The sequence below is a fragment of the Bufo bufo genome, chromosome 4, assembly GCF_905171765.1.
Source record: "Bufo bufo chromosome 4, aBufBuf1.1, whole genome shotgun sequence".
In the NCBI taxonomy this organism is placed as follows: Eukaryota; Metazoa; Chordata; class Amphibia; order Anura; family Bufonidae; genus Bufo; species Bufo bufo.
In genome coordinates, this window is record NC_053392.1 from 629,472,173 (window position 1) to 629,544,261 (window position 72,089).

At 47.6% G+C, this 72,089-nt stretch overlaps 3 protein-coding genes and 1 long non-coding RNA gene across 5 annotated transcripts in view; 3 read left to right on the forward strand and 1 right to left on the reverse strand.

The window, feature by feature from the left end:
• The first annotated feature begins 12,169 nt into the window (after nt 1-12,169).
• LOC120999808 (epoxide hydrolase 1-like) lies at nt 12,170-24,949 on the forward strand. The gene is made up of 9 exons (XM_040430797.1): nt 12,170-12,351; nt 19,077-19,290; nt 20,443-20,623; nt 20,709-20,936; nt 21,721-21,850; nt 21,949-22,160; nt 22,922-23,030; nt 23,733-23,858; nt 24,508-24,949. The coding sequence occupies exons 1-9, from the start codon at nt 12,323-12,325 to the stop codon at nt 24,707-24,709; spliced, it is 1,431 nt and encodes a 476-aa protein (XP_040286731.1). The 5' UTR covers nt 12,170-12,322; the 3' UTR covers nt 24,710-24,949.
• Nucleotides 24,950-28,021: 3,072 nt separating this feature from the next.
• LOC120999814 lies at nt 28,022-55,955 on the reverse strand. The gene is made up of 3 exons (XR_005778652.1): nt 55,927-55,955; nt 45,190-45,196; nt 28,022-28,558 (listed from the first exon to the last, which is right to left on the reverse strand). It is a non-coding gene; the product is annotated as an uncharacterized LOC120999814 (long non-coding RNA).
• On the forward strand, nt 43,496-55,237 carry LOC120999807 (epoxide hydrolase 1-like). Its single transcript, XM_040430796.1, has 9 exons — nt 43,496-43,603; nt 48,933-49,146; nt 51,363-51,543; nt 51,630-51,857; nt 52,377-52,506; nt 52,605-52,819; nt 53,563-53,671; nt 54,215-54,340; nt 54,806-55,237. The coding sequence occupies exons 1-9, from the start codon at nt 43,575-43,577 to the stop codon at nt 55,005-55,007; spliced, it is 1,434 nt and encodes a 477-aa protein (XP_040286730.1). The 5' UTR covers nt 43,496-43,574; the 3' UTR covers nt 55,008-55,237.
• A 12,407-nt stretch (nt 55,956-68,362) lies between the features above and the next one.
• The window catches only part of RSPH9 (radial spoke head component 9), a 5,218-nt gene continuing 1,491 nt past the window's right edge, over nt 68,363-72,089 (forward strand). Inside the window, exons 1-4 of one of the 2 annotated variants that reach the window (XM_040430800.1) lie at nt 68,363-68,766; nt 70,216-70,375; nt 70,467-70,596; nt 70,708-70,854. In XM_040430800.1, the coding sequence (XP_040286734.1) occupies nt 68,549-68,766; nt 70,216-70,375; nt 70,467-70,596; nt 70,708-70,854 (655 nt within the window). In that variant the 5' untranslated portion in view covers nt 68,363-68,548. Of the gene's footprint in view, nt 68,767-70,215; nt 70,382-70,466; nt 70,597-70,707; nt 70,855-72,089 lie in introns of both variants that reach the window. The other variant, XM_040430799.1, reaches the window with a different exon arrangement.

A 72,089-nucleotide genomic window follows, 5' to 3' on the forward strand; every position in this document is an offset into this window, starting at 1 on the left:
GTTATTCCCACTATCATAGCTATCATCCAGCCATGTCTCAGTTATTCCCACAGTCATAGCTATCATCCAGCCATGTCTCAGTTATTCCCTCTGTCATAGCTTTCATCCAGCCGTGTCTCAGTTATTCCCACAGTCATAGCTATCATCCAGCCATGTCTCAGTTATTCCCACTGTCATAGCTATCATCCAGCCATGTCTCAGTTATTTCCACTGTCATAGATATCATCCAGCCGTGTCTCAGTTATTCCCACAGTCATAGATATCATCCAGCCGTGTCTCAGTTATTCCCACTGTCATAGCTATCATCCAGCCATGTCTCAGTTATTCCCACTGTCATAGCTATCATCCAGCCATGTCTCAGTTATACCCACTGTCATAGCTATCATCCAGCCATGTCTCAGTTATTCCCACTATGTCATAGCTATCATCCAGCCGTGTCTCAGTTATTCCCACTGTCATAGCTATCATCCAGCCATGTCTCAGTCATTCCCACTGTCATAGCTATCATCCAGCCATGTCTCAGTTATTCCCCCTGTCATAGCTATCATCCAGCCATGTCTGTTATTCCCACTGTCATAGCTATCATCCAGCTATGTCTCAGTTATTCCCACTATCATAGCTATCATCCAGCCATGTCTCAGTCATTCCCACTGTCATAGCTATCATCCAGCCAAGTCTCAGTTATTCCCACTGTCATAGCTATCATCCAGCCATGTCTCAGTTATTCCCACTATCATAGCTATCATCCAGCCATGTCTCAGTTATTCCCACAGTCATAGCTATCATCCAGCCGTGTCTCAGTTATTCCCACAATCATAGCTATCATCCAGCCATGTCTCAGTTATTCCCACTGTCATAGCTATCATCCAGCCGTGTCTCAGTTATTCCCACTGTCATAGCTATTATCCAGCCATGTCTGTTATTCCCACTGTCATAGCTATCATCCAGCCATGTCTCAGTTATTCCCACTGTCATAGCTATCATCCAGCCATGTCTCAGTTATTCCCACTGTCATAGCTATCATCCAGCCATGTCTTAGTTATTCCCACAGTTATAGCTATCATTCAGCCATGTCTCAGTTATTCCCACTGTCATAGCTATCATCCAGCCGTGTCTCAGTTATTCCCACTGTCATAGCTATTATCCAGCCATGTCTGTTATTCCCACTGTCATAGCTATCATCCAGCCATGTCTCAGTTATTCCCACTGTCATAGCTATCATCCAGCCATGTCTCAGTTATTCCCACTGTCATAGCTATCATCCAGCCATGTCTTAGTTATTCCCACAGTTATAGCTATCATTCAGCCATGTCTCAGTTATTCCCACTGTCATAGCTATCATCCAGCCATGTCTCAGTTATTCCCACTGTCATAGCTATCATCCAGCCGTGTCTCAGTTATTCCCACTGTCATAGCTATCATCCAGCCGTGTCTCAGTTATTCCCACAGTCATAGCTATCATCCAGTGGTGTCTCAGTTATTACCACAGTCATAGCTATCATCCAGCCGTGTCTCAGTTATTCCCACTGTCATAGCTATCATCCAGCCGTGTCTCAGTTATTCCCACTGTCATAGCTATCATCCAGCCGTGTCTCAGTTATTCCCACAGTCATAGCTATCATCCAGCCATGTCTCAGTTATTCCCACTGTCATAGCTATCATCCAGCCGTGTCTCAGTTATTCCCACTGTCATAGCCATCATCCAGCCGTGTCTCAGTTATTCCCACTGTCATAGCTATCATCCAGCCGTGTCTCAGTTATTCCCACTATGTCATAGCTATCATCCAGCCATGTCTCAGTTACTCCCATGTCATATCTATCATCCAGCCGTGTCTCAGTTATTCCCACTGTCATAGCTATCATCCAGCCGTGTCTCAGTTATTCCCACTGTCATAGCTATCATCCAGCCATGTCTCAGTTATTCCCACTGTCATAGCTATCATCCAGCCGTGTCTCAGTTATTCCCACTGTCATAGCTATCATCCAGCCATTTCTTAGTTATTCCCACAGTCATAGCTATCATCCAGCCATGTCTCAGTTATCCCCACTGTCATAGCTATCATCCAGCCGTGTCTCAGTTATTCCCACAGTCATAGCTATCATCCAGCCATGTCTCAGTTATTCCCACTGTCATAGCTATCATCCAGCCATGTCTCAGTTATTCCCACTGTCATAGCTATCATCCAGCCGTGTCTCAGTTATTCCCACTGTCATAGCCATCATCCAGCCGTGTCTCAGTTATTCCCACTGTCATAGCTATCATCCAGCCATGTCTCAGTTATTCCCACTGTCATAGCTATCATCCAGCCATGTCTCAGTTATTCCCACTGTCATAGCTATCATCCAGCCGTGTCTCAGTTATTCCCCCTGTCATAGCTATCATCCAGCCGTGTCTCAGTTATTCCCACAGTCATAGCTATCATCCAGCCATGTCTCAGTTATTCCCACTGTCATAGCTATTATCCAGCCATGTCTCAGTTATTCCCACTGTCATAGCTATCATCCAGCCATGTCTCAGTTATTCCCACTGTCATAGCTATCATCCAGCCATGTCTCAGTTATTCCCACTGTCATAGCTATCATCCAGCCGTGTCTCAGTTATTCCCACTGTCATAGCTATCATCCAGCCGTGTCTCAGTTATTCCCACTGTCATAGCTATCATCCAGCCGTGTCTGTTATTCCCACTGTCATAGCTATCATCCAGCCATGTCTCAGTTATTCCCACTGTCATAGCTATCATCCAGCCATGTCTCAGTTATTCCCACTGTCATAGCTATCATCCAGCCATGTCTCAGTTATTCCCACTGTCATAGCTATCATCCAGCCGTGTCTCAGTTATTCCCACTGTCATAGCTATCATCCAGCCGTATCTCAGTTATTCCCACAGTCACAGCTATCATCCAGCCATGTCTTAGTTATTCCCACAGTTATAGCTATCATTCAGCCATGTCTCAGTTATTCCCACTGTCATAGCTATCATCCAGCCGTGTCTCAGTTATTCCCACTGTCATAGCTATCATCCAGCCGTGTCTTAGTTATTCCCACAGTCATAGCTATCATCCAGTGGTGTCTCAGTTATTACCACAGTCATAGCTATCATCCAGCCGTGTCTCAGTTATTCCCACTGTCATAGCTATCATCCAGCCGTGTCTCAGTTATTTCCACTGTCATAGCTATCATCCAGCCGTGTCTCAGTTATTCCCACAGTCATAGCTATCATCCAGCCATGTCTCAGTTATTCCCACTGTCATAGCTATCATCCAGTGGTGTCTCAGTTATTACCACAGTCATAGCTATCATCCAGCCGTGTCTCAGTTATTCCCACTGTCATAGCTATCATCCAGCCGTGTCTCAGTTATTCCCACTATGTCATAGCTATCATCCAGCCGTGTCTCAGTTACTCCCACTGTCATATCTATCATCCAGCCGTGTCTCAGTTATTCCCACTGTCATAGCTATCATCCAGCCGTGTCTCAGTTATTCCCACTGTCATAGCTATCATCCAGCCATGTCTCAGTTATTCCCACTGTCATAGCTATCATCCAGCCGTGTCTCAGTTATTCCCACTGTCATAGCTATCATCCAGCCATTTCTTAGTTATTCCCACAGTCATAGCTATCATCCAGCCATGTCTCAGTTATCCCCACTGTCATAGCTATCATCCAGCCGTGTCTCAGTTATTCCCACAGTCATAGCTATCATCCAGCCATGTCTCAGTTATTCCCACTGTCATAGCTATCATCCAGCCGTGTCTCAGTTATTCCCCCTGTCATAGCTATCATCCAGCCGTGTCTCAGTTATTCCCACAGTCATAGCTATCATCCAGCCATGTCTCAGTTATTCCCACTGTCATAGCTATCATCCAGCCATGTCTCAGTTATTCCCACTGTCATAGCTATCATCCAGCCATGTCTCAGTTATTCCCACTGTCATAGCTATCATCCAGCCGTGTCTCAGTTATTCCCACTGTCATAGCTATCATCCAGCCATGTCTCAGTTATTCCCACTGTCATAGCTATTATCCAGCCATGTCTCAGTTATTCCCACTGTCATAGCTATCATCCAGCCATGTCTCAGTTATTCCCACTGTCATAGCTATCATCCAGCCATGTCTCAGTTATTCCCACTGTCATAGCTATCATCCAGCCGTGTCTCAGTTATTCCCACTGTCATAGCTATCATCCAGCCGTGTCTGTTATTCCCACTGTCATAGCTATCATCCAGCCATGTCTCAGTTATTCCCACTGTCATAGCTATCATCCAGCCATGTCTCAGTTATTCCCACTGTCATAGCTATCATCCAGCCGTGTCTCAGTTATTCCCACTGTCATAGCTATCATCCAGCCATTTCTTAGTTATTCCCACAGTCATAGCTATCATCCAGCCATGTCTCAGTTATCCCCACTGTCATAGCTATCATCCAGCCGTGTCTCAGTTATTCCCACAGTCATAGCTATCATCCAGCCATGTCTCAGTTATTCCCACTGTCATAGCTATCATCCAGCCGTGTCTCAGTTATTCCCCCTGTCATAGCTATCATCCAGCCGTGTCTCAGTTATTCCCACAGTCATAGCTATCATCCAGCCATGTCTCAGTTATTCCCACTGTCATAGCTATTATCCAGCCATGTCTCAGTTATTCCCACTGTCATAGCTATCATCCAGCCATGTCTCAGTTATTCCCACTGTCATAGCTATCATCCAGCCATGTCTCAGTTATTCCCACTGTCATAGCTATCATCCAGCCGTGTCTCAGTTATTCCCACTGTCATAGCTATCATCCAGCCGTGTCTGTTATTCCCACTGTCATAGCTATCATCCAGCCATGTCTCAGTTATTCCCACTGTCATAGCTATCATCCAGCCATGTCTCAGTTATTCCCACTGTCAGAGTCCTCCTCACACATCACTAATTCCAATTCCCCAGTTTTATTAGTCAGGCTTCTGGCATTAGTATACATCCTATAATGTACTTACCCCCCCCCCCCCCCCAGTCCATAGTTTAAACACTCCTCCAACCTTCTAGCCATCTTCTCCCCCAGCACAGCTGCCCCTTCCCCATTGAGGTGCAGCCCGTCCCTACAGTTGTGGCCAAAAGTTTTGAGAATTACATAAACATTGGAAATTGGAAAAGTTGCTGCTTAAGTTTTTATAATAGTAATTTGCATATACTCCAGAATGTTATGAAGAGTGATCAGATGAATTGCATAGTCCTTCTTTGCCATGAAAATTAACTTAATCCCAAAAAAAACTTTCCACTGCATTTCATTGCTGTCATTAAAGGACCTGCTGAGATCATTTCAGTAATCGTCTTGTTAACTCAGGTGAGAATGTTGACGAGCACAAGGCTGGAGATCATTATGTCAGGCTGATTGGGTTAAAATGGCAGACTTGACATGTTAAAAGGAGGGTGATGCTTGAAATCATTGTTCTTCCATTGTTAACCATGGTGACCTGCAAAGAAACGCGTGCAGCCATCATTGCGTTGCATAAAAATGGCTTCACAGGCAAGGATATTGTGGCTACTAAGATTGCACCTCAATCAACAATTTATAGGATCATCAAGAACTTCAAGGAAAGAGGTTCAATTCTTGTTAAGAAGGCTTAAGGGCGTCCAAGAAAGTCCAGCAAGCGCCAGGATCGTCTCCTAAAGAGGATTCAGCTGCGGGATCGGAGTGCCACCAGTGCAGAGCTTGCTCAGGAATGGCAGCAGGCAGGTGTGAGCGCATCTGCACGCACAGTGAGGCCAAGACTTTTGGAAGATGGCCTGGTGGCAAGAAGGGCAGCAAAAAAGCCACTTCTCTCCAAAAAAAACATCAGGGACAGATTGATCTTCTGCAGAAAGTCTGGTGAATGGACTGCTGAGGACTGGGGCAAAGTCATATTCTCCGATGAAGCCTCTTTCCGATTGTTTGGGGCATCTGTCCTGTGTCATGCCAACAGTAAAGCATCCTGAGACCATTCATGTGTGGGGTTGCTTCTCATCCAAGGGAGTGGGCTCACTCACAATTTTGCCCAAAAACACAGCCATGAATAAAGAATGGCACCAAAACACCCTCCAACAGCAACTTCTTCCAACAATCCAACAACAGTTTGGTGAAGAACAATGCATTTTCCAGCACGATGGAGCACCGTGCCATAAGGCAAAAGTGATCACTAAATGGCTCCGGGACCAAAACGTTGACATTTTGGGTCCATGGCCTGGAAACTCCCCAGATCTTAATCCCATTGAGAACTTGTGGTCAATCCTCAAGAGGCGGGTGGACAAACAAAAACCCACTAATTCTGACAAACTCCAAGAAGTGATGATGAAAGAATGGGTCGCTATCAGTCAGGAATTGGACCAGAAGGTGATTGAGAGCATGCCCAGTCGGATTGCAGAGGTCCTGAAAAAGAAGGGCCAACCCTGCAAATACTGACTCTTTGCATAAATATCATGTAATTGTCGATAAAAGCCTTTGAAACGTATGAAGTGCGTGTAATTATATTTCACTACATCACAGAAACAACTGAAACAAATATCTAAAAGCCGTTTAGCAGCAAACTTTGTGAAAACTAATATTTGTGTCATTCTCAAAACTTTTGGCCACGACTGTACGATAGAGCCTGTAGGTGACAGAGAAGTCGCCCAGTCCTCCAGGAACCCAAACCCCCCCCCCCCCTCCTACACCAGTTCTGGAGCCACTTGTTCCCCTCCCTGATCTCCCGCTGCCTTTCTTGTGTGGCTCGTGGTACCGGCAGTATTTCAGAATCACCTTTGAGTAGTGATGAGCGGCAGGGGCAATATTCGAATTCACAATATTTCCGCAAATATTCGTCATATATTCGCAATTATTTTCTTGATTGCGTAAATCGGCAACTAATTATGCAGATATTTTGGCGCAAAACGTGCAACTTCCCATTTTCTCAGGTCTGAGTAGATATTACTGATTGGTGCACTAAGTATTGTGACATCACAGCACTATGTCTGTAGCATGTATGTGTGGACACTAATCCCTATCACACTACCTAACACCCTGCACTGGAGCCTGTCAGCTACACTGTATCACTATCTAACCTACACTGACTATCTGTATTATATGTATCACTATCTAACCTACACTGACTATCTGTATTATATGTATCACTATCTAACCTACACTGACTATCTGTATTATATGTATCACTATCTAACCTACACTGACTATCTGTATTATATATATCACTATCTAACCTACACTGACTATCTGTATTATATGTATCACTATCTAACCTACACTGACTATCTGTATTATATGTATCACTATCTAACCTACACTGACTATCTGTATTATATGTATCACTATCTAACCTACACTGACTATCTGTATTATATGTATCACTATCTAACCTACACTGACTATCTGTATTATATGTATCACTATCTAACCTACACTGACTATCTGTATTATATGTATCACTATCTAACCTACACTGACTATCTGTATTATATGTATCACTATCTAACCTACACTGACTATCTGTATTATATATATCACTATCTAACCTACACTGACTATCTGTATTATATGTATCACTATCTAACCTACACTGACTATCTGTATTATATGTATCACTATCTAACCTACACTGACTATCTGTATTATATATATCACTATCTAACCTACACTGACTATCTGTATTATATATATCACTATCTAACCTACACTGACTATCTGTATTATATGTATCACTATCTAACCTACACTGACTATCTGTATTATATGTATCACTATCTAACCTACACTGACTATCTGTATTATATGTATCACTATCTAACCTACACTGACTATCTGTATTATATGTATCACTATCTAACCTACACTGACTATCTGTATTATATATATCACTATCTAACCTACACTGACTATCTGTATTATATGTATCACTATCTAACCTACACGGACTATCTGTATTATATGTATCACTATCTAACCTACACTGACTATCTGTATTATGTATATCACTATCTAACCTACACGGACTATCTGTATTATATGTATCACTATCTAACCTACACTGACTATCTGTATTATATGTATCACTATCTAACCTACACTGACTATCTGTATTATATGTATCACTATCTAACCTACACTGACTATCTGTATTATATGTATCACTATCTAACCTACACTGACTATCTGTATTATGTATATATCACTATCTAACCTATACTGACTATCTGTATTATATCTATATCACTATCTAACCTACACTGACTATCTGTATTATGTATATCACTATCTAACCTACACTGACTATCTGTATTATATATATCACTATCTAACCTACACTGACTATCTGTATTATATGTATCACTATCTAACCTACACTGACTATCTGTATTATATATATCACTATCTAACCTACACTGACTATCTGTATTATATATATCACTATCTAACCTACACTGACTATCTGTATTATATATATAACTATCTAACCTACACTGACTATCTGTATTATATATATCACTATCTAACCTACACTGACTATCTGTATTATATATATCACTATCTAACCTACACTGACTATCTGTATTATATGTATCACTATCTAACCTACACTGACTATCTGTATTATATGTATCACTATCTAACCTACACTGACTATCTGTATTATATGTATCACTATCTAACCTACACTGACTATCTGTATTATATGTATCACTATCTAACCTACACTGACTATCTGTATTATATGTATCACTATCTAACCTACACTGACTATCTGTATTATATGTATCACTATCTAACCTACACTGACTATCTGTATTATATGTATCACTATCTAACCTACACTGACTATCTGTATTATATGTATCACTATCTAACCTACACTGACTATCTGTATTATATGTATCACTATCTAACCTACACTGACTATCTGTATTATATGTATCACTATCTAACCTACACTGACTATCTGTATTATATATATCACTATCTAACCTACACTGACTATCTGTATTATATGTATCACTATCTAACCTACACTGACTATCTGTATTATATATATCACTATCTAACCTACACTGACTATCTGTATTATATGTATCACTATCTAACCTACACTGACTATCTGTATTATATATATCACTATCTAACCTACACTGACTATCTGTATTATATATATCACTATCTAACCTACACTGACTATCTGTATTATATGTATCACTATCTAACCTACACTGACTATCTGTATTATATGTATCACTATCTCACCTACACTGACTATCTGTATTATATGTATCACTATCTAACCTACACTGACTATCTGTATTATATGTATCACTATCTAACCTACACTGACTATCTGTATTATATATATCACTATCTAACCTACACTGACTATCTGTATTATATGTATCACTATCTAACCTACACTGACTATCTGTATTATATATATCACTATCTAACCTACACTGACTATCTGTATTATATATATCACTATCTAACCTACACTGACTATCTGTATTATATGTATCACTATCTAACCTACACTGACTATCTGTATTATATGTATCACTATCTAACCTACACTGACTATCTGTATTATATACATGAGATAACTATCTATCTAAAGTAATTATACAGGAAAGCACAGAGCACAGCAATGACACTGCTCTCTCTCAGAACTGTAGCACATGGCTGCTGGGGAGGTTCTTATATAGTAAGGGGTCGGCAGCTTTCCTATTGGTTGCTAGGGATGTTGCTAAGCTCAAAGACATTGCAGCCGTCTCATTGGCCCACAAGCAAGAAGGGAGGTTACTGATGGAAAAAAAATCTAGAATATTCTAAATTACGAATATATAGCGCTATATTCTAAATCTTTGCGAATTCTCAAAGTGCCGATTTTCACGATTAAAATTCGCAATTCGAATATTCGCGCCTAACACTACCTTTGAGGTCCTTGCCCTCTGGTTTTGACCTAAATCTCTGCCCTGCTCTCCTGCTTACTGGAGCTGACATTCCCGTGACAGAAGAAGGCCTCATGCACACGAACATGCCGTTTTTTACAGTACACAAATTGCGGATCCACAAAAAACGGATGCCGCCAGTGTGCCTTCCGCAATTTGCCCATTCTAAAAATGCCTATTCTTGTCCACAAAACGGACAAGAATAGGACATGCCTTTATAATTTTTGCGGGGCCACGGAACGAAGCAACGGATGCGGACAGCACACAGAGTGCTGTCCGCATCTTTTGCGGACCCATTAATATGAATGGTTCCGTATACGGATGTATACGGAATTAAACTATGGCCCGTATACAGAACACAAAAAGCGTTCGTGTGCATGAGCCCGAAGGGTCCGGCTGCAGCAGTGCTCTCTCTGAACTGATATCCCCCTCATCTGCCAAACTTGTGTCCGATCAGGGATAGCCTCCCTGTACTCTTCCCTCTACTTCGCTAGCAACCTCACTTTCCTGAGCCTCCTCGCTACCACCCTCCCCCACATCTACCCCATAGAGCGCCTGCTCAGTGAGCAGCAAACTCTGTTCCAAATTACCAACGCTTCTCAGTGTTGAAACTCGCCCGGTTAGATACACGATGTGCGATTCCAAACGGGCAATTTGCTCACATTTTGAACAAAAGTAAGAAAACGGCTGTTCCAGGACTGCAGACATTAGACCAGACGTGCGCTGGACGGCGCTGTCCGTGATGGACACACACTAAATGGGGATTACAAGAAAAGAGAAAAAATACAATACTGTGCAGTGATAAGCAACTGATTTACTGCAGTCCCTCCTAAAGTCCCTGAATCTAAAGTCACATAATCTGAAGTCACACACTTAATACAATCACACGCTTGAAATCAAACACTGAAACGCTCACAAACTCGCATTGTTTGTCTGCTTGTATGAATGCAGCCCCCAAACAGCTTCAAACCAGACTGCTTTTTTTTCCTCATCTTATATCCAGGTTAGATGCCGTTTCTCATCTTGTATTTAGGTTAGTGGCCGTATCTCAATTTGTATCCAGGTTAGAGGTCGTATCTCATCTTGTATCCAGGTTAGAGGCCGTATCTCAATTTGTATCCAGGTTAGAGGTCGTATCTCATCTTGTATCCAGGTTAGAGGCCGTATCTCAATTTGTATCCAGGTTAAAGGTCGTATCTCATCTTGTATCCAGGTTAGAGGCCGTATCTCATCTTGTATCTAGGTTAGAGGCCGTATCTCATCTTGTATCCAGGTTAGAGGCCGTATCTCAACTTGTATCCAGGTTAGAGGTCTTATCTCATCTTGTATCTAGGTTAGAGGCCGTATCTCATCTTGTATGCAGGTTAGAGGCCGTATCTCATCTTGTATCTAGGTTAGAGGCCGTATCTCATCTTGTATCCAGGTTAGAGGCCGTATCTCAACTTGTATCCAGGTTAGAGGTCTTATTTCATCTTGTATCCAGGTTAGAGGCCGTATCTCATCTTGTATCCAGGTTAGAGGTCGTATCTCATCTTGTATCCAGGTTAGAGGCCGTATCTCATCTTGTATCCAGGTTAGAGGTCGTATCTCATCTTGTATCCAGGTTAGAGGCCTTATCTCATCTTGTATGTAGCTTAGAGGCCGTATATAATCTTGTACCCAGGTTAGAGGCCGTATCTCATCTTGTATGTAGGTTAGAGGCCGTATCCAATCTTGTATCCAGGTTAGAGGCCGTATCTCATCTTGTATGTAGGTTAGAGGCCGTATTTCATCTTGTATCCAGGTTAGAGGCCGTATCTCATCTTGTATCCAGGTTAGAGGCCGTATCTCATCTTGTATCCAGGTTAGAGGCCGTATCTCATCTTGTATCCAGGTTAGAGGCCGTATCTCATCTTGTATGTAGGTTAGAGGCCGTATCTAATCTTGTATCCAGGTTAGAGGCCGTATCTCATCTTGTATGTAGGTTAGAGGCCGTATTTCATCTTGTATCCAGGTTAGAGGCCGTATCTCATCTTGTATCCAGGTTAGAGGCCGTATCTCATCTTGTATCCAGGTTAGAGGCCGTATCTCATCTTGTATGTAGGTTAGAGGCCGTATCTAATCTTGTATCCAGGTTAGAGGCCGTACATATCTGACTGTTACAGTCACACAGAGAAACCTTCGTTCTCCTTCCAGGGAGTGTCTGGTTTATAGTCCGGATCGGGGTGACATGATGGCTGCCACCTCACACTGGACGGGACTCGTTTATTTGTCTTATTTTTGGTGCTTTACATTTCTCCTCAGATGACTCTAGGAGGAGCTGAGGGCGGGTGTCAGCTCTGTAGGTTCACGTGACAAGACAAAAGGGCAGCCACAGCAGAAAGACGGCACAGCAGAGACCAGTATGTGGAAGCAGCTCCTGGAGGACGGCAGGTGAGGGTGGGGGCGGCAGTGGACCCTGCAGAAGTCCATGATCACAGGTGCTATCAGCCATACAGGGGTGCAGACAGCATCCTTCTCCCATTGAAAATTGACAAACTTTGTGCTGGTGCCAGTGCCTCTCCTGCCACAGGAGTGAGGTTCATGTAGTGCCAGCCTCCCCCTCCCAGATAGACTGATGCAGACTGGAGGTGTGATCAGCGTGTGATGTGTATGCATATTACTATACATTTAATGATTCTATATCACGTCATGCTTTATACTCTAGTTGCAACCAGAGCTGCGCTCACAATTCTCCAGAAATTCTTTAGGTGCGGCATTTTGGTATCCTTTTATTCTAATGTATACGTCAAAAAATGTGATGTGAACCCACCCTAATTCACACAAGGATGGAGAACATTCGACCTGGATGTATGTATGGACTGCATGCCACAGTCATGTGCAGTGGCTGGGTATGGGGTGGTCCTAATGCTACAATGGGTCCCCCGGACACCGTCATGGTGTCACCGCATGTTGCTGCCTCCTGGGCAGAAGAAGGTTCCGTGCTGAGGAAAGGCCTGAACCAGCTGTTGCCCTCGCCAAAGGGCTGGTGGCCCAGGATCTGTGGCTCAGTCGTCTGGCTGGTGACCCAGGGTTTGTGGCAGAGTATCCCTGTCTCAGCGTCCTCTTATGTTCCCAATCTGCAGTCTGCCAGACTCTCTGGTCCCTATCTGCAGACAATTAAGATCTGTGACTGCTCTCCTTCTATACAGTTTCCAATTAAACTAGTGGGAGGAGTGGAGAAGCACAGCCTAAACAGAGACAATGTTTAGGATCTAAGTGGACTACCCACACAAAGGGGAGGTAAGCGGCAAAATAGCCGGAAAGTTTATTCTCTTCTGTCCAAAATATTATCAAACATCATGGGACTGTCACCCGATATATGAAGCACTGGTCGATTGTCCGAATCTTTCTAGTGTTACATAGGTATTTCTCACATCTATTACCTATTATTGGGGACATATTGGATTTTTATGGAGACATAGGCCACATCAGAAGGCCCTACATAGAACCTTAGATACAATCTACGACAAAGGATTTTTGGACATTGATTATATCCATCTACCCCATTGTGTTGTTTTATATGTTTTATATTGCTAGCTATTTTATATTCTACTATTTTATTTGCATTAAATGTGTGCTAATTGGTAGAGTGCTCGTCCATATACATTTGTTCAACTTTCACTTTATCTAGAGAGTTAGGGTGTCCTCTCCCTGGACTTGTAGCACCACATCATAGGCTATATAGGAGAGCAGCCACCACCATCACTATATAGTTATTAAACAGAAACAATGTTGCAAGTCTTCAGACATTAACAACAGAGCTTAAGGCCTCTTTCACACTTGCGTTGTCCGGATTCGGCGTGTTCTCCATTTGCCGGAGGTGCCCGCCGGATCCGTAACAACGCAAGTGAACTGAAAGCATTTGAAGATGGATCCGTCTTCAAAATGCGTTCAGTGTTACTATGGCAGCCAGGACGCTATTAAAGTACTGGCTGCGATAGTAGTAGTGGGGAGCGGGGGAGCGGTATACTTACCGTCGGTGCGGCTCCCGGGGCGCTCCAGAATGACGTCAGAGCGCTCCATGCGCGTGGGGCTCCCTGACGTCACTCTGAAGCGCCCGGGGAGCCGCACGGACGGTAAGTATACTGCTCCCCCGCTCCCCACTACACTTTACCATGGCAAACAGGACTTTAGCGTCCCGGCAGCCATGGTAACCATTCAGAAAAAGCTAAACGTCTGATCCGGTAATGCGCCAAAACGACGTTTAGCTTAAGGCCGGATCCGGATCAATGCCTTCCAATGGGCATTAATTCCGCATCCGGCCTTGCGGCAAGTGTTCAGGATTTTTGGCCGGAGCAAAAAGCGCAGCATGCTGCGGTATTTTCTCCGGCCAAAAAACGTTCCGGTCCGGAACTGAAGACATCCTGAACGGATTTCTCTCCATTCAGAATGCATGGGGATAAAACTGATCAGGATTTTTCCGGCATAGAGCCCCGACGACGGAACTCTATGCCGGAAGAAAAGAACGCAAGTGTGAAAGAGCCCTTAACCAGACAAAAGGTCATCGTGTCTGGTTTTTACCTCCACCACTTAGAAGGTTTTTCCAAGATTTTGATACTGATGACCTATCCTCTGGATAGGTCATCAGTATCTGATCGGTGGGGGTCTGGGACCCCTGACGATCAGCTGTTTGAGAGGCACCGGCACTTCTGTGAGCGCCGCGGCCTTCTCCCTGCTCACCAAGCACAGCGTTGTACATTATATAGAGGTTGTGCTTGGTATTACGCTCTGCCCCGTTCACTTGAATGGAGCTGAGCTGCTCCTAGATCACGTGACTGATGAAGTTCCTTCTCAAACAGCTGATCGCGGGGTCCTGGGTGTTGGACCTCCTCCGATCAGATACTGATGACCTATCCAGAAGACAAACCCCTTTAAGTCTGCATATTTTCTTATAATAACTGTGGAAAATTACTAACTTCTCAGTGCATAAATAGAAAGTCCCAAAGTCTCTCCGTATTAGCTGGCTGTGCATTAACCCCTTCCACAGTGCAGTATATATTACAATAAAGATAGAAATGTAGTTCAACAATATAAAACATTGTAAGGTCACACAACAGCAGAAATCGCACTACAAGTTAACCCTTGCAATAAAGTAGGGAGATGATGACTTTGCATAGTAGCAATAGGGGCAAATGTCCTCGGCCCCCGCCTGACATTGAGCACGCAGCTCCTGGGGTGAAGCCTGGCACCGATCAGCCGCTCCCAGGATCCTCTGATGATGATGGAAATGTTAATATTTCACAGATTTGGCTGCAGATTCATAGAAAACACACAGAAATCAGACATTTTGCCAGAGATTAAAGGTTTCATTATTTCACTTAACCTCTTCATTACTCTCGACGTGTAGAGGTGGGATGCTCTGAATGGCTTGTTCTCCAATCACATCCAGAGCTGCATTCCCAGGGTTTATACTCTATTCACATCCAGAGCTGCATTACCATGTCTTTTTTTTACATTGTATCTTTATGTATCTTTTTTTTTGTTTTTGAATGTCTTACGTCTTACCAGCAGCACAATAATGGGGATTTAACAAGAAGTAACCCATGGGGAGGGCCCCTTGTGTGGTGGAAGTCTAAATCAACCACCTCAGAGCCGTCCTCCTCTGAGAACCGGACATGCAGTGCAGCGCAAGCTCCAAACTGCGCACCACATCTGATCCAGCAGAATCAGACTTCATCCGCCCAAGGGATGGACACGGCGCTAGAAGAGGGGCTCTAACAACATTAGATGGATCAGACTGCCCTCCTGACAAAGGGAAAAGAATATTTCCCACTTGGCACTGAACCTGGCAACTTTCAGAGGAGACTCCACCAAATTGCACTTTTGCACTCCGACAAAAACAGGCACATTCACCTCAATAGATTATGCAGAAGAAAGGTCTGATCAGGTAGACGCTTCCACAGAAGAAAACTGAGCAAATGACTTTCTGGCCCATTAAATCTGCAAGACAACCTTACTTTCTCAAACACTGGCCCCCCATCCAGACCAGAACAAAGCCCACCCTGATTAGCTCCCCACCTTAGGCAGAGCTGACCTGTTCAGAAAAGAGAGGAATATAGACTAAATCAGACAGGATCACTTCCATTTCCACCACAGCTTTTTTCAAAGCTTCAAACATTTTGAAGACCCTACTTCCCCTAGAGGTGGAGACCCGAGCTTCCCCCCGGTCAACATCCTAGTCTCCCCGACCGGATGGGCATGACAATTTCTGTCTTTGTAAGAACATTCCTCTCTTTATTCTTCCACAAAAGAGGCAAACACTTTGTCTTAAACTCTCCATAAGAAGGATCTACTGCCTGGGGTTGCTGGTCCTGGAAGAACAGAGAGTGACTCCTGTGAAGTTGTGAAGTTGTGAGGTTGTGAGGTTGTGAGGTTGTGAGGTTGTGAGGTGGTTCACAGCGAGGTCAGAAGGGCGACATTCTGGCACTTACAAAGCTCAGGGGCACAGATAACAATCCTTGCAGCTAAAGTGCTTTCATCTAGACGTTGATTTTCTTTCTTCTGAGCCTCAGTCCTGGACCTGCTGGAGACATCGAGGACAATGCAGTAATTAGAAACGTATACCGACAAATGAAAAATGTATCTATAATTATACAGTCATATGCAAGCTGCTCTCAGTGCAGCACTAGGCCCGGGTTAGACAGTGTGAACTGGAGCCAGTGGGGTAAGGCTTCATCCGTAACACGTCCACCTAAAGGACCAAAGGGGAGATTTATCAAAACTGGTGCAACCTAGAACTGGCTTGGCTGTCCATAGCAACCAGATTCCCCCTTTTATTTTTCTGAGCTTCGGAATCTGAATGCTTGCTCCCTAGTTTCCAAACTGAAGGAAATTTTTAAGAATACATCCATGAACACGGAAGAGACTCTCTCAGGAAAATACTTATCTAAGAAACGCCGAAAATGAGGAGCACCTCAGCCCCAACGGGTAAAATCCCAATGGGGGGGCTAAAGGCCGATGCAGCTGGTGATTGTCAGGAAGGAAGCGCTGTTCTCCGACAACTGGCTACTCATTCAGTGGAGGTGAAGAGCTACATTTACAAGCAGCGATCACCTCCACTGTTGGGGATGAATGATCACTGGTGCCATCACTCCACCTCGGAGTCACTGGGGATCTTTTACTAACATTTCTAGGCCAGGTTTTGGTTTAAAAATAGTCGGAAGACCCCTTTTTGTGACTTTTTGTAAATGCCCATGTGACAATATTTTGTTGCACAGGTGTTTTCACTTGGGAGGCGTGGGGGCTGGGATTTTGGCTTCGGAAAATTTACAGTAATTTATGCCAATCGCCTACTCCAGTCAGAGGCTTCGCAGTTTTTACTCCAGGCGCACGTCTCTTTGTGGGACAATCTGTACTATTCATGGATACCATTATGGGATGTGTACAACTTTTTGATCATTTTTTATAAAAAAAATTGTGAGATGAGAATTGCCCAAAAAACGCCGAATTGACCACTTTGACTTTTTTTTCCAGGGATTAAATATTTTTATATGTTAACTGTATGTGCATTTTTGCACACGGAAATGCCCATGATGTGTATTTTTTTTTTACTTTTTTATGTTTTTTTATTTATTTTCATTTTGGGGAAAGGGAGGGTGATTTGAATTTTTATATATTTTTTATTTTTAAAAAGATTTTTTTTTTTTACACAAGCAATCATTGGATTGCTATTCTCATAGACTTCAGTGCAATAGCATTGCAGTCTATGGGAATTATACTGTCTCCCTATGGAGCCACAGCAGCCCCACAGAGGACAGGGGCTGCAGCATACACGTTTCGGCTCCCCCGATCCCCGCTAGGGAGGGCTGGAATACATCCAGCTGTATGCTTCTGGGTTTTAGCCCATACAGATTCCGTGGTCATGTTTGACCATGTCATCTGAAGAGTTAAATATCTACGACCGTCATCAACGTGGCTGTATGAAACATCTTTAAAGTCCAGGTCAACGCCGTACATGTATGGCGCTGGTAAGGAAGTGGTTAACCAGCTGATCGACGAGGGTCCCAGGAGTTGGACCCCCACAAATCAGATACTAATGAGCTATCCTGAGGATAGGTCATCAGTATATAAAAGTCGGAAAACGCCCTTCTTAGGCCTTCCAGAACAATCTAGGAAGACCAGAAACATGAATGAACAAGAAAGCCTAACAAGACAAAGCATCTGTCCGAGTCCACAGAGGACAGAAAACACCGGGTGGGGGTCCTTATAAAGACTCAGGGGTCTCTAATTAGTGATTCATTATTCTGTCTGTCCTACCAGTGCACAGGGGCAGAAGAACCCCATTATTGTGCTGCTGGTAGGACGGAAAGGAAAGATGAGATTCTTTGGAAAGGATCTGGATCAAGTTCATGTTCTGGTTCTTTTCCAGAAGGAGGTTCTAGATTCTTCTACAACATTAGAACTGAATCCACAGTTGACACTATAATTCTATTGATCTTGAAACCCGATAAAGACCCGGTGAGGCTGACACATACCAGCCAAATTCAAGGCCCATACGACAGACCAGCAAGGTGTAGCCTCGAACCCGACCAGACAGGAGTCATTCCCGGAGACCCTAATATATAAAAAGGTTTGAGGGAACATGCCGACCAATGGGGGAGGGGATCCAGCTCCATCCGGTCACATGAGGCAGTACTGCGTTTTACAGGGTGGAGTGCGGCTTCCTTTGGTCCGTTATGTGCAGGTTTGGTATGGGGGAAGCCTTTATTAGGTGCACCCGGGCTCTAAAATAGAAGAGTCAGTGTGGGCAGTAGACAAATGACAAGACTCAGCCCTCCATAAGAAGGTATTGCATTTCCAGACACCAGACTGTATTATGTGGCTTCACAAATGTATTGGGCATTATGGTTGCACCTTGAAACATTCCCAAGTCTTATACTCTAATCACATCCAGAGCTGCATTCAGAAGTCACATACTCTGCATTCAAAAATATGCTGGAAGCCACAGGGCTGATGAGACGCTCTCAGTCTGGATTTTTGGAGGCCCCATTGGTCTGACCCCTGTGATCCAACTGATGTCATAAAACTGCTGCGGTGGGAAACCACAATAGGCCCATGTAGCCCATCTTGATCTGATGTACATAATGTGGCAGCTCCTGACCTCTCATTCTCCACAGGTCGGCCTTCAATGACCACTGGCCTCACAGCCTCCTGATCCCGGCCGCTCTCGGTTTGGGGGGGGCTCTGATGTGTTGGAAGCTGCATGGACGGAAGATAAAGTCTATTGAGCTGGGAGAAGGCTGGTGGGGTCCGGGGGAGAAGCCCCTCACCCACGGAGAGGACACGCGTGTGCGCCCCTTTGTCGTTGAGGCCTTGGAGGCCGATATTGAGGTAATGATTTATATGTGCAGAAGCTTGCACCAGAATCTCGTCTCCCAAAAGCTCTGCGTGCCCCCCAGAAACTGGTCAATATTTTCATACTAATGTATCATTCATGAGGCCCTGACTGAGAAGTAACTAGAGCAAAGCTGAGATCTAGGAAATAAGTGCACGGATGCAGCGGGGCCCCTAAGCCTAAACAACCTGCTGCTGCATATAAGGAGACCAGTGATATATAATGTACATGATAGATGGGGGCCCAAAAACTAGAGGGGGACAGAGGGAATCTCTAGGGGGACAAAGGGGTCTGGAAGGGAACAGAGGAGTCTGGAGAGGGGCAGAGGGGTCTGGAGAGGAACAGATGAGTCTGGAGACGGGCAGAGGAGTCTGGAAGGGACAGAAAAGTCTGGAGGGGGCACAGGTGTCTGGAAGGAAACAGAGGGGTCTGAAGAGGGACAGAGGAGTCTGGGGAGGACATAGGAGTCTGGAGAGGACACAGGGGTCTGGAAAGGAACAGAGAAGTCTGGAGAGGGGCAGAGGGGTCTGGAGAGGAACAGAGGAGTCTGGAGAGGAACAGAGGAGTCTGGAGACGGGCAGAGGAGTCTGGAAGGGACAGAAAAGTCTGGAGGGGAAAGAGGCATCTAAAGAGGGACAGAGGAGTCTGGAGGGGGCACAGGTGTCTGGAAGGAAACAGAGGGGTCTGGAGAGGGACAGAGGAGTCTGGGGAGGACATAGGAGTCTGGAGAGGACACAGGGGTCTGGAAAGGAACAGAGGAGTCTGGAGAGGGGCAGAGGGGTCTGGAGAGGGGCAGAGGGGTCTGGAGAGGAACAGAGGAGTCTGGAGATGGGCAGAGAAGTCTGGAAGGGACAGAAAAGTCTGGAGGGGAAAGAGGCGTATGGAGGAGGCACAGGTGTCTAGAAGGAAACAGAGGGGTCTGGAGAGGGACAGAGGAGTCTGGGGAGGACATAGGAGTCTGGAGAGGACACATGGGTCTGGAAGGCAAATATAGCACCGCTATGAAGGTGGATGGTAATGGGTCTGCATGTGGATGGATGTAGGGATTAGCTGTGAGGATGGATGACAGACAAGAACGCTCATGCTGTCGGTGATCTGTGTGACCGATGTCTGGAGACTCCTTCACTGTATGCTGGTTTTCCCTCCAGGATCTTCACAGACGCTTGGATGCTTCCCGGTTCTTCTCTCCTCTAGAAGACTCCAGATTTCACTATGGGTTTAACTCTACACATCTGAGGAAGGTGATTTCTTACTGGAGGAATGAGTATGACTGGAAGAAGCAAGTAAAGAACCTCAATAAATATCCACACTTTAAGACAACCATAGAAGGTGGAGGAGACGTTAGATTGTGAAGCTCATAGCTGTCTATATGTCCTGACGTCACCTCTGTGATATATTGTCCTTTATCCCATAGGTCTGGACGTACATTTCATCCATGTGAAGCCATCACATCTGAGCCCTGGACAGAAAGTCTATCCTCTTCTCATGGTCCATGGCTGGCCAGGCTCCTTCTATGAGTTCTATCACATCCTTCCACTCCTGACAGACCCCAAGAATCATGATCTAAATTCAAACATTGCCTTTGAGGTCATCTGTCCATCTATCCCAGGATACGGCTTTTCCGAGGCCCCATCTAAGAAGGGTGAGTAAGGACTTGAAAGGCAATGAGGACATGTCCTGACCAGGACATCATCTTAATACAGTTTATGGAAGGCTTCAGATCTAACTTGTAGAAAGTAGGTGCAGTGGGATTAAGGCTCCTCATTGGCAGCATTAAATCTCTGAGTAGGTTGAATTGAGGTTCCTCATCAGTGGTCCGTGTCCATCACTGCCTGGTACTTCTATTAGGAACATTATTGATTGAACTACTACTCCTCCCATTTTTGCCTTCACTGCCACTCCCCTCCTTGCTTTGTGTGCAGTTGCACGGATGCTTCTAATTGTTCTATTTGTGTCTGCCCGTGTACTGAACTTCTGCCTGTTAGCCGACTCTAATACTCCGCAGCCTGCCCTTACCCTAGCTTGTCTACCACGCTGACCCTTTGCTGCCTGCCCTGACCTGAGATTAATTTCACGGAATTGCATGTACTCTGCCTGCCCTGACCTCTGCCTGTTTACCGACTACAAATATTGCCTGACCCTTTGGTGGTTCACGCTTGGGTCTCTGATACTTGAGGGGCAATCAACAAACACACCAGGACTATTCCAAGAGGTAGCGGCATGATGTGCTCCCTGCAGTGAAGGCTTGGTCCCTGTATCGGGGTTAAAGGGTGAAAAACACGGAATCGCTAGGATAACACCCTTAAGACTAGCCCAAAGATAAACTGATAAATTGGTACAGTGGGTTCACGCTCACCGCTTGTTACACTCATAGACAGTTTATAATTTTCACTACTGAATTGACCATGTCTACTCCTTGTATACAGGATTTAATGCCTTCGCTGCTGCCCGCATCTTCTACAAGTTAATGCTAAGACTTGGATACAATGAATTTTACCTCCAGGGTGGAGACTGGGGCAGTAGGATCACCTGTCTCTTATCTCAGATGAAGCTGGAGTAAGTGTCTGGTGTCTCACATGTCATCTCATAGGACATCTGCTACAATTCTACATTAATGGGGGTTGCACTCCATCCATGTCTTGCTCTTCTCACAGGTCAGTAAAGGGTCTCCATCTGAACTTTGTGATGCTTATGACCGGAGAACTAGGGAGGCTGAAATCTCTGCTGATTGGTCGATATGCGCCCTGGTTGGTGGGTCTGACGAGAGAAGATGTCAGACACCTTTATCCCTGTATGGAGAATGTGTTCAGACTCCTAAGGGAGACCGGATACTTTCACATACAGGCGACCAAACCTGACACCATAGGTGAGAAACCGGGATGGTCACCAATAATCATGGCAGAGCAACCTCAGCTATCCTGGACCCAACGGGTTACTGCTCGGTGGTCGTCTGGCATGGTTTGGTGCAGAATCATTGTTGAGGAAAGTATATGATCGTGGCTGGTGGTGTTAAGTTAGGGAGCAGTCAGACACAAGGAAAGGAACCACAAAAACAAGTGTAGCATATATCATTATTCAACATTTAGTACATGCACTTAACAGGGACGTGGTATTGGTGGCATGAGAGTAAACCTGCATCAGCCTGGGGCAAACATAGAGCGAGAGGAGGCGGTAGACTAGGTCCCGATGCATCTAGATGAGGCCAGTTGTCAGGGGCAGGCTCCTGAGCTCCTCTCCAGAAGGGGCAGCCCTCACAGCGATGATGATCTCCCACACTCAGGAGCACTGCACCCCCAGATCACAGCTCTGCACCCCCAGATCACAGCTCTGCACCTGCTTCTAATGAGCCAGCAGGTGGTTCTGATCAGAGACATGGCTGATGCCAGGTACAACATCGCCCCTAAGACTGGAAGCTCTGACTTTCATAGCCGTCTTGCTTTTCAGTGAGTGCAGAGAATCTGAGGGGGGAAGGAGGTGTCTGAGGAGCGGAGGCACTGCTCTTTATTGTTATATATTACACAGTTTATTATAATTACCTTTACTATAGATTTATGGGCAAATGATGAAATAGTAGTCACACCTTACAATCTATAAGACCCCTCGCTCCACATGCCCCTTGTCTTGTAGGCTCGGCTCTGAATGACTCTCCCGCTGGACTCGCTGCCTACATCCTAGAGAAGTTCTCAACATGGACAGAAGACGGCTTTCGAAACCTAGAGGACGGCGGCCTGGACAGGTGTGAGGTCGAGGCTTTATTACGTCTGATAAAAGACCACTCAGCGTTAAAACCTAAGTCGGAGACTTCTCCCCCTGTAAATCCTCCGCTGTACTGACACTAGTACTTCCAGAGCAGCATTCACAATTCTGCATATGCTCCAGTTACATCTAGAACTGCATCAACAATTCTGTTACCTCATGTCTTATACCCCAGTCACCTCCAGAGGTGCATTCACAATTCTGCTGATACATCATGTCTTACACTTTTGTCAAATAGTAAAATCTCTACTGAACTGATCATGGTACTCCCAGAGCTGGACTCACAATTCTGCTGGTCATCAAGTCATATTCTCCAGTTACAGCTAGAGCTGCATCCACAATTCGACAGTTACATCGTGTCTGTTATTCCAGGACATTTAGAGCTGCATTCACAATTCTGCTAGCTTCTTCCTTGCAAATGTAGCTTTGGAAATGACCGAGGGAGAAGATGTGATTTAACAGCAGAATTGTGACTGCAGCTTTGAATTGTGACTCCTGCATAATATGTATTGTAACCATAGAATTGGACAGCAGCTTTGGACGTGACTAGAGTATAGAACATAATTCAGAAATATTATAAGCAGGTGATGCCTCGATGAATCATTTTAGGCCATGGTTGGGGTTTGGAGTTGTAGATGTTGCTGTTGACTGATCCATATATCACGTTCTCTCTTCTGCTCAGGAAATTCGCTCTTGATGATCTCTTAACCAACGTGATGATCTACTGGATTACCGGATCCATCACATCCTCCATGAGGTTCTACAAGGAGAACTTCCCGCGTGACTATAACTGCACCCCAGACACCAAGTAAGGCTGGAGATGGGGCAGTTATGGGGCTTGGGCTGATGATGGGCGATAGGACGGGCAGTGCCCTGCGGATCTGGTCAGGGGTTGATGATGTCATTGTAGCGGGTGCAGTGATGTCACGGCTCATTCATAGACTAAAGCTTCACAGTAGTCAGTAAACCATGGCGAAATCATCAGTTCGGGGCAGGAGAGGCTTATGGGCCCCTCTGCTTTGTGGCCCCCGGTAGCATCACTAGGTCCGACCCTCTCAGATTCACTTCCTGTCGCCTTGTGCACATTGTCCAGGATTGAAAAAACATGGCTACCTTTTTCCAAATACAGCGCCCCCCTTGTCCAGGGGTTGTATCTGGTATTGCACCTCAGAGATATAGCGCTGATCTTGTAGGAAAGCCGCCATGTTTTCTTTAAGGGCCCCGCCCAGCATCCTGTGCATTACGCTGTTTCCACATCTGCATTCAGAGCCTTGTATTCACTCTGCTTACGGCTAATAGCTGTATTTGCATAAGACTGGACACCGGCCCTTTAATTGATTCCATACACCCCTGTGCCGGGGCTCCGGGATACTAGAGGGGACAGGGTGGTCCGGGCCATAGAAGCGGCTACAACATTGCTGCGAGCCTTGCCATTTATGGGCTGATTCTCATTCCAGGGTCGGGGTGTTTGTGCCCACTGGCATCGCGGCTTTCCCCTGTGAGATTGAGCACACGCCCCGGGTGTGGGCAAAGCAGAACTTCCACAACATCGTCTCCTACAACTACATGCCCCGCGGGGGGCACTTTGCTGCCTTTGAGGAACCAGAACTTCTGGCCCGCGACATCCAGAACTTTGTGTCTAAAGTTGAGAAGATGTGAAGGAAGGAAAAGCGGATCACGTGATCGTCTCCAAGGGGGAAAAAAAATTAATATTCACGAATAGAATTCCAGAACTACTGTGAAGACTGACACAACTTCACCAGGTTTTATAGATATGATCCAATCACATCTGATGTCTGTGGGTGCTGTTAGCTTTGTGCCCGTAGCTCGTGGGGTGACACCCCCAGTATACGGCGCATGTGCATTTCCAATATGGAGACAATAAAATGCAGTCTGGAACATTCCCCCATCAGGACTTGTCTCGTTGATCGCGCCTCCGGCCGCACGGTTACGCGGTACCTAGAAATGAACCACCATGTGGGCGGCCCTGCTCCGACTAATCCAAGGCGGCACAGAAGGCAGCGGTCTATGGGAGCGTCGCAGTCATCCCAGATCCGCTGCCACAGTCCTGAATTCCCAGGACTCTGCAGAACCGGTCAGCCTCCACAAATATCATAGAGTGGGCATGTAGTGCCAGGGCGGAGTGTGGCACTATAGGGCGCCATGTGCGGGCGGGGGGAGCAGGGAAGAGCCCCTGATATGTAGATAGGTAACGGAAAATGCAAATGTGATCGCACACTACATCCAGCACTCTGCCCTCCATGCTGGATGAGACATTGGTTTATATTTTGGCCAAAGCATAGTAAGCCACTCACCGCGTCAAGGCTGTCTCATGAGTGGTCCCTAACTCTTGTTCCTACCTGTTCATGGGCCATGACAGCCACATAAAATCCAGGGAATGCAGGTCAGCATGCAAGCCAAGTACACTTTGCTTGTAACCCCGTCCGGTGCCATTACAGCTTTCATCGGATCCAGGGATGCAAGTACCAACATGCATGCTGAACCTACCATATACTTCTCCTGGAGCCAAATGGCTACTGGTAGGTTCTATATAAGCAGACTCAGTTTTATACTGACTTTAAAACCAGCCTCAAGGACAGATTAACTGGTCAGGTGTGCAATGACTCCAAGGAGATCGCCACGCCTCCAATATATACTACAAAGAAAAAAATAAGGGGTTGAGTCAGCACAACCTGCCTGCAGGTGCACATCACTATGGCGAAATACATATACAAACGGAAAATGCAAATGTGATCGCACACTACATCCAGCACTCTGCCCTCCATGCTGGATGAGACATTGGTTTATATTTTGGCCAAAGCATAGTAAGCCACTCACCGCGTCAAGGCTGTCTCATGAGTGGTCCCTAACTCTTGTTCCTACCTGTTCATGGGCCATGACAGCCACATAAAATCCAGGGAATGCAGGTCAGCATGCAAGCCAAGTACACTTTGCTTGTAACCCCGTCCGGTGCCATTACAGCTTTCATCGGATCCAGGGATGCAAGTACCAACATGCATGCTGAACCTACCATATACTTCTCCTGGAGCCAAATGGCTACTGGTAGGTTCTATACAAGCAGACTCAGTTTTATACTGACTTTAAAACCAGCCTCCAGGACAGATTAACTGGTCAGGTGTGCTTGACTCAAAGGAGATCGCCACGCCTCCAATATATACTACAAAGAAAAAAATAAGGGGTTGAGTCAGCACAACCTGCTGCAGGTGCACATCACTATGGCGAAATACATATACAAACGGAAAATGCAAATGTGATCGCACACTACATCCAGCACTCTGCCCTCCATGCTGGATGAGACATTGGTTTATATTTTGGCCAAAGCATAGTAAGCCACTCACCGCGTCAAGGCTGTCTCATGAGTGGTCCCTAACTCTTGTTCCTACCTGTTCATGGGCCATGACAGCCACATAAAATCCAGGGAATGCAGGTCAGCATGCAAGCCAAGTACACTCTGCTTGTAACCCCGTCCGGTGCCATTACAGCTTTCATCGATAGGTGACTAGAATGTCTTCCACTTAGAAGTGCAGCTCTGGAGCACAAACTGCTGCTCAGACAAGCAAAGCACTGTCAAGACTAAATGAGCAGGCAGTGACGCACCTCCATGGCAGATCACACAGCTGCTGTAGAGCCCCAGGGACACTGAGCAGTAGATGACAATATGCAGAATGTCCACTAGAGGTCGCTGATATTACTGCAGTATCCAGAATGTCCACTAGATGTCACTGATATTACTGCAATATCCAGAATGTCCACTAGATGTTGCTGATATTACTGCTGTAACGGACCGTTTCAGCAGACAAGGGGTTAAAATCCGTTCAGGCGATGTGCCCCTTTCGGAGAGACAGGCACAGCTACTGCAGAACACCAAACCCCCGAACTGGATACAAAGTAGCACTCCAAACTGGAACCTCACGAATAGCTGCTAGCAGACGAACAGGAATCAGCTTACACTCCTGGCAATCAGTCTCTAACAGCATACAGCGGATCCCCCCAATAACGAGACAAGGCTCCGTGTTGAGGGTCAAGCAGTGGTCTGAGGTGCTGGTACACCCAGCCTGGTTTTTATTACAGTCTTTTCAAATACAGGAACGCCCACAGGGAGGTATAAAACAACCAATCACATATCAGTTACATCCCACATATTCCCTCCCCTTATCCTGAGAGGAAACTCAATTACACATACAGTTAAAACATACTTTCTACCTAACTTTCATAACTCTAAAACCATACATCACATTCACATAAAAATTACATATTCACCATCAATCCATTCAGGGGAACAACATATTACAAAATGGCATGAATCAGACCAGGGGTTGAAAAGTTAGTAAAAGTATCTTTTGGGCCCTGGCTGGCAGCATGGCAATCTGGCTCAAGCAGGTTTTACAGAGACAATACATCCCCACAATGCATTATGGTTTCCTCCTCTCTGCCCTGGAGACACCCGAGGCGTAATCCAATTATCTCTCAAGACAAAGAGAAGTCACCAATACACATGTGCAGACAACAGGACAGACATCACCCTTTAAACACACAATGGGACAATGGCACAATAGAAACACACCCAGCATATTCCTCCCAAGCTGACAAGTTACACTTATTATAAATTGTTACAACTTTGTGAGTTTACATTGGCCATACATGTAACTTACATCAATTTATCCGGAGTGTCCACTGGGTGTCGCTGATATTACTGCAGTATCCGAAGTGTCCACTAGGTGTCGCTGACATTGCTGCAGTATCCGGAGTGTCCACTAGATGTCGCTGATATTACTGCAGTATCCAGAGTGTCCACTGGGTGTCGCTGATATTACTGCAGTATCCAGAGTGTCCACTGGGTGTTGCTGACATTGCTGCAGTATCCAAAGTGTCCACTGGGTGTTGCTGACATTGCTGCAGTATCCAGAATGACCACTGGGTGTCGCTGATATTACTCCAATATCCAGAGTGTCCACTGGGTGTCGCTGATATTACTGCAGTATCCGCAGTGTCCACTGGGTGTCGCTGATATTACTGCAGTATCCGCAGTGTCCACTGGGTGTCGCTGATATTACTGCAGTATCCGCAGTGTCCACTGGGTGTTGCTGATATTACTGCAGTATCCGGAGTGTCCACTGGGTGTCGCTGATATTATTGCAGTATCCGGAGTGTCCACTGGGTGTCGCTGATATTACTGCAGGATCTGGTGTGTCCACTGGGTGTCGCTGATATTACTGCAGTATCCGGAGTGTCCACTGGGTGTCGCTGATATTACTGCAGGATCTGGTGTGTCCACTGGGTGTCGCTGATATTACTGCAGTATCCGGAGTGTCCACTGGGTGTCGCTGATATTACTGCAGGATCTGGTGTGTCCACTGGGTGTCGCTGATATTACTGCAGTATCCGGAGTGTCCACTGGGTGTCGCTGATATTATTGCAGTATCCGGAGTGTCCACTGGGTGTCGCTGATATTACTGCAGTATCCGGAGTGTCCACTGGGTGTCGCTGCTGCTCCATGGATCTCTCCCGGTGTCACCGTACCTGGAGCTCGTTCTCAGGTGCTACAATGAGTGTCACAGATCATCCTCCTGGTGGGAGGCAGATACAGACCTGTGGGAACCCTGCTGCCCCAATGGCCCCGTATCGGTGGGATTGATCCTGTGTGGACATCTCTGAAGTGCTGTAGGATGAGTGCGGTCAGTGAATGGAAACATTCCTAGTAACATTCAGAAGCTGAAAACCTGCCCTGACCTAACACTTTCACAGCTCTTAGTTTGTTACAGTGTATCAGTCTAGACAAAGCTCTGTGAGCTAAACACAACGGCTCAAGTCTCGCTCCTGACCTGGACTCGAGGCTGCTAATTCCTATCAGCACTGACACATTGTAACAAGAACTCAACTGTGAGCTGTATTACAGTTTATGTATGTACAAGAATGCTCCCATTTATTGACAGCAAGCAGGGATCTTGAAAATGATAAATAACGGACAGACAAACGATTAGGAAGTTGCAGAATAAAGTGTTGCCCCTCTTCCAAGTGTCCTCATTCTTGTCTGCTCAGGTCCTGCTGTGTTTCCTGGGATCTGGTCTGGACTGTGACTCTAGAACCTTCTTGTGTTCTGGATCATGGTCTTCCTGCAGCCTCAGAAAAATACAGACACATTTATTAAAACTGGTATTATAGACGCCGGTCTAAATATCCCCTATAAATGGCAGATGTTACGTACGGGCGCCGGCCTCTCCATAACTTCGGCGCATCCAGGTGTAGAAAATGGTGAATGAGACGGGCCTGCCCGGGTAGAAGTCGCCATCTGCGCCACAGTGTCCACAAAATACTGCAGAAATAACCACATAATACCACAATATCATGTTCATCTTATATTCTTTATACCGCCAACATACTGCTACCATACAGTGTCCACATAGTACTGCAGATACAGCCCATATTAGGGTTGAAACGATGACGCGATTGAATCGAGTAACTCGTCACAAAAAAATCCTCGACGCAAATTTTTCGCATCGAGGATTCACTTGTGCCATGTGACCATGGAGTGTGAGTGAGGCGCTTGCTATTACTCACCGCTCGTGGGCACCCGCCGGCCCGCACCGCGCTGTGTGTTCTCATACGTATACAATATTATCTAATATGAATGCTCATTGCCTTTAAGAATAAAATCAGCCTGAACCAAAGTTCTATTATGTGGCTGAGGAAGAAAGATGAGTTCATGGCAAGTTCAGTTTATATAAAAATAATTGTGAACATGAACGGACATTATATTTAAAAGTTATTGCTATGGATATGGGTTTATCTATGGGGAGTACACCAGCTTCCTCAGACATGTCTGTCTGAAGGGAACAAGGTTGTTTCATGGATAATCCATGACGAGATAAGAATCCATATCCTTGAGGCAGACCTGCTGTATGAGGTTCAATTCATATATTCATAATTATATTATATATATCTCTGTATGGTATATTTAGTTTACAACATATTTTAACCAATAATTCATGTCTATGTGTAACAATGTATCGATTTATATAAATATTATACCATATACAGTATGTATCATTTAGAATGTATCCTGTAGAAGTTACAGAGACACTGAAATAAGTTTCTGTTAATTGGATTTCTGAGAAAAGTTAACATATATTTCAAAAAGATAGGAGAAGACAGTGACTCCAACAAGTCCAGGATATACAGTACAGACCAAAAGTTTGGACACACCTTCTCATTCAAAGAGTTTTCTTTATTTTCATGACTATGAAAATTGTAGATTCACACTGAAGGCATCAAAATTATGAATTAACACATGTGGAATTATATACATAACAAACAAGTGTGAAACAACTGAAAATATGTCATATTCTAGGTTCTTCAAAGTAGCCACCTTTTGCTTTGATTACTGCTTTGCACACTCTTGGCATTCTCTTGATGAGCTTCAAGAGGTAGTCCCCTGAAATGGTTTTCACTTCACAGGTGTGCCCTGTCAGGTTTAATAAGTGGGATTTCTTGCCTTATAAATGGGGTTGGGACCATCAGTGGCGTTGAGGAGAAGTCAGGTGGACACACAGCTGATAGTCCTACTGAATAGACTGTTAGAATTTGTATTATGGCAAGAAAAAAGCAGCTAAGTAAAGAAAAACGAGTGGCCATCATTACTTTAAGAAATGAAGGTCAGTCAGTCAGCCGAAAAATTGGGAAAACTTTGAAAGTAAGGGCTATTTGACCATGAAGGAGAGTGATGGGGTGCTGCGCCAGATGACCTGGCCTCCAAAGTCACCGGACCTGAACCCAATCGAGATGGTTTGGGGTGAGCTGGATCATAGAGTGAAGGCAAAAGGGCCAACAAGTGCTAAGCATCTCTGGGAACTCCTTCAAGACTGTTGGAAGACAATTTCAGGGGACTACCTTTTGAAGCTCATCAAGAGAATGCCAAGAGTGTGCAAAGCAGTAATCAAAGCGAAAGGTGGCTACCTTGAAGAACCTAGAATATGACATATTTTCAGTTGTTTCACACTTGTTTGTTATGTATATAATTCCACATGTGTTAATTCATAGTTTTGATGCCTTCATAGTGTAACGGTCATGTCCACACACACACAGGGGGAAGGGTAGTGACCACTGCGCTCCACCCTCACCCCTGGCTCTGCCTACTTGCCTCACGAGTCCTGATGACAGGGGACAACTGGACGGCAATCCCTAACTTAGGATATGTGCAGGGAAGACAGACAAGACAAAATACGGAACATGAACGGACCGGGTCAGAACCAAGAGAGCTACGCAGTACAACGGATTAAGCAAAGAATGGTCAGGAGAAGCCGGGGTCAAATACCAGGAGAGTAGCGAAGTACAAGAGGAGTCCTAAGAGAGTAGTCAGGTGGGAGCCGAGGTCACAATACCAGGATGTATGCGCAGTACAGGAGGAGCAGGCAGAGGATCGTCAGGGAACAGGATCAGGTAAATATTCAGTAGTCCAACAAATAGCCAGGAGCCTAGAAATTAACAGGCAACCTGTAGCCAGCAGGCTGCCTTATTTATAGTGGGGAGTGAGGGTCATGTGACGTGGCCAGCATCACATGACCGACAGACCAACCAGTCGAGCACCGAGTGATCAGCTCGGCGCTCAAGGCAGACTAGGAGCAGGGAGCCACCCAGCTAGTAAAGCCGCCCTGGGAATGAGGTCAAACACAGAACCTCATTCCAAAAGCTAAGCAACAGTTCTGCGGGCAATGGGGGACCGAGTGCACCTTCGGAACCCCGTGACAGTACCCCCCCTTTTACGAGGGGCCACCGGACCCAAGACTTCAGGCGATGGCTTTTCAGGGTGTTCTAAATGAAATTGACGAACCAGTCTAGGAGCATGAACCTCCCTGGCAGGTACCCAAGATCTCTCTTCAGGTCCATACCCCTTCCAGTGAATCAGATACTGCAAGGAGTTACGCACCTTCCTGACATCCACTATTTTAGACACGACATACTCGACAGCATCATTAACAAGAACCGGCGGAGGCGAGGCTTTCGATGGTACTACCAGTTCAAAATATTTTTTAAGTAGAGATTTATGGAACACATTATGAATGTGGAATGACTCGGGCAGCTCCAACCTAAATGATACCGGGTTAATCACCTCCGTGATCTTATATGGATCAATAAAACGAGGAGCAAATTTTCTAGAAGCTACCTTGAGAGATAGATTCTTGGAGGACAACCATACTTTATCCCCAACCTGAAAGTTCACCCCCCTTGAACGTCTCCTATCGGCCTTGAGTTTTTGAGAACTTTGAGCCTTTTCTAGGTTCGATTGAACCCGGGCCCAAACTGTGCACAGTTCGGAGGAGAGTTTATCAGCTTCAGGGTTAGAGGAGGAGACGGACGACCCAGAATGAAAACGGGGATGAAAACCATGGTTACAAAAGAAAGGGGAGACCCCAGCAGAAGAATTGACACGGTTATTCAGAGCAAATTCAGCCAACGGAAGGAATTTGACCCATAATTGCTGGTCATCAGCAACATACAACCTCAGGAATTGTTCCACAGACTGATTAAGGCGTTCAGTCTGCCCATTACTCTCAGGATGGTAGGCGGAAGAAAAAGACAACGAAATTTTACATCTTTGACAGAAGGCCCTCCAGAATTTGGACACAAACTGCACACCCCTGTCCGAAACAATATTTTCCGGGATGCCATGTAAACGAACAACCTCTCTCACAAAAATAGACGCCAGGGTTTTAGCATTCGGAAGTTTAGACAGGGGAATGAAATGAACCATCTTGCTAAACCTATCGACCACTACCCAAACCACAGTCTTACCCTCCGCCAGCGGTAGGTCAGTTATAAAGTCCATCGAGATATGGGACCAGGGTCTACTGGGAATGGGTAGGGGTCGTAGGTTACCAGCAGGGCGAGTCCTAGGTGTCTTAGACCTGGCACAAACCTCACAGGCTGACACGTAGGACTTGACATCCCTGGTCAGAGTGGGCCACCAATAAGATCTAGAAACCAGATCCTTAGTGCCCTCAATACCCGGATGTCCACAAAAGGCAGAATCGTGACACTCACCCAACAGCTGGAGACGAAATTGTACGGGAACAAACAACTTATCTGTTGGGGTGGATGCCGGTGCCAGATGTTGTTCAGCCTTAATGCGAGCCGAGATATCCTGGGTTAGAGCCGCTAAGAAGATGTTTGCTGGTAGGATGGATTCAGGCGGTGTCTCAGTGGGTTGAAAAGCATGGAAGCTCCGAGATAATGCGTCTGCCTTCACATTTTTACTTCCCGGCCTGAACGTAATGGAGAAATCAAAACGGGTAAAAAACAGAGCCCATCGGGCTTGTCGGGGATTCAACCTCTTAGCGGACTCGAGAAACATTAGGTTTTTATGGTCAGTGACAACAGTTACTCGATGCCTTGCCCCCTCCAAAAAATGTCTCCACTCCTCAAATGCCCATTTAATGGCCAACAGCTCCCTATTCCCTATGTCGTAGTTTCTCTCCGTGGGAGAGAATTTCCTAGAGAAGAAGGCACACGGTCTCAGGTTAGTGAGGCTAGCAGGACCTTGTGAAAGGACTGCTCCTGCGCCGTCCTCAGACGCATCCACCTCCACAATAAAGGGTCTCTCCTGATCAGGCTGGATCAGAATGGGAGCGCTACTAAATGCCTTTTTTAATGTTTCAAATTAAGAAATGGCCTTGGTAGACCAATTCTCCAAATCCGCCCCTTTCTTAGTAAGGTCGGTCAATGGCTTAGCAATTACAGAAAAATTCATGATAAATTTACGGTAGTAATTAGCGAAACCCAAAAACCGTTGAAAAGCCTTTAAGGATGAAGGCCTTACCCATTCCTTAATTGCTAAAACCTTACCAGGATTCATCTTAAAGGCGTGAGGAGTCAAAACATGCCCTAGAAACAGTATCTCCTGCACACCAAAGACACATTTCTCTTGCTTAGCGGATAGCTGGTTCGCCCTCAACACCTCTAATACTTGTTTGACATGGGACACATGAGATTCGAAATCAGGAGAGAATATCAAAATGTCGTCAAGATAGACAATAATAAATTTACCTAAGAACTCCCTAAGAATATCGTTCATTAAGTTTTGGAACACAGCTGGGGCATTGCTGAGTCCAAAAGGCATCACCTGATATTCAAAGTGTCCTATCGGAGTATTGAACGCTGTCTTCCATTCGTCTCCCTCCTTGATTCGGATTAGATTGTATGCCCCTTTCAGGTCAATCTTGGAAAACCAGGTTGCCCCCAAAACCTGGTTAAATAAATCCGGAATCAATGGGAGAGAGTATCTATTTTGGACAGTGATTTTATTTAATCTCCGGTAGTCAATACAAGGCCTAAGACCACCATCCTTCTTTTTAACAAAGAAAAACCCTGCTCCCATAGGAGAGACTGAAGGTCTAATATGCCCTTTAGCAAGGCTCTCCTTAATATAATCCTCCATAGCCTTGCGTTCGGGCCCTGAAAGATTATAAATTAAACCTTTAGGAAATTCGGCACCCTCAATTAGCTCTATGGCGCAATCATAAGGTCTATGGGGGGGTAGAACCTCTGGAGTAAGGGACGAGAACACATCAGAATATTCCTTAATAACAGAGGGTAATGTATTAGACCTTACTGAAACCCCAGCCTGGACCACGGACAAGCATGAGTCACACTTAGGTCCCCATTTCACCAACTCTCCTTTGGACCAATCAATTGTGGGGTTATGTAAACGGAGCCAAGGCAACCCTAGTACCACCTCAACCGGTAGGTTCTCCAGGACTAGAAGAGAACATCTCTCAGAGTGGCACACACCCACGGACAGAGAAATTTCAGAGGTACATGACCTCACCGTACCACCAATCAGGGGAGTAGCATCAATAGCCATGACATGGATAGGTGTAGGTAAAGCAAACATTGGAATACCCAATTTACAAGCAAACTCAAAGTCAATAAAGCTGGCCGCTGACCGGAGTCAATAAAGGCCTTACCCGGCCACTTATTAACCCCCAGAGAAATTGTTATGGGTACCAAAAGCTTACCTTTAGAAAAATCAGGGTGTACCTGGTCTTTAGGTTGTCTTGCTTTAGAAGACTTGTCAGAGAGGTCCCTCTTAAGACACTTGTTGATCCAATGGCCAGGATCTCCACAGTAGAAGCACTCTCCGCGTCTGCGACGAAGATTACCCCGGGTCATGCCAACCTGCATGGGTTCCTCGGTGGAGACCTCAGTGTTGTCCCTGGAAAAGGCCTCTGGCTGGACCACCATCTGAGAACTGAACTGTCGTTCTTGTCGTCTCTCTCTAACTCGTCTGTCAAGTCGGACAACTAGGGTCATCATCTCCTCTAAGGTCTCAGGAATTTGGTAATTGACCAATAGATCTTTTAAATTATCAGATAGACCAGACCTAAACTGACTCTTCAGGGCTGGTTCATTCCATCCTGAGGGCACACACCACCGTCTGAATTGGGTGCAATACTCCTCCGCAGGGAGATGGCCCTGAACCAGTGCCCTAAGAGCTGTCTCGGCTACCAGGGCCATGTCTGGTTCGTCATAGAGGGTACCCAGGGCCTGAAAAAACCCCTCCACAGAAGTTAGACAACTGGCCCCAGGAGGTAACGAAAATGCCCAGTCCTGGGGATCACCCTGTAGTAGAGAAATGATAATCCCCACGCGTTGGCTCTCGGGACCGGAGGACACGGGGCGCAAACGGAAGTAGAGTTTGCAATTCTCCTTAAAGGAGAGAAACCTCTTCCGGTCTCCAAAAAAGGGTTCTGGGAGCTTGATCTGGGGTTCAAAATATGGACTGGAGGACAGAGGAGTGGAAGAACCTTGCCCTAACTCACAAGAACGGAGTTTCTCTCCTAGCTCCTGCACCCTCTGTGTCAAGTTAGAGACATGGTCAGTCAGGGTAGTAAGAGGATTCATGATACAGTGGTTATTGGGCCTGTTAATCTGTAACGGTCACGTCCACACACACACAGGGGGAAGGGTAGTGACCACTGCGCTCCACCCTCACCCCTGGCCCTGCCTACTTGCCTCACGAGTCCTGATGACAGGGGACAACTGGACGGCAATCCCTAACTTAGGATATGTGCAGGGAAGACAGGCAAGACAAAATACGGAACATGAACGGACCGGGTCAGAACCAAGAGAGCTACGCAGTACAACGGATTAAGCAAAGAATGGTCAGGAGAAGCCGGGGTCAAATACCAGGAGAGTAGCAAAGTACAAGAGGAGTCCTAAGAGAGTAGTCAGGTGGGAGCCGAGGTCACAATACCAGGATGTATGCGCAGTACAGGAGGAGCAGGCAGAGGATCGTCAGGGAACAGGATCAGGTAAATATTCAGTAGTCCAACAAATAGCCAGGAGCCTAGAAATTAACAGGCAACCTGTAGCCAGCAGGCTGCCTGTATTTATAGTGGGGAGTGAGGGTCATGTGACGTGGCCAGCATCACATGACCGACAGACCAACCAGTCGAGCACCGAGTGATCAGCTCGGTGCTCAAGGCAGACTAGGAGCAGGGAGCCACCCAGCTAGTAAAGCCGCCCTGGGAATGAGGTCAAACACAGAACCTCATTCCAAAAGCTAAGCAACAGTTCTGCGGGCAATGGGGGACCGAGTGCACCTTCGGAACCCCGTGACACATAGTCATGAAAATAAAGAAAACTCTTTGAATGAGAAGGTGTGTCCAAACTTTTGGCCTGTACTGTAGGTAATTAAAAGTGTCAGGAAAAGACCTTCCTCAATGATGTATATTAAAAAGGTTAAGAAGGTCATGTGAATGTATTATTAGATATTTAGTTTTAATATTTAAAGTTGCGATATTCATCTGCAGCACCACAGTGCCATGTGGAGGCAGATGGACAATATTATATAATTTTATCATTTGTTGTATGCCAAATTAAGAGTTAATATGACATCATGGTGTTATTAGCATGCGAATACACCCTCTTTACCTGATTGGAAATCCCTAATCTAAAGGGGATGATTCTTAGATAAGGGGGGGAATAATTACTCGTGTGCAGAGCTATTAAGGAGATAGATCCATTAATCCAGAGACCCATCCATCCATTCATTCAATCAAGACCAAAAGAAAAACTCAAAAAGAAAACCTTTACCAGAAGAAACTTGGATTATTATTTTTTTGGATTACTAGGAAAGTTCTTGAGAACTGGTCTCATCTGAACTCTGTCTGCCTCTGACCTGGTAACGTATATTTGTATTTACTGCTCGTGATATTAATAAGATATTTCTCTCGGTATATAGTCAAGACTCCCCATACTGTGGGAATATATAGTGTTAGGCGCCTCCATAATGCTGATTATTCTCTTAGCAAAGATGCATATTGTTAATGGAAGATCTGACATTATTTGAAAAGAGGACTAAACCCTTGGAAAGTTATTTTCCGTAGTCTGGTTGCCGAGCTGAATATTTTATCATATTAATATCATATATTTTTGATTGGTCATAGGAAAACAAAGTCAAGGGATAACAGTTATCTTCCTGCATAATCCGTGTTTTATTGCTATAGCCTGTTTGATAAACAGAAGATCCTAAGTTTCTCTTGCTATATGAGTCTGTTTGTTAAAAGTATGACACTGGTTGTCATAAATCACTAAGTCACACTGTGCTGATGAGATCGGGGTGTGCTAGCACCACCGTGTGGTACATTTTGGGTATTATTTTGTAGCTCCATTGTTTGTTTTGCAGTTGTATTGATTTTATATTCTTTGTTTTATAATAAACGATTATTTTTGCATATACAATTGTCCCTTTGTTTCACTGCTTGCACAAATCAAATAAAGATACTCGATAAAAAGAACTTAGAGGCGATTATGTCCGCCTGAAGGGTCATATCATTTTTTTTGATACTTTTTTTGATGTTGTTTTGTTTGATCCTCTTTTTTATATGAAGATCCTTTTTATATAGAAGATATATGACAACTGTCCTCCTGACACATGGTCAGGACATAGTGACCCGACGCTGCGTGACGTCAGGACAACAGTGCAGCGCGCGGAGAAGAAGGTGGACGAGCTGTAGAGCGGCCTTCCTACAGGATAGGTATTTTATTTCACTTGTGTACTGGGGACATGGCTAGGAGGGGAGATGGTGGCACTGGGGGGAACCTGATGCCACGGGGGGAAGAGCAGCTGATGGCACTGGAGGGGGCAGCTGATGGCACTGGAGGGGGCAGCTGATGGCACTGGGGGGGCAGCTGATGGCACTGGGGGGACCTGATGGCACTTGGGGGGAACCTGATGGCACTGGGGGGTGGGGGACAGCTGATGGCACTGTGAGGGCAGCGGATGGCACTAGGAGGGAAGCCAATGGCACTGGGGGGGGCAGCTGATGGCACTGAGGGGGCAGCTGATGGCACTGGAGGGGGCAGCTGATGGCACTGGAGGGGACCTGATGGCACTTGGGGGGAACCTGATGGCACTGGGGGGTGGGGGGCAGCGGATGGCACTAGGAGGGAAGCCGATGGCACTGGGGGAGCAGCTGATGGCATTAGGGGGTAGCTGATAGCACTGGGGGGCAGCTGATGGCATTGAGAGGGAAGCTGATCGCATTAGGGAGCAGCTGATGACATTGGGGGCAGCTGATGGCATTGAGGGGGCAGCTGACGGCATTGGAGAGGCAGTTGATTGCACTGGGGAGGACACTGATGACACTGGGGGGCAGATGATGGCACTGTGGGGGCAGCTGATGGCACTGGGGGGGAGCCTGATGGCATTGGAGGGCAGATGATGGCACTGGGTTGGCATTAAGTGGCAGCTGATGGCACTGGGGGGGAGCCTGATGGCACTTAGGGGGGGGGGGGGGGGGGGGGGGGGGGGGGGGGGGGGGGGGGGGGGGGGGGGGGCTGATGGCACTGGGGGGCAGTTGATGCACTGGGGAGGAGTCTGATGGCACTGGAGGGAGCCTGATGGCATGGGGGGAAGCTGATGGCAGTGTGTGGGGGGGGGAAGGGCAGCCTGATGGCACCTTACCATGTCCACAGAATACCACCATACAATGTCCACAGAATACCACCATACAATGTCCACATAATACCACCATACAATGTCCACATAATACCACCATACAATGTCCACAGAATACCACCATACAATGTCCACAGAATACCACCATACAATGTCCACAGAATACCACCATACAATGTCCACAGAATACCACCATACAATGTCCACAGAATACCACCATACAATGTCCACATAATACCACCATACAATGTCCACAGAATACCACCATACAATGTCCACATAATACCACCTTACAATGTCCACAGAATACCACCATACAATGTCCACATAATACCACCATACAATGTCCACATAATACCACCATACAATGTCCACATAATACCACCATACAATGTCCACAGAATACCACCATACAATGTCCACAGAATACCACCATACAATGTCCACAGAATACCACCATACAATGTCCACATAATACCACCATACAATGTCCACAGAATCCTCCATATTGAGGTTGCAGGAACAGAATCGGGAGTGTTGGATCTCTCGGCTTTCCCAGTGTGAAGCTATGTTTCCGCCCTCTCACAGACTGTCCTCCACCAGGAGCAGCATTCATACTGCAGCACTCCCCTATCCTGGAGGGACTTTATAGCTCTGTTCATTCTCATATATAGAAGAAAAAAGGCAGCATTGATTCATGAACAGAATGCTAGACAGTGTGGACTGACATGATGGCTGCCATTAGCGGTTTTCACCTCACACAGGACGGGACTCGTTTATGTCTTATTTGCCCCCAGATGTGTCTGACACCTCGGGTTCCCCCCGGCCGGTGTATTTTCTTGTAAGGACTGCTTCCATTGTGGGGCGCTCATTAGTGCAGCCTTTACCGCCCCCCCCCCCCCCATGTTGAGAAGAGAAAAAAAAAGAAGAACCTCCATTTGCTTACGTTGCGGTGAAGACTCGCTGCTGACTGGAGGACAGGACCAGTGGTGTAACTGGAGTGTTATGGGTCCCAGTACAAACTCTGGATCCCCCCCTCCCCCAATTTATACAAAGAGGCGGCACATTTTTTTCACTAAGCCCAATGCATGTCTACACTCACCCAGTCCTAACTAATACAATCTGGTCCTACCGCGTCCAGGGTGTCGCTGGCGTCTGCGTGATGTCCGCTGGATCCAGAACAAAGCGGTGATAGAGAAAGCATTGTCACTGTACTTCATGCCGGGCCCCGTCAGAGCGCTCCCATTACATGTGAGTGGGGCGGGCCCCTGCCCCCGCCGGTCCGGTCTCACCCTCTGCGACCGTGATCATTACGCCCCTGGACAGGACCTGAATGATGTCATCACGAGAGTGTTCATCACAACGCAAGCAAATGGAGGTTCTTTTTTTGGCAGAAGTAGAGAAGGGGGCACTAATGGGGGCATTACTATTACTGGGGGCACTAATGGGGGCATTACTATTACTGGGGCACTAATGGGGGCATTACTATTACTGGGGGGCACTAATGGGGGCATTACTATTACTGGGTGCACTAATAGGGGCATTACTATTACTGGGGGCACTAATAGGGGCAGTACTATTACTGGGGGGCACTAATGGGCATTACTATTACTGGGGGCACTAATGGGGGCATTACTATTACTGGGGGCACTAATAGGGGCAGTACTATTACTGGGGGCACTAATAGGGGCAGTACTATTACTGGGGGGCACTAATGGGGGCATTACTATTACTGGGGGCACTAATAGGGGCATTACTATTACTGGGGGCACTAATAGGGGCATTACTATTACTGGGGGGCACTAATAGGGGCAGTACTATTACTGGGGGCACTAATGGGGGCATTACTATTACTGGGGGCACTAATGGGGGCATTACTATTACTGGGGGCACTAATAGGGGCATTACTACACTGCTCAAAAAAATAAAGGGAACACAAAAATACCACATCCTAGATCTGAATTCATTAAATATTCTTCTGAAATACTTTGTTCTTTACATAGTTGAATGTGCTGACAACAAAATCACACAAAAATAAAAAAATGGAAATCAAAATTTTTAACCCATGGAGGTCTGGATTTGGAGTCACACTCAAAATTAAAGTGGAAAAACACACTACAGGCTGATCCAACTTTGATGTAATGTCCTTAAAACGAGTCAAAATGAGGCTCAGTAGTGTGTGTGGCCTCCACGTGCCTGTATGACCTCCCTACAACCCCTGTGCATGCTCCTGATGAGGTGGCGGACGGTCTCCTGAGGGATCTCCTCCCAGACCTGGACTAAAGCATCTGCCAACTCCTGGACAGTCTGTGGTGCAACGTGACGTTGGTGGATAGAGCGAGACATGATGTCCCAGATGTGCTCAATTGGATTCAGGTCTGGGGAACGGGCGGGCCAGTCCATAGCATCAATGCCTTCGTCTTGCAGGAACTGCTGACACACTCCAGCCACATGAGGTCTAGCATTGTCTTGCATTAGGAGGAACCCAGGGCCAACCGCACCAGCATATGGTCTCACAAGGGGTCTGAGGATCTCATCTCGGTACCTAATGGCAGTCAGGCTACCTCTGGCGAGCACATGGAGGGCCCTCCAAAGAAATGCCACCCCACACCATTACTGACCCAATGCCAAACCGGTCATGCTGGAGGATGTTGCAGGCAGCAGAACGTTCTCCACGTCGTCTCCAGACTATGTCACGTCTGTCACATGTGCTCAGTGTGAACCTGCTTTCATCTGTGAAGGCACCAGTGGCGAATTTGCCAATCTTGGTGTTCTCTGGCAAATGCCAAACGTCCTGCACGGTGTTGGGCTGTAAGCACAACCCCCACCTGTGGACGTCGGGCTCTCATATCACCCTCATGGAGTCTGTTTCTGACCGTTTGAGCAGACACATGCACATTTGTGGCCTGCTGGAGGTCATTTTGCAGGGCTCTGGCAGTGCTCCTCCTGTTCCTCCTTGCACAAAGGCGGAGGTAGCGGTCCTGCTGCTGGGTTGTTGCCCTCCTACGGCCTCCTCCACGTCTCCTGATGTACTGGCCTGTCTCCTGGTAGCGCCTCCATGCTCTGGACACTACGCTGACAGACACAGCAAACCTTCTTGGCACAGCTCGCATTGATGTGCTATCCTGGATAAGCTGCACTACCTGAGCCACTTGTGTGGGTTGTAGACTCCGTCTCATGCTACCACTAGAGTGAAAGCACCGCCAGCATTCAAAAGTGACCAAAACATCAGCCAGGAAGCATAGGAACTGAGAAGTGGTCTGTGGTCACCACCTGCAGAACCACTCCTTTATTGGGGGTGTCTTGCTAATTGCCTATAATTTCCACCTGTTGTTTATCCCATTTGCACAGCAGCATGTGAAATTGATTGTCACTCAGTGTTGCTTCCTAAGTGGACAGTTTGATTTCACAGAAGTGCGATTGACTTGGAGTTACATTGTGTTGTTTAAGTGTTCCCTTTATTTTTTTGAGCAGTGTATTACTGGGGGCACTAATAGGGGCATTTCTATTACTGGGGGCACTAATAGGAGCATTACTATTACTGGGGGGCACTAATGGGGGCATTACTATTACTGGGGGCACTAATGGGGGCATTACTATTACTGGGGGCACTAATATTACTGGCGGGCAGTAATAGGGGCATTACTATTACTGGGGGTGCACTAATGGGGGCATTACTATTACTGGGGGCACTAATGGGGGCATTACTATTACTGGCGGGCAGTAATAGGGGCATTACTATTACTGGGGGTGCACTAATGGGAGCATTAATATTACTGGGGGTGCACTAATGGGGGCATTATTAATTCTGAGGAGAGCTAATGGGGCATTAATATTACTGGGGGCATTACTATTACTGAGGGGCACAATTGGGGCTTTACTATTACTGGGGGGCACTAACGGGGGCAATACTTTTACGGGGGTTTCATTAATATTACTGGGGGGCACTAATGGGGGCATTGTTAATTCTGAGGAGAGCTAATGGGATATAATTATTACTGGGGGACACTAATGGGGGCATTACTATTACTGAGGGGCAGTAATGGGGGCATTACTATTACTGAGGGGCACTAATGGGGGCATTACTATTACTGGGGTGCACTAATAGGAGCATTAATATTACTGGGGGCCACTAATGGGGGCATTATTAATTCTGGGGAGAGCTATTGGGGCATTAATATTACTGGGGGGCACTAATGGGGGCATTACTATTACTGTGGGGCACTAATGGGAGCATTACTATTACTGGGTCATTACTATTATTAGGGGGCACTAATAGAGGTATTACTATTACTGGGGGCACTAATGGGGGCATTACTATTACTGGTGGGCACTAATGGGGGGCTTTACTATTACTGGGGGGCACAGTATGACAGTGACAGTGTTAAGCTGGCTTAACTTGGCCGGTATTTTTTGTTGGGAAAGGTGGGAACCCTTCTGACCCCTGATGTAACAGGAGGAGCTGAGGGCGGGTGTCAGCTCTGTAGGCTCCAGTGACAGGACAAAGGGCAGCCACAGCAGGAAGACGGCACAGCAGAGCCGAGTATGTGGAAGCAGCTCCTGGAGGACGGCAGGTGAGGGTGGTGATCACAGGTGCTATCAGCCATACAGGGGTGCAGCCGCGTCCATCCCCCATGAAAATTTATAAACTTTGTCCTGACTGCAGTGCCTCCCCCCAACACTGGGATTTATGCAGTGCCTTCCCAAAACACTGGGGTTCAGGCAGTGCCTCCCCCAACACCGGGGTTCAGGCAGTGCCTCCCCCCAACACTGGGGTTCAGGCAGTGCCTCCCCCCAACACCGGGGTTCATGCAGTGCCTCCCCCCAACACTGGGGTTCATGCAGTGCCTCCCCCCAACACTGGGATTTATGCAGTGCCTTCCCAAAACACTTGGGTTCATGTAGTGCCTCCCCCCAACTCCAGGGTTCATGAAGTGCCTCCCCCCAACACCAGGGTTCATGAAGTGCCTCCCCCCGACACCAGGGTTCATGCAGTGCCTCTCCCCAACACCGGGGTTCATGCAGTGCCTCCCCCCAACACCGGGGTTCATGCAGTGCCTCTCCCCAACACCGGGGTTCATGCAGTGCCTCCCCCCAACACCGGGGTTCATGCAGTGCCTCCCCCCAAAACAGGGTTCATGCAGTGCCTCTCCCCAACACCGGGGTTCATGCAGTGCCTCCCCCCAACACCGGGGTTCATGCAGTGCCTCCCCCCAACACCGGGGTTCATGCAGTGCCTCTCCCCAACACCGGGGTTCATGCAGTGCCTCCCCCCAACACCGGGGTTCATGCAGTGCCTCCCCCCAACACCGGGGTTCATGCAGTGCCTCTCCCCAACACCAGGGTTCATGCAGGGCCTCCCCCCAACACCGGGGTTCATGCAGTGCCTTCCCCAACACCGGGGTTCATGCAGTGCTTCCCCCCAACACCGGGGTTCATGCAGTGCCTCTCCCCAACACCGGGGTTCATGCAGTGCCTCCCCCCAACACCGGGGTTCATGCAGTGCCTCCCCCCAACACCGGGGTTCATGCAGTGCCTTCCCCAACACCGGGGTTCATGCAGTGCCTCCCCCCAACACCAGGGTTCATGCAGTGCCTCCCCCCAACACCGGGGTTCATGCACTGCCTCCCCCCAACACCGGGGTTCATGCAGTGCCTCCCCCCAACACCGGGGTTCATGCAGTGCCTCCCCCCAACACCGGGGTTCATGCAGTGCCTCTCCCCAACACCAGGGTTCATGCAGGGCCTCCCCCCAACACCGGGGTTCATGCAGTGCCTTCCCCAACACCGGGGTTCATGCAGTGCTTCCCCCCAACACCGGGGTTCATGCAGTGCCTCCCCCCAACACCGGGGTTCATGCAGTGCCTCCCCCCAACACCGGGGTTCATGCAGTGCCTTCCCCAACACCGGGGTTCATGCAGTGCCTCCCCCCAACACCAGGGTTCATGCAGTGCCTCCCCCCAACACCGGGGTTCATGCACTGCCTCCCCCCAACACCGGGGTTCATGCAGTGCCTCCCCCCAACACCGGGGTTCATGCAGTGCCTTCCCCCAACACCGGGGTTCATGAAGTGCCCCCCCCGACACCAGGGTTCATGCAGTGCTTCCCCCCTAACACCGGGGTTCACTCACGCAGTGCCTCCCCCCAACACTGGGATTTACGCACTGCCTCCCCCTAGATAGACTGACACAGACTGGAGGTCTTATCAGCATGTGATGTATATGTATATTACTGTATCAGATCATGCATTATACTCTAAACACAACCAGAGCTGCACTCAAAAGTCTGCAGGGATCCTGAAAGCGCTACATCATAGAGGGTGAGGTGACGGAAGGGTTGGGCTTTATTCACACCCATATGGAGAACATACAGCCTGGATGCATGGGCTGCACACCGTGGTCATACATGGGCTGCACACCGTGGTCATACATGGGCTGCACACCGTGGTCATACATGGGCTGCACACCGTGGTCATACATGGGCTGCACACCGTGGTCATACATGGGCTGCACACCGTGGTCATACATGGGCTGCACACCGTGGTCATACATGGGCTGCACACCGTGGTCATACATGGGCTGCACACCGTGGTCATACATGGGCTGCACACCGTGGTCATACATGGGCTGCACAGGAATGAGATTTACTGGGGAACATTTAATAATTTCGCCTTTTCTATTTTTTTTTTAAAAACAGGCATTTTGGCAAAGTCTGTCATTTATCATCCTTTCATAAATCTGCTTTGTCTTTTTTGGTTTACGTCTGACCTCTAGTGGTGGTTTCTTGTAAGACAGGTTCGTATTCACAAACTGGTCTAAATAGTAGAACACGGCTCACGAGAAAACCTGTACAGGGCTGAGATACAGAATAAGATCCGTTAACAGCAACTTGCTGACTGTTTCCAGATTATAATCTATTGTTTTCTAGATTAAAAATGATCTGAAAATGAAAAAGTTTATAATGGTCACATATTGCCACTCCTCGGCCCCCGCCTGACATTGAGCACGCAGCTCCTGGGGTGAGGCCTGGCACCGATCAGCCGCTCCCAGGATCCTCTGATGATGATGGAAATGTTAATATTTCACAGATTTGGCTGCAGATTCATAAAAAAAACACACATTTTGCCAGAGTTTAAAGGTTTTATTATTTGACTTAACCCCTTCATTATTGGATCCGGCGTGTAGAGGTGGGATGCTCTGAATGGCTTGTTCTCCAATCACATCCAGAGCTGCATTCCCAAGTCTTATACTCAAGTCACATATACAATTACATTTCCAAATCGTATACTCTAGTCACATCCAGAGCTGCTCTCCCAGGCTATATTCTCTAGTCACATCCAGAGCTGCTTTCCCAGGCTATATTCTCTAGTCACATCCAGAGCTGCTTTCAGGGCCTGTATTCTCTAGTTACATCCAGAGCTGATCTCCCAGGCTTTATTCTCTAATCACATCCAGAGCTGTTCTCTCAGGCTTTATTCTCTAGTCACATCCAGAGCTGCATTCCTTTTTTTTTTACATATGTAAACTATTTACACATTTTGTATGAATGCACAATATCCAGACTGCGTTTTCTTGACCAATCGGTGCCCTCTATTATCTTCACATTGGCTCCTAGAATCCTATTATTAGCGCAGGCGTCACATCGCTGCGCAGACGTTCCACAGAATATGGGGATTACAATGGAGCCCAGCACCATCCTTTATTGGGGGGTGCGCAGAGGCGTTTGGTCTTTATTATTTCGCCCCCTCCCATCCCCACTCTGATCTGGACGCAAATAAAAACAGGATCCCAGGTCCAATACCTTCCGTTCGGACTCCTCGGTTCCAATGATTCCATTAAACTCTTCAGAATGGACGACAATTCTGAAGACGAGTCCCCCCCATCGTAAGAAAGGAGTTTTTAGCCCCAATTTCTTACTAATATCCTGATCGATTTCTTCCCAATATCCACGACATGTGGGAGCCGCCTACATCGGACTGGACACCCCCCGGACATTACTAACACAGGGGAGGGATACATTCAGTTTGATGGAGCAGATACAATGTATCGTTGAAACTGATACCTTGTAACATTTGAAAATGACCGCTGACTCCCCTCCATTAGTGCCATAGAGACCCAATTTAAAGGGAGTGTAGATAGAAATTCCTCCTACAGAGAAACCCACGGTCGGCCCCCCCCCCCCCCCCCATTATAGGGGTGAAGCAGCAGAACCTGTGACCAGTCTGGACGGGGAAAGATTCCCAAGTTCTCCGCAACCCAATCGTCCCGACTCAAATGCTTCCCAACAGAAGGCGAGTACAGTTGAGATTCTTTGGAAAGTATCTGGATCAAGTTCATGTTCTGTTCTTTCTAATGTCCAGAGGGAGGTTCTAGATTCCCCTACAATATTAGAACTGAATCCATGACGAAATGTAGACTTTTATTGATCTTGAAATCCGATAAAGACCCGTTGAGGCTGAGACGAAGCGGCCAAATTCGAGGTCCATACGACAGACCAGCAAGGTGTAGCCCCGAGCCCGTACACACGACCAGACAGGAGTCATTCCCGGAGACCCCAATATATAAAAAGGTTCGGGGGTAAGATGTCGACCAATGGGGGAGGGGAGCCCGCTCCATCTGGGCACATGAGGCAGTACGGCGTTTCACAGGGTGGAGTGCGGGTTCTTTTGATCCGTTATGTGAAGGTTTGGTATGGCCTTTGTTAGGTGCACCTGGGCTCTAGAAGGGTCATCACTAGATCTGCGGAGTCTGTGGCATCACTAGCGTGGAGAGAAGACAAATGTTCTGGGAAATAAATTCTGTTCTGAAAAGTCTTATTTGTGGCCCCAAAAGGATGAGAGCGAAGAAAGAGCCTGCCATATAGACAAGGAGGCATTGCATCAGACTGTATAATGTGGCTTCACAAATTTAAAGGAAAGTCCTCACACCCCCTCACTGTCCTCACATTCTGTTCTCTCGCTCCTTGTGCTATCAGTTCCCCCATCATTCTGCCCTCAGTCCCCATAACGAGAAAGTGAGAACAGAAGGTGCTACTCGGGGAAAAAAGTCTTCGGCCCCTCTACTCAGGACTTAGTTGAAGCACCTTCGGAAGTGATTCCAGCCTCCAGTCTTCTTGGAGATGATGCCACAAGGTTTACACCTGGATTTAGGGATTTTTTTTTGCCCCTCTTCTCTGCAGATCCTCTCCGCTGTGTCAGGTTGGATGAGGGACGTCGGTGGACAGCCATTTTCAGGGATGTGGCTGGGCCCCTCAAAGACATTCCAAGAGTTTTTCCTAAGCCGCTCCTGTGTTGTCTTGGCCGTGTGCTTATGGTCATTGGAGGGCATTTATCAAAGACCGGCTTTTCACACTAGTCTTCGATAGTCCCTGCACTGCCGGAGGATGCGCGTGTCTCGTCATAAATTAGGTGCATCCTCTGGCAGTGTGTGCCTGGAGTGAAATTCTACTTCGCTCAAGTGGAGTACTTTATTGATGACTTTTAAGCCTGAAAATGGCTTAACACAATTTGCGCCTCCACACAATCCTGTCCCTGAGCTCTACAGGTAGTTCTTGGATTTTGCTCTGCTATACATAGTCAGCTATAAGACCTTATGTAGACAGGGCTGTGTCTTTCCAAATCATGTCCAATCACCTGAATTTACCACAGGTGACTCCAATCAAGGTGTAAAACATCTCAGAGATCATCCAGAGAGATAGGAGGTCCCAGAGCTAAATGTTAATGTTATAAGAAAGGGATTGAATTCTTATCTTGAGGCCAAATTACTGTTTTTTTTCCTTTTTAATAAACAGCAATCCTACAAATATGTCAAAAAACTGCTGCGGTGGGAAACCACAATAGGCCCATGGGGTCCATCTTGATCTGATGTACATAATGTGTCAGCTCCTGACCTCTCATTCTCCACAGGTCGGCCTTCAATGACCACTGGCCTCACAGCCTCCTGATTCCGGCCGCTCTCGGTTTGGGGGGGGCTTTGATGTGTTGGAAGCTGCATGGACGGAAGATAAAATCTATTGAGCTGGGAGAAGGCTGGTGGGGTCCGGGGGAGAAGCCCCTCACCCACGGAGAGGACACGCGTGTGCGCCCCTTTGTCATTGAGGCCTTGGAGGCCGATATTGAGGTAATGATTTATATGTGCAGAAGATTCTACCAGGATCTCGTCTCCTAAAAGCTCTGCGTGCCCCCCAGAAACTGGTCAATATTTTCATACTAATGTATCATTCATGAGGCCCTGACTGAGAAGTAACTAGAGCAAAGCTGAGATCTAGGAAATAAGTGCACGGATGCAGCGGGGCCCCTAGGCCTAAACAACCTGCTGCTGCATATAAGGAGACCAGTGATATATAATATTCACGATAGATGGGGCCCAAAAACTAGAGGGGGAAAGAGGGGTCTGGAAAGGTGTAGAAGAGTATAGAGAGGAAAAGAGGAGTCTAGGGAGACAGAGGGGTCTATGGAGAGTAGTGTGGTGCCCGGGAACAGGGATACTTTGAAGTCTGGATATTTACGCCTGTTTCCCTGTTTGATGACTATGCAAAGTCATCAGCGCCTTACTTTATTTCACTTTAAAGGGTTAACTTGCACTGACAAAGTGTTTAATACTGTGTAACTGCATTTTATGTGTATGTTGTGATATATATATCCTGTTCATTTACACTGTATTTGCATGGCAACTTGAAAAGTGTTAATGAACACTGAGAGACTTTTGGGACTTTCTAGCTAATAATGAGAAGCTGGTAATTTTCCACATTACCATAACAATTAGGGTACTTTCACACTGGCGTTTTTCTTTTCCGGTATTGAGTTCCGTCAGTTTTATGCTAATGCATTCTGAATGGAGAGCATTCCGTTCAGGATGCATCAGTTCAGTCCCTCTTACATTTTTTGGCCGGAGAAAATACCGCAGCATGCTGTGTTTTTCTCTCTGGCCAAAAATCCTGAACACTTGCCGGAATGCCGGATCCGGCATTAATTTCCATTGAAATGTATTAGTGCCGGATCCTGCATTAAAATTGCCGCATTGACGGATTTGTTCTTCCGGTCCGCGCATGCGAGAGACCTTTAAATCTCTTTTTCCAGATGACACCGGAGAGACGGATCCGGTATTTCAATGCATTTGTCAGACAAATCCGTCTGACAAATGCCATCCATTTGCGTCCGGATTGCCTGCCGGAATCCTCTGCCGCAAGTGTGAAAGTACCCTTAAAGAAGATTATGTTTTGGAGGGAAAAAGCCCGATTTGTTTCCCACCAAAACCAGACAGTCTGACCTTTTTGAATGTCTGGTTTAGCTGTTATTATGTCTGGAAAAAAATTTTGTCTGGAAAAACTGCGGTGTCATTGCCATTGAGTATCATTGAAGCTCTAATGCAAGTCTATGAGAGACGGAAGTTGTAATATTGTATTTGTTTGGGCTGAGTTTCTCCACCCCTCCCACTGGAAGGTTCTAGTTCAGCCAGAAACTGTATATAAGGAGAGCAGTCCTAGCCCCTAGTGTTCTGCAGTTAGGGAATAGTGCTTGAAAGAGGAGACTCTGCCAGACAACAGATTGACCAGAAGAAGATGCTGAGACGGGGATACTCTGCCGCAAACCCTGGGCCTCCAGCCTTTGGCCAGGGTACCAGTCTTCTGAGAGAGGGACAGCTAGCTCAGGCCTTTCCTCAGCATCAAACCCTTCTTCTGCAGGTTGGAGACCGGAGAAGCCGCTCAGTGCACTGCCTGTATAGTTTTGCACCTGAATTCCTCCAGCAAAGAAGCAGCCTGGTTACTGCCGACCCTGACTCTCTGGACTTATCTCCCACTGGCGTGCACCACACCTTACCATCCCTTCCGGAAAGAAGAAACACGTGGTGACACCTCGACTAAGTCCAGAGGACCCAGCGTAGCATTGGGGGCCACCCTAAACCAAGCCACTGCAGCAGAAGAGGGGGAAGGGGGCAGAGGAGGCTGGAAAAGACAGAGGGGTTTAGAGGGTAAAAAGGGTTATGCAGGGGGGCAGAGATATCTGGAAGAGATAAAGGGGTCTGAATGGTACGGAAGGCTCAGGGGGGTCACACTGAGGGATGCTACAGTTGTCAGCCAAATAGCTATTGTGTGTGTGTATGGGAGACCTCACTTTGTATGAAAAGATAATAGAATCTATAAGATATGGAGCCAAGACCCCCAAATACTGCCCACAGTCTTCAGCAATAGGAAGATGGATGGTAATGGGGCTGCATGTGGATGGATGTAGGGATTAGCTGTGAGGATGGATGACAGACAAGAACGCTCATGCTGTCGGTGATCTGTGTGACCGATGTCTGGAGACTCCTTCACTGTATGCTGGTTTTCCCTCCAGGAACTTCACAGACGTTTGGATGCTTCCCGGTTCTTCTCTCCACTAGAAGACTCCAGATTTCACTATGGGTTTAACTCTACACATCTGAGGAAGGTGATTTCTTACTGGAGGAACAAGTATGACTGGAAGAAGCAAGTAAAGAACCTCAATAAATATCCGCACTTTAAGACAACCATAGAAGGTGGAGGAGACGTTAGATTGTGAAGCTCAGAGCTGTCTATATGTTCCTGATGTCACCTCTGTGATATATTGTCCTTTATCCCATAGGTCTGGACATACATTTCATCCATGTGAAGCCATCACATCTGAGCCCTGGACAGAAGGTCTATCCTCTTCTTATGGTCCATGGCTGGCCAGGCTCCTTCTACGAGTTCTATCACATCCTCCCACTCCTGACAGACCCCAAGAATCATGGTCTAAATCAAAACATTGCCTTTGAGGTCATCTGTCCATCTATCCCAGGATATGGCTTTTCTGAGGCCTCATCGAAGAAGGGTGAGTAAGGACTTCAAAGGGATTGACGAAATGTCCTGACCAGGACATCATCTTGAAAAAAGAGATGCAGACAGCACAACTATTTGAAATGAGTGGTGGGTGCACCTCTCCAAAAAAATTGGCAAGCTTCCTCATGCTGGTCGGATAATCCGCGTGTACAAAAAGTATAGAGACAGCACGCCTTTTTGTTGGAATTTATTCCAGATGCAACGTTTCGGCTGAAGAGCCTCCTTGACAAAGGCTCTTCAGCCGAAATGTTGCATCTGGAATAAATTCCAACAAAAGGACATGCTGTCTCCATACTTCTTTTTGTACCCGCGGATTATCCAAGACATCATCTTGTCAGAGCGTACTTCAGATCAAACTTGTAGGTGTGATTGAAACTCCTCTTAGGCAGAATGAGATCTTCTAGTAGGTGGGAATGAATTTCCTTGTAGATGTAATTGAGATTCCTCGTAGACAGGTTTAAAACAGTTTTTTTCCACCCCTGAATTGACCATGTCTACTCCTTGTATACAGGATTTAAGGCCTCTGCTGCCGCCCGGATTTTCTACAAGTTAATGCTGAGACTTGGATTCAATGAATTTTACCTCCAGGGTGGAGACTGGGGTAGTAGGATCACCTACCTCTTATCTCAGATGAAGCCGGAGTAAGTGTCTGGTCTCTTGCATGGTGTCTGGTAGGACATCTGCCACAATTCTACATTAATAGGGGTTGCACTCCATCCATGTCTTGCTCTTCTCATAGGTCAGTAAAGGGTCTCCATCTGAACTTTGTGACGCTTACGACTGGAGGACTAGGGAGGATAAAGTCTCTGCTGATTGGCCGATATGTGCCCTGGTTGGTGGGTCTGACAAGAGAAGATGCCAGACACCTTTACCCCTATATGGAGAAGAATGTGTTCAGACTTCTTCGGGAGACAGGATACATGCACATACAGGCGACCAAGCCTGACACCATAGGTGAGAAACCAAGATAGTCCTCAATAATCATGGTGGTGCACCTATAGCTGTTGTGGACTCACTGGGTTGCTGCTGGGTGGTCGTCTGGCAAGGTATGATCTTTGCCCGTAGTGACAGGAGGACATCATGGTTTGGTTTATGGCCGGTGGGCAAGGAGAAGTCAACCAGTAGGTCAGAAAACACAATAACAAGAGTAGTATCATTTTTGATCCCTGATCCTTTACATCGCCAAAATTCAGGCACATGCACCTAATATGGACATGGCAATGGTGGGATGACAGGAAGCCGGGGTCAGCAGAGAGAAAACATAGGGCGAGAGGAGGTAGTAGGCTACCCGTTTTCTGAGCTCCTCTCCAGAAGGGGCAGCCCTCACAGCGATGATGATCTCCCACACTCAGGAGCACTGCACCCCCAAATCACAGCTCTGCACCCCCAGATCACAGCTCTGCACCTGCTTCTAATGAGCCAGCAGGTGGTTCTGGTCAGAGATATGGATGATGCCAGGTACAATATCGCCCCTAAGACTGGAAGCTCGGACTTTCATATCCGTCTTGCTTTTCAGTGAGTGCAGAGATTCTGAGGGGGAGGACGTGTCTGAGGAGCGGAGGCACTGCTCTATATTGTTATATATTACACAGTTTATTATAATTACCTTTACTATAGATTTATAGGCAAATGATGAAATAGTAGTCACACCTTACAATCTATAAGACCCCTCGCTCCACATGCCCCTTGTCTTGTAGGCTCGGCTCTGAATGACTCTCCCGCTGGACTCGCTGCCTACATCCTAGAGAAGTTCTCAACATGGACAGAAGACGGCTTTCGAAACCTAGAGGACGGCGGCCTGGACAGGTGTGAGGTCGGGGCTTCATTACGTCTGATAAAAGACCACTCAGCGTTCCAACCTAAGTCGGAGACTTCTCCCCCTGTAAATCCTCTGCTGTACTGACCCTAGTACTTCCAGAGCAGCATTCACAATTCTGTTACATCATCTCTTAAACTCCAGTTACTGTACATCTAGAACTGCACTGACAATTTTGTGTTTCGTCATGTCCTTTACTTCCAGAGCTGCATTCACAATTCTACTGATACATCACGTCTTATTCTCCAGTTATATCTAAAGCTGCATCCACAATTAACGTCTTATATTTAAGAGCTGCATTCAAACTTCTGATGGCTCCTTCCTTGTGAATGCACCTCTTGAAATGACTAAGTAGATAGGATTTAACCACAGAATTGGACTACAGCTTTGGGTGTGACTAGAGTATACGACATAATTCAGAAATATTATAAGCAGGTGATGCCTCGATGAATCATTTTAGGCCATGGTTGGGGTTTGGAGTTGTAGATGTTGCTGTTGACTGATCCATATATCACGTTCTCTCTTCTGCTCAGGAAATTTGCTCTTGATGATCTCTTAACCAACGTGATGATCTACTGGATTACCGGATCCATCGCATCCTCCATGAGGTTCTACAAGGAGAACTTCCAGCGTGACTATATTCGCACCCCAGACACCAAGTAAGGCTGGAGATGGGGCAGTTATGGGGCTTGGGCTGATGATGGGCGATAGGACGGGCAGTGCCCTGCGGATCTGGTCAGGGGTTGATGATGTCATTGTAGCGGGCGCAGTGATGTCACGGCTCATTCATAGACTAAAGCTTCACAGTAGTCAGTAAACCATGGCGACATCATCAGTTCGGGGCAGGAGAGGGTTATGGGCCCCTCTGCTTTGTGGCCCCTGGTAGCATCAATAGGTCTGGCCCTCCCAGATCCACTCCCTGTTGCACATTTACAGGGGTTGTCCAGGATTGAAAAAACATGGCTACCTTTTTCCAAATACAGCGCCCCCCCTGTCCATAATTGATTCTGTCCACCCCTGTGCCGGGGCTCCGGGATACTAGAGGGGACAGGGTGGTCCGGGCCATAGAAGCGGCTACAACATTGCTGCGAGCCTTGCCATTTATGGGCTGATTCTCATTCCAGGGTCGGGGTGTTTGTGCCCACTGGCATCGCGGCTTTCCCCTGTGAGTTGGCTCACACGCCCCGGGTGTGGGCAAAGCAGAAGTTCCACAACATCGTCTCCTACAACTACATGCCCCGCGGGGGGCACTTTGCTGCCTTCGAGGAACCAGAACTTCTGGCCCGCGACATCCAGAACTTTGTGTCTAAAGTTGAGAAGATGTGAAGGAAGGAAAAGCGGATCACGTGATCGTCTCCATGGAAAAATGAATATTCATGAATAGAATTCCAGAACTACTGTGAAGACTGACACAACTTCACCAGGTTTTATAGATTTGATCCAATCACATCTGATGTCTGTGGGTGCTGTTAGTTTTGTGCCCGTAGCTCGTGGGGCGACACCCCCAGTATACGGCGCATGTGCATTTCCAATATGGAGACAATAAAATGCCGTCTAGACCATTCCCCCATCAGGACTTGTCTCGTTGATCGCGCCTCCGGCCGCACGGTTACGCGGTACCTAGAAATGAACCACCATGTGGGCGGCCCTGCTCCGACTAATCCAAGGCGGCACAGAAGGCAGCGGTCTATGGGAGCGTCGCACAGTCATCCCAGATCCGCTGCCACAGTCCTGAATTCCCAGGACTCTGCAGAACCGGTCAGCCTCCACAAATATCATAGAGTGGGCATGTAGCGCCAGGGCGGAGTGTGGCACTATAGGGCGCCATGTGCGGGCGGGGAGAGCAGGGAAGAGCCCCTGATATGTAGATAGGTGACTAGAATGTCTTCCACTTAGAAGTGCAGCTCTGGAGCACAAACTGCTGCTCAGACAAGCAAAGCACTGTGAAGACTAAATGAGCAGGCAGTGACGCACCTCCATGGCAGATCACACAGCTGCTGTAGAGCCCCAGGGACACAATATGCAGAATGTCCACTAGAGGTCGCTGACACTTCTGCAATGTCCACTAGATGTCGCTGATATTACTGCAGTATCCAGAATGTCCACTAGATGTCGCTGATATTACTGCAGTATCCAGAATGTCCACTAGATGTCGCTGATGTTACTGCAGTATCCAGAATGTCCACTAGATGTCGCTGATATTACTGCAGTATCCAGAATGTCCACTAGATGTCGCTGATATTACTGCAGTATCCAGAATGTCCACTGGGTGTCACTGCTGCTGCATGGATTTCTCCAGATGTCACTGTGCCTTACAATTGCATGCGGTCAATGAATTAGAGTTGTTGCGATACCAGAATTTTGATTCGGTTTCGATACCATAAAAAAGTACTGCGATACCCGATACCACGCGAAAAAAATAAAACCCAAAAAAAGCCACGTGCATTCCGCATTTGAAAAAAATAGCGAATCTCGCAGATTTTTTTTATATTTTAATAGTTTGGACTTTTCAGACGTGGCAATGTTTATTTATTTATTGTTTATATATTTTATATGTAAAATTGGGAAAGGGCCCTCAGTGCTCCAGACTAAAAAAAATACCTAGTAGCCATTGGCTCCTGAACTGAAAAATGTAGGAGCCAAATTACATTTTTAGTCGCCAAATCGAAACCGAATCAAAATTTTGGTATTGTGACAGCGCTACGCCGATCAGATCGGCGCAGGGTTGTTTCGATACCAAAATTTTGATTCGCTTTCGTCACCATAAAAAAGTATTGCGATACTCAATACCACACAGAAAAAAAAAAAAAAAAAGCCGCGTGCATTTCGCATTTTATGAAACGTTCGGCCCATAATAGAGCAGTCCGATCCTATTTTTGTGGGGTGACTAAAAAATGGCGAATCGCATGGTTTCTATTTATTTATTTCTGTTACGGCGCTCACCGCATAGGAGATATTTTTTAATAATTTAATAGTTTGGACTTTTCGGACGCAGCGCTATGTAATATGTTTATTTATTTATTGTTTATATATTTTATATGTAAAATTGGGAAAGGGGGGATATAAACTTAATATTTTAGGGTACTTTCACACTAGCGTTTCTCATTTCCGGCATAGAGTTCCGTCACGGGGGCTCAATACCGGAAAAGAACTGATCAGTGTTATCCCCATGCATTCTGAATGGAGAGCGATCCGTTCAGGATGCATCAGGACGTCTTCAGTTCAGTCATTTTGACTGATCAGGCAAAAGATAAAACCGCAGCATGCTACGGTTTAATCTCCGGCGAAAAAAACTGAAGACTTGCCGGAATGCCGGATCCGGAATTTTTCCCCATAGGAATGTATTAGTGCCGGATCCGGCATTCAAAATACCGGAAAGCCGGATCCGTCCTTCCGGTCTGCGCATGCGCAGACCGGTAAAAATGTGTAAAAAGATACAAGACGGATCCGTTCTTGCAATGCATTTGTGAGATGGATCCGCATCTCACAAATGCATTGCCATGCGTCTCGCGGGCTCAGGGCCCCGCCGTGCGTCTCGCGGGCTCAGGGCCCCGCCGTGTCCCTCGTGGCTGCTTATTACTGTTCTTGGCCTGGTGACTGGATAAACAGAACATCTCTCTGCAGCACATTCTTACTGGGCCTGACAGTGTATCTTCTACTCTAGTCACACCCAGAGCTGCACACACAACTCCATCAGTTGCCTCTGGTGAAGCCAACGTCCCGTGCACTCCCATAATGCAATGGATGCTAATAAATCAGCTGAATTTTGACTGCAGCACTGGATGAAACTAGAGTACAAGATATGATGTAACAGTAGAATTATGACTGCAGCTTTGGACGTGACTGGAGCACAAGACTGGATGTAAAGCATTAGGTTTATTACAGTCGGGGTCTGTTCATGGAAAAACTGATGGTCTTAGGGCTCATGCACATGAACGTATTTTCTTTCTGCTTCAGTTCCGTTTTTTTTTGCGGACCGTATGCGGAACCATTCACTTCAATGGGTCTGCAAAAATGGAAGGTACTCCGTGTGCATTCCGTTTCCGTATTTCCGTTCCGCAAAAAAGTAGTGTCTGTCCTATTATTGTCTGCAAATCACAGTCCGAGGCCCCATTCAAGTCAAGTCATCCGTATTTTGCGGATCCATACTGTAGAAATGCTCTGCCCAGCCCATACTGCTCATGTGTTTGGTGATTAATAAATTACCGTTTCCGTTCGCGATCTGCAAAAAACGGATTAAATACGGAAACCATACGGATATGTTTTGTGGAATAACAGAACGGAAGAGGACTTAAATCAGAGGAAAAAAACTCAGATACGGAAAAACGGACGGCAAAACAACAACGGTCGTGTGCACGAGCCCTTACTCTGAAGTGCAATCGGTTTTTGATGCGTTTTTCCCTTGCTTGAAGTAAAACCCTCATCATCTCCCAGGAGCCATCAGCGAGAAGCACACTGCATCTGCGTTCCTTCCGTTTTTTTACACAAAGTCGTTCACTTCTATGGAGCCGGAGCGCAATACAGAACCTGCTGAACGCAGAGATGACGTGTGAATAACGGGACTCATGTGCACAACATGTGTCGCATCCGGAAAACACGCCTTAGGCTACTTTCACACTTGCGGCAGAGAGATCCGGCAAGCAGTTCCGTCGCCGGAACTGCCTGCCGGATCAGGCAAAATGTATGCTAACTGATGGCATTAGTAAGACTGATCAGGAACCTGATCAGTCTTAAAAATGCCTGATCAGTCGAAAAAATGCATTGAAATGCCGGATCCGTCTTTCCGGTGTCATCCGGCAAAAACGGATCCGGCATTTATTTTTTTCACCTTTTTTTCGGTCTGCGCATGAAGGACGGATCCGGCATTCCGGTATTCTGAATGCCGGATCCGGCACTAATACATTCCTATGGGAAAAAATGCCTGATCCGGCATTCAGGCAAGTCTTCAGTTTTTTTAGCCGGAGATAAAACCGTAGCATGCTACGGTTTTCTCTTTTGCCTGATCAGTCAAAACGACTGGACTGAAGACATGGTGAATGGTGTCTGAACCAAGGGTTTGGCTTTGTGTCTCATGTTAGCTCTTGTTGGAATGGAAAAGAACTGTACAAGAAAGATGGTTTGCACCTTTCTCTCAAAGGAACGAATGTCCTCGGTGAACAGTTCCAGGTATTTGCTAAGAAGCATTTAAACTAGGAAAGGGGGGCAAAAGAGTGATAATCCAGCAGTCCGACTGCCCCCCGAAACAATGCCAGAAGAGGCCAGTAGCACAAAGGTTAAGAAATGACAAGCTCAGAGTCTTGTCTACAAATGCTCGCAGTCTAGGGAATAAGATCAATGAGCTTGAGGCTATAATGGCATCTGAGAATATAGATGTAGTGGCTGTTACTGAGACGTGGTTCAAGGGGAGTAATGACTGGGCTATAACAATACCAGGGTTCTCTCTATACAGGAAAGACAGAGAAGGCAAGAAGGGGGGAGGGGTGGCCCTGTATGTGAAAGATAACCTAAAATCTAATTTGATACAAGTTAGTGAGAACAATTTAGAGTCAGTTTGGGTTACCGTGCAGCTTGATAATCATAAGGCAACTCGTGTAGGTGTGATATATAGACCACCCGGCCAAGTCAAAGAATTAGATGATCTACTAGTTGAGGAAATAGCTAAAATGACATTGAAGGGGGAAGTTATCATTATGGGAGACTTCAATCTTCCAGATGTAAACTGGAAAACCAAAATAGCTAGTTCTGCCAGGAGTACAGATATTCTAAATTCCCTACTGGGATTATCTCTACAGCAAGTAGTGGAGGAGCCAACCCGGAAGGAGGCCATTTTAGATTTAGTATTCACAAATGAGAATTTGGTATATGATATTACTGTAGGGGAAAGCTTGGGATCTAGTGATCACCAGTCAGTGTGGTTTACTATAAGTACAGTGACTGAGTCACACCACACAAAAACAAAAGTTTTAGATTTTAGAAAAACAGACTTTTCTAAAATTAGATTACTGGTATACAAGTCCCTATCAGACTGGAACAGTTTCATTGGAGTCCAGGAGAAATGGGACTACTTAAAAGTGGCACTATTGAAGGCAACAGAAAATTGCATTAGGCTTGTCAGTAAAAGCAAAAAAAGGAAGAGACCACTGTGGTACTCAGCAGAAGTGGCCAAAATCATTAAAAACAAAAAGATAGCATTTAGGAATTATAAAAAAAAAAAGAGGATGACAGACAAATTTATAAGATTAGGCAGAGAGAGGCCAAACAAGTTATAAGAGCTTCTAAAGCACAGGCAGAAGAGAAATTAGCTCAGTCAGGAAAAAAAGGCCAGAAGGCATTCTTCAGATACATAAATGAAAAAAGGAAACTAAAACAAGGAATTACCAAATTAAAAACAAAAGAAGGAATGTATATAGAAGAAGATAAAGAACTAGCTGACTGCCTCAATGAATATTTCTGTTCAGTTTTTACAAAGGAAAATGAAGGAGAAGGACCTCAGTTAGGAAAGAAGACTAATGAATCTTTTGATGCATGTGTCTTTACAGAGGAAGAGGTTCTAAGTCAGCTGTCTAAAATTAATACAAATAAGTCACAGGGGCCTGATGGGATACACCCAAAGCTATTAAAAGAGCTCAGCGGTGAACTAGCAAAACCATTAACAGATTTATTTAACCAATCGCTGGCAACAGGAGTCGTCCCAGAAGATTGGAAATTAGCAAATGTTGTGCCCATTCATAAGAAAGGTAGTAGGGAGGAATCGGGCAACTATAGGCCAGTAAGCCTGACATCAATAGTGGGGAAATTAATGGAAACCATACTTAAGGAGAGGATTGTGGAACATCTAAAATCCCATGGATTGAAAGATGAAAAACAGCATGGGTTTACTTCAGGGAGATCATGTCAAACTAATCTTATTGATTTTTTCGATTGGGTGACTAAAATAATAGATGGAGGAGGTGCAGTAGACATCGCTTATCTGGACTTTAGTAAGGCTTTTGATACTGTCCCACATAGAAAGCTTATCAATAAAGTGCAGTCTTTGGGCTTGGACTCCCATATTGTTGAATGGATTAGGCAGTGGCTGAGGGAGAGACAACAGAGGGTTGTAGTCAATGGAGTATATTCAGACCAAGGTCTTGTTACCAGTGGGGTACCTCAGGGATCTGTTCTGGGACCCATATTGTTTAATATCTTTATCAGCGAAATTGCAGAAGGCCTCGATGGTAAGGTTTGTCTTTTTGCTGATGACACAAAGATTTGTAACAGGGTTGATGTTCCTGGAGGAATACACCAAATGGAAAAGGACTTAGGAAAACTAGAGGAATGGTCAAAAATATGGCAACTAAAATTTAATGTTGATAAGTGCAAGATAATGCACCTGGGCCGTAGAAACCCAAGAGCAGAATATAAAATCAGTGATACAGTCCTAACCTCAGTATCTGAGGAAAGGGATTTAGGGGTCATTATTTCAGAAGACTTAAAGGCAGGCAGACAATGTCATAGAGCAGCAGGAGATGCTAGCAGAATGCTGGGGTGTATAGGGAGAGGCATTACCAGTAGACAGAGGGGGGCGCTCATGCCGCTCTACAGAGCACTAGTGAGACCTCATCTGGAGTATTGTGCTCAGTACTGGAGACCATATCTCCAGAAGGATACTGATACTTTGGAGAGAGTTCAGAGAAGAGCTACTAAACTGGTCCATGGATTGCAGGATAAAACTTACCAGGAAAGATTAAAGGACCTTAACATGTAGAGCTTAGAAGAAAGACGAGACAGAGGGGAGATGAGAGAAACTGCTAAATACATAAAGGGAATCAACAAGGGAAAAGAGGAGAGAAGATTTACAAGAAGAAAAACTGCTACAAGAGGACATAGTGTTAAATTAGAGGGGCAAAGGTTTAAAAGTAATATCAGGAAGTATTACTTTACTGAGAGAGTAGTGGATGCATGGAATAGCCTTCCTGCAGAAGTGGCAGCTGCAAATACAGTGGAGGAGTTTAAGCATGCATGGGATAGGCATAAGGCCATCCTTCATATAAGATAGGGCCGGGGGCTATCCATAGTATTCAGTATATTGGGCAGACTAGATGGGCCAAATGGTTCTTATCTGCCGACACATTCTATGTTTCTATGTTTCTATCCTGATGCAAACTGAACGGATTACTCTCCATTCAGAATGCATGGGGACATACCTGATCAGTTCTTTTCCGGTATAGAGCCCCTGTGACGGAACTCTATGCCGGAAAAGAACAACGCAAGTGTGAAAGTAGCCTTATACGGGGACTGTTTCTGTCCGGTTACCCTCTACACCGCGGGATGTAGCAGAGCTCTAATTGTACAGTGCAGTAACTGCAGAACGTGGGTGCAGACTCATGTCAGTCACTGGCAAACTGCACGGAAAAAGCTCCTCAGAAGCGGCGGCGGCGGCACCTGTCTCATCGTTTCCATGTGTCGCTTCTTACATTAATTCGTGTCACGGGACGGTAATGAAATCTGCATGTCGTCTTCAGAAGCCTTTCCAGTCGCTCCCACAGCTCCAGGGGCTTAAAGGGGAACTGTCGGGGAGACGGGGCCCAAAGGGGAACTGTCGGGGAGGCGGGCCCAAAGGGGAACTGTCGGGGAGACGGGGCCCAAAGGGGAACTGTCGGGGAGACGGGGCCCAAAGGGGAACTGTCGGGGAGACGGGGCCCAAAGGGGAACTGTCGGGGAGACGGGGCCCAAAGGGGAACTGTGGGGGAGAAGGCCCCAAAGGGGAACTGTCGGGGAGACGGCCCCAAAGGGGAACTGTCGGGGAGACGGCCCCAAAGGGGAACTGTCGGGGAGAAGGCCCCAAAGGGGAACTGTCGGGGAGGCGTGCTCAAAGGGGAACTGTCGAGGAGACGGGCCCAAAGGGGAACTGTCGGGGAGGAGTGCCCAAAGGGGAACTGTCGGGGAGGCGTGCTCAAAGGGGAACTGTCGGGGAGAAGGCCCCAAAGGGGAACTGTCGGGGAGGCGTGCTCAAAGGGGAACTGTCGAGGAGACGGGCCCAAAGGGGAACTGTCGGGGAGGCGTGCTCAAAGGGGAACTGTCGGGGAGAAGGCCCCAAAGGGGAACTGTCGGGGAGGCGTGCTCAAAGGGGAACTGTCGAGGAGACGGGCCCAAAGGGGAACTGTCGGGGAGACGGGCCCAAAGGGGAACTGTCGGGGAGAAGGCCCCAAAGGGGAACTGTCGGGGAGAAGGCCCCAAAGGGGAACTGTCGGGGAGACGGGCCCAAAGAGGAAATGTCGGGGAGACGGCCCCAAAAGGGAACTGTCGGGGAGACGGGCCCAAAGGGGAACTGTCGGGGAGAAGGCCCCAAAGGGGAACTGTCGGGGAGAAGGCCCCAAAGGGGAACTGTCGGGGAGAAGGCCCCAAAGGGGAACTGTCGGGGAGGCGTGCTCAAAGGGGAACTGTCGAGGAGACGGGCCCAAAGGGGAACTGTCGGGGAGAAGGGTCCAAAGGGGAACTGTCGGGGAGAAGGCCCCAAAGGGGAAATGTCGGGGAGAAGGCCCCAAAGGGGAACTGTCGGGGAGACGGCCCCAAAAGGGAACTGTCGGGGAGACGGGCCCAAAGGGGAACTGTCGGGGAGAAGGCCTCAAAGGGGAACTGTCGAGGAGACGGGCCCAAAGGGGAACTGTCGGGGAGACGGGCCCAAAGGGGAACTGTCGGGGAGACGGGCCCAAAGGAGAACTGTCGGGGAGACGGGCCCAAAGGGGAACTGTCGGGGAGGCGTGCTCAAAGGGGAACTGTCGGGGAGGCAGGCTTAAAGCAGACTCCCAGGAAGCCATCCTTAAAGGGGAAATCTCAGGCCAAGAGTCCTGATCGTAGAATCGGTGCGGCCAACAGTCCAGAGCGGAGAAGTGGTGCAGCCAAGAGTCTGGAGCAGAGAATCGGTTCGGTGACAGGTGGGAGTGGGGTTGGTTCTGCAGCAGTCTGGTCGGATGTTACCTGCTGAGCAGTCATTCTGCACTAGAGTTCCATTCGGCCGGTATCTCTTCAGCCGATCCGGTAATTTATTGCCCTGCCGATGCCAGTTATTTATTTCTTCCAGTAACAATAATTGCCGGTATTTTCCTGTAAGGACTGTTACTGATGAGGGTTCCATTGTGGGGCGCTTATTAGTGCAGCCTTTACCCCCCCCCCACTTGTGTTAAAAAAATAAAAATAAACACTCCCCTCCTCCATTTGATGGCGCCGCTGTGAACGCTCTCTGCTGACTGGAGGATAGGACCTGTGAGATGTCATCACAAGCAGCGAAGGGGGCATTACTATTACTGGGGAGCACTAAAGGGGGCATTAATATTACTGGGGGCACTAATGGGGCATTACTATTACTGGGGGCACTAATGGGGGCATTAATAATACTGGGGGCACTAATGGGGGCATTACTATTACTGAGGGGCACTAATGGGGCATAACTATTACTGGGGGCACTAATGGGGGCATTACTATTACTGGGGGCACTAATGGGGGCATTACTATTACTGGGGGCACTAATGGGGGCATTACTATTACTGGGGGCACTACTATTACCGGGGGCACTAATGGGGGAATTACTATTACTGGGGGCACTACTATTACTGGGGGCTCTAATGGGGGCATTACTATTACTGGGGGCACTACTATTACCGGGGGCACTAATGGGGTAATTACTATTACTGGGGGCACTACTATTACTGGGGGCTCTAATGGGGGCATTACTATTACTGGGGGCACTACTATTACCGGGGGCACTAATGGGGCAATTACTATTACTGGGGGCACTACTATTACTGGGGGCACTACTATTACCAGGGGCACTAATGGGGAAATTACTATTACTGGGGGCACTAATGGGGCATTACTATTACTGGGGGCAATAATGGGGGCATTACTATTACTGGGGGGCACTAATGGGGCAGTACCATTACTGGGGGCACTAAAGGGTCATTACTATTACTGGGGGGCACCTATGGTGCACTACTGTTACCGGGGGCACTAATGGAGGCATTATTATTACCGGGGGCACTAATGTGGGCATTACTATTACTGGGGGCACTAAAGGGTCATTACTATTACTGGGGGCACTAATGGGGGCATTACTATTACTGGGGGGCACTAATGGGGGCATTACTATTACTGGGGGGCACTAATAACTATTACTGGGGGCACTAATGGGGGCATTACTATTACTGAGGGGCACTAATGGGGCATTACTATTACTGGGGGCACTAATGGGGCATAACTATTACTGGGGGCACTAATGGGGGCATTACTATTACTGGGGGCACTAATGGGGGCATTACTATTACTGGGGGCACTAATGGGGGCATTACTATTACTGAGGGCACTAATGGGGGCACTACTATTACCGGGGGCACTAATGGGGGAATTACTATTACTGGGGGGCACTACTATTACTGGGGGCACTAATGGGGCAATTACTATTACTGGGGGCACTACTATTACTGGGGGCACTACTATTACCAGGGGCACTAATGGGGAAATTACTATCACTGGGGGCACTAATGGGGCATTACTATTACTGGGGGCAATAATGGGGGCATTACTATTACTGGGGGGCACTAATGGGGCAGTACCATTACTGGGGGCACTAAAGGGTCATTACTATTACTGGGGGCACTAATGGGGGCATTACTATTACTGGGGGGCACCTATGGTGCACTACTGTTACCGGGGGCACTAATGGAGGCATTATTATTACCGGGGGCACAAATGTGGGCATTACTATTACTGGGGGCACTAAAGGGTCATTACTATTACTGGGGGCACTAATGGGGGCATTACTATTACTGGGGGGCACTAATGGGGGCATTACTATTACTGGGGGGCACTAATAACTATTACTGGGGGCACTAATGGGGGCATTACTATTACTGAGGGGCACTAATGGGGCATTACTATTACTGGGGGCACTAATGGGGCATAACTATTACTGGGGGCACTAATGGGGGCATTACTATTACTGGGGGCACTAATGGGGGCATTACTATTACTGGGGGCACTAATGGGGGCATTACTATTACTGAGGGCACTAATGGGGGCACTACTATTACCGGGGGCACTAATGGGGGAATTACTATTACTGGGGGCACTACTATTACCGGGGGCACTAATGGGGCAATTACTATTACTGGGGGCACTAATGGGGCATTACTATTACTGGGGGCACTACTATTACTGGGGGCAATAATGGGGGCATTACTATTACTGGAAGCACTAATGGGGGCATTACTATTACTGGGGGCACTAATGGGGCAATTACTATTACTGGGGGCACTAATGGGGCATTACTATTACTGGGGGCACTACTATTACTGGGGGCAATAATGGGGGCATTACTATTACTGGGGGGCACTAATGGGGCAGTACCATTACTGGGGGCACTAATGGGGGCATTACTATTACTGGGGGGCACTTATGGGGCACTACTGTTACCGGGGGCACTAATGGAGGCATTATTATTACCGGGGGCACTAATGGAGGCATTACTATTACTGGGGGCACTAAAGGGTCATTACTATTACTGGGGGCACTAATGGGGGCATTACTATTACAGGGGGGCACTAATGTTACCGGGGGCACTAATGCATTATTATTACTGGGGGCACTAATGGAGGCATTACTATTACTGGGGGCACTAATGGGGCATTACTATTACTGGGGGCACTAATGGGGCATTACTATTACTGGGGGCACTAATGGGGGCATTACTATTACTGGGGGCACTAATAGGGCATTACTATTACTGGGGGCATTACTATTACTGGGGGCATTACTATTACTGGGGGCACTAATGGGGCATTACTATTACTGGGGGCACTAATGGAGGCATTACTATTACTGGGGGCACTAATGGGGGCATTACTATTACTGGGGGCACTAATAGGGCATTACTATTACTGGGGGCATTACTATTACTGGGAGCACTAATGGGGCATTACTATTACTGGGGGCATTACTATTACTGGGGGCACTAATGGGGCATTACTATTACTGGGGGCACTAATGGAGGCATTACTATTACTGGGGGTACTAATGGGGGCATTACTATTACTGGGGGCACTAATGGGGGCATTATTATGACTGGGGCACTAATGGGGGTATTACTATTACTGGGGCACTAATGGGGGCATTACTATTACGGGGGGGGGGGGCACTATTAATTCTGGAAGCCACAATATGACATAGCGACTAACGCCCCTGCTAAACCACGCCCCTGTAACCACACCCCTTTAGGGTGTGGCTTAAATTGCCCAGTATCACACCTCCCAACTTTTGAAAATTGCAGAGGGACAATCCGTGCGGCGCATGAGGGCGGTCTTTTCCAGACTAGGCCACGCCTCTGACTCCGGAGACTGTAAGGCCCTGGTCTCATCTCCAGAGGTCAGTGAGGAGCACTCACACTTTATTCCCCAGGTCAGAGGTCAGTGAGGAGCACTCACACTTTATTCCCCAGGTCAGAGAGGAGCACTCACACTGTATTCCCCAGGTCAGAGGTCAGTGAGGAGCACTCACACTTTATTCCCCAGGTCAGAGGTCAGTGAGGAGCACTCACACTTCATTCCCCAGGTCAGAGGTCAGTGAGGAGCACTCACACTTTATTCCCCAGGTCAGAGGTCAGTGAGGAGCACTCACACTTCATTCCCCAGGTCAGAGGTCAGTGAGGAGCACTCGCACTGTATTCCCCAGGTCAGAGGTCAGTGAGGAGCACTCGCACTTTATTCCCCAGGTCAGAGGTCAGTGAGGAGCACTCGCACTTCATTCCCCAGGTCAGAGGTCAGTGAGGAGCACTCGCACTTCATTCCCCAGGTCAGAGGTCAGTGAGGAGCACTCACACTTCATTCCCCAGGTCAGAGGTCAGTGAGGAGCACTCACACTTTATTCCCCAGGTCAGAGGTCAGTGAGGAGCACTCACACTTTATTCCCCAGGTCAGAGGTCAGTGAGGAGCACTCACACTTCATTCCCCAGGTCGGAGGTCAGTGAGGAGCACTCACACTTTATTCCCCAGGTCAGAGGTCAGTGAGGAGCACTCACACTTCATTCCCCAGGTCAGAGGTCAGTGAGGAGCACTCACACTGTATTCCCCAGGTCAGAGGTCAGTGAGGAGCACTCACACTTCATTCCCCAGGTCAGAGGTCAGTGAGGAGCACTCACACTTTATTCCCCAGGTCAGAGGTCAGTGAGGAGCACTCACACTTCATTCCCCAGGTCAGAGGTCAGTGAGGAGCACTCACACTTCATTCCCCAGGTCAGAGGTCAGTGAGGAGCACTCACACTTCATTCCCCAGGTCAGAGGTCAGTGAGGAGCACTCACACTGTATTCCCCAGGTCAGAGGTCAGTGAGGAGCACTCACACTTCATTCCCCAGGTCAGAGGTCAGTGAGGAGCACTCACACTTCATTCCCCAGGTCAGAGGTCAGTGAGGAGCACTCACACTTCATTCCCCAGGTCAGAGGTCAGTGAGGAGCACTCACACTTCATTCCCCAGGTCAGAGGTCAGTGAGGAGCACTCACACTTTATTCCCCAGGTCAGAGGTCAGTGAGGAGCACTCACACTTTATTCCCCAGGTCAGAGGTCAGCAGTACTTTTCTGTATTACTGGGAATACCTCGCGCAGCTGCCAGGTGTGAACACATGTCACAGGCTCGTCCCTCACGGTTTCTCCTTTCCTAACGGATCCACGACCTGAGAACACGCTGATAACGGAGCCGAGAAGCGGAAGTGACGTCAGGGGGAGGGCGGCCCGTTGTCAAGGAGAAGCTCACTTCCTAGTTACTGAACGCGTTGCTATGGAGACCGGAGCATCTCCTGGTTACTGTTCTCAGGGAGAACGCACAGAGTACGGGAAGCGATGGACGCCGAGAGCCTGAACCTGTCCCTGGAGCTGGTGCCCGGCCTGAGCCCCGAGCAGAGCGCCGTCCTGCGGACCTCCCTGCTGCTGCTCCAGAGAGACATGCGGCTTTCCCGCGTCTTCTTCTGGGGCAAGATCCTGGGGGTCCAGGGGGACTACTACATAGCACAGGGCACGGATGGGGGCGAGCAGCTGAGCAGCCGGAGGACATTCTACAGGTGAGGGGGGTCAGGGAACATGGAGGGGGGCACAGGGAACACGGGGGGCAGCAGTGAGGGGGCACAGGGAACATGGGGGGCAGCAGTGAGGGGGGCACAGGGAACATGGGGGGCAGCAGTGAGGGGGGCACAGGGAACATGGGGCAGCAGTGAACATGGGGGGCACAGGGAACACGGAGGGGGCCACAGGGAACACGGAGGGGGCCACAGGGAACACGGAGGGGGCCACAGGGAACACAGGGGGCAGCAGTGAGGGGGGCACAGGGAACATGGGGGCAGCAGTGAACATGGGGGGCACAGGGAACACGGAGGGGGCCACAGGGAACACGGGGGGGGGGGGGCACAGGGAACACGGGGGGGGGCCACAGGGAACACGGGGGGCACAGGGAACATGGAGGGGGGGACAGGGAACATGGGGGCAGCAGTGAGGGGGGCACAGGGAACACGGGGGGCATCAGTGAGGGGGCACAGGGAACATGGGGGGCAGCAGTGAACATGGGGGGCAGCAGTGAGGGGGGCACATGAAACACGGGGGGCAGCAGTGAGGGGTGGACGGGAAACACGAGGGGCAGCAGTGAGGGGGCACAGGAAACATGGGGGGCAGCAGTGAGGGGGGCACAGGGAACATGGGGGGGCAGCAGTGAACATGGGGGCAGCAGTGAACATGGGGGGGCAGCAGTTTACATGGGGGGCAGCAGTGAACATGGGGGGCACGAGAAATATGGGTGGCATCAGTGAGGGGGGCACAGGAAACACGGGGGGCAGCAGTGAGGGGTGGATGGGAAACACGGGGGGCAGCAGTGAGGGGTGCACACTGAACATGGGGGGCACGAGAAATATGGGTGGCATCAGTGAGGGGGGCACAGGAAACACGGGGGGCAGCAGTGAGGGGTGGATGGGAAACACGGGGGGCAGCAGTGAGGGGTGCACACTGAACATGGGGGGCAGCAGGGGCAGGTGCACAGGAAACACGGGGGGCAGCAGTGAGGGGTGGACGGGAAACACGAGGGGCAGACGGGAAACACGAGGGGCAGCAGTGAGGGGTGCACACTTAACATGGGGGGCAGCAGGGACAGGTGCACAGGAAACACGAGGGGCAGACGGGAAACACAGGGGGCAGCAGTGAGGGGTGGACGGGAAACACGAGGGGCAGCATTGAGGGGTGGACGGGAAACACGGGGGGCAGCATTGAGGGGTGGACGGGAAACACGGGGGGCAGCAGGGACAGGTGCACGGGAAACACGGGGGGCAGCAGGGACAGGTGCACGGGAAACACAGGGGCAGCATTGAGGGGTGCACAGGAAACATGGGGGGCAGCAGCCAGGGGTGCACAGGAAACTCGGGGGCAGCAGTGAGGGGTGCACAGGAAACACAGGGGGCAGCAGTGAGGGGTGCACAGGAAACACGGGGTGCTGTATGGCCCCTCACTACGTTGCCTGTGTCTTGCAGCCTGAACTGCCTGGATTGGTGCCTTCTGACTCCGCCTACAGATGATGTGATTGGAGAAGCGCAGCTGATTAAGGGCCGTTTCATCGGAGACCCCGCCCACGAGTACGAGCACACTCTGCGCAGCAAGGCGGGGGAGGGGTCGGCGGTGTACGAGGAGGAGGTGACGGTAATTGCGCATCTTTCAGGGCTCTCCTTATTTTGGGGGGTACAGCGGGGAAGCCGTTAACCCTTTTGCCACTTTCCTTCTTCAGAAGCACTTTAAGGAGGAGTCCCGTCTGGTCGCCACAATTGCAATGATTGATCGAGAGGCAGCGTTGGCTCCGCGGGGGGCGTTCATCAAGAATCCACTCGGACAGGTCAACGTAAACAGCAGCTTCCGAGGTAAATCACAGCCTGCGGGGCCTAAAGAGCAGCTGATGGTTCGGGGCCCCTGATACGCGCTGCTGTATCCTCCATGGTCATGACCTCTGACCCTTGTCTTGCCCCCCCCAGGTCTTACAGTCAACGAGGCAAAAAAGCTGAGCTCCTTCTTCCACTTCACCCCAACACTTCACCCCGAGAAGAAGTCTCTGCTGGAGAAGGCCGACCAGGACCCCGCCCTCGACTTCCTGAACTCCCTGGAACACGACGTCCCTAAAGGTGAGAGGGTGCCCCAACACCGAGGTCAACGCCCCCCCCCCCCAATTAAAATATTGAGCCTGTCACAAAGGGGTTAACTGTTTTTCTAGCTGTGTGACCCTTATCGCTAAACTTCTGAGAGAAAGGGGGTCAGTCATCACATCCCAGTGCGCAGGTGCAGGCCGCCATGGCTGGAAACACAACGCACCAGCGCTCTGCAAACACAAATAACGTACAATAATGCCATAATTATAGAAAATAGTCTGGTGCTAATGCTGCACTTATTTAGTAAATTTGAGATTCTTGGCAAAGACATTTTGTACAAAATTATTTGGGCCCGTCTGCCGGCGTCAAGGCGATCTCTATAAGGCCTGGATTTAATGGAGGCCGTTATGGCACCAAAAATGGTAAAAATCAGAGTGGGCCCAGCATGCATGTGGAACCTGCACCCCCTGAATTCATGGTAGCCGTCATGGCACATAACAGGTAGAATTTAGTGTTAGGTTCCCGTCTTACAGAGATCGCCTTGACGCCGGCAGACGGGCCCAAATAATTTTGTACAAAATGTCTTTGCCAAGAATCTCAAGTTTACGAAATAAGTGCAGCATTAGAATATTTTCTATAACTATGGCATTGTTGTATGTTATTTGTGTTTGCAGAGTGCGGCTGCATTGTGTTTTTTAGTGTAACTGTCATTTATTTTATTAGAGCTCGGCATGTGTACCTGGGGTCAGAATAACAGCTTTCATTAATGTCCTCTGTCCCTTATAAGACCATTGCTAGGGCTCATCTGTCTCCGGCTAGGGAGACGGAGGGGCGGTCCTTCACACTGCTAGGCTTCAGTGAGGAGGCGTGTCTCTCAGTAATCCAATCTGATTGGCTGGCAGGGAGCTGCTGGCTACAGTAAGTGAGGGAAAGCAGTTTTGGCCTCAGAGAACTGGCAGAGGAGCCTTCTTGAGAAGGTCCTCATATTGTAAATGTTTAAACAGCCGGAAAAACTTAAGGAAAACAGTGGTATGTGAAGAAACTAAAGATTGCTTTATGCATAATGCTGCTGCAGCAGTAACAGTGCTAAAATGTTTTTTTGATGAAACACGACGGTTACACTTTAAACTACGTATAACCAGTGTTGAGTGACGCTTCCGATGCTTCCTCCGAAGTCGCTTTGTTCAAAACGTCAGAATCGGCTTAGATTCCGAGGTACTTATCGGCCCCGAAGCAGAGTTCGGTTTCAAGTTGTTTCCACTTTAAAAATC

Excerpts from the sequence above, each read along its gene's own strand:
- LOC120999808 (XM_040430797.1), top strand. The coding sequence starts at position 12,323 with ATGTGGAAGCAGCTCCTGGAGGACGGCAG. Across the intron at positions 12,352-19,076 it reads CAGCTCCTGGAGGACGGCAG|GTCGGCCTTCAATGACCACT; the intron begins GTGAGGGTGGGG and ends CATTCTCCACAG. Across the intron at positions 20,937-21,720 it reads CGAGGCCCCATCTAAGAAGG|GATTTAATGCCTTCGCTGCT; the intron begins GTGAGTAAGGAC and ends CCTTGTATACAG.
- LOC120999807 (XM_040430796.1), top strand. The coding sequence starts at position 43,575 with ATGTGGAAGCAGCTCCTGGAGGACGGCAG. Across the intron at positions 49,147-51,362 it reads CCTTGGAGGCCGATATTGAG|GAACTTCACAGACGTTTGGA; the intron begins GTAATGATTTAT and ends TTTTCCCTCCAG. Across the intron at positions 51,544-51,629 it reads CTTTAAGACAACCATAGAAG|GTCTGGACATACATTTCATC; the intron begins GTGGAGGAGACG and ends TTTATCCCATAG.